The sequence below is a fragment of the Populus trichocarpa genome, chromosome 14, assembly GCF_000002775.5.
Source record: "Populus trichocarpa isolate Nisqually-1 chromosome 14, P.trichocarpa_v4.1, whole genome shotgun sequence".
Taxonomy (NCBI): Eukaryota; Viridiplantae; Streptophyta; class Magnoliopsida; order Malpighiales; family Salicaceae; genus Populus; species Populus trichocarpa.
Genome location: NC_037298.2, coordinates 8,179,086 through 8,235,713, shown reverse-complemented (window position 1 = coordinate 8,235,713; position 56,628 = coordinate 8,179,086). Strand labels below are relative to the sequence as shown.

General features: G+C 34.0%; 6 protein-coding genes across 12 annotated transcripts; 2 read left to right on the top strand and 4 right to left on the bottom strand.

Annotated features, from left to right (window-relative positions):
* Positions 1 to 8,564: 8,564 nt before the first annotated feature.
* LOC7491265 (probable beta-D-xylosidase 2) lies at positions 8,565 to 12,937 on the bottom strand. The gene is made up of 7 exons (XM_024584450.2): positions 12,402 to 12,937; positions 11,410 to 11,688; positions 10,776 to 10,945; positions 10,585 to 10,682; positions 10,047 to 10,397; positions 9,545 to 9,958; positions 8,565 to 9,449 (listed from the first exon to the last, which is right to left on the bottom strand). The coding sequence occupies exons 1-7, from the start codon at positions 12,795 to 12,797 to the stop codon at positions 8,845 to 8,847; spliced, it is 2,313 nt and encodes a 770-aa protein (XP_024440218.2). The 5' UTR covers positions 12,798 to 12,937; the 3' UTR covers positions 8,565 to 8,844.
* Positions 12,938 to 22,746: 9,809 nt separating this feature from the next.
* On the top strand, positions 22,747 to 23,580 carry LOC7491264 (uncharacterized). Its single transcript, XM_002320943.3, has one exon. The coding sequence runs from the start codon at positions 22,847 to 22,849 to the stop codon at positions 23,429 to 23,431; it is 585 nt and encodes a 194-aa protein (XP_002320979.1). The 5' UTR covers positions 22,747 to 22,846; the 3' UTR covers positions 23,432 to 23,580.
* A 5,146-nt stretch (positions 23,581 to 28,726) lies between these two features.
* LOC18109283 (universal stress protein A-like protein) lies at positions 28,727 to 29,956 on the bottom strand. Its single transcript, XM_006387498.3, has 4 exons — positions 29,592 to 29,956; positions 29,390 to 29,499; positions 29,179 to 29,297; positions 28,727 to 29,073 (listed from the first exon to the last, which is right to left on the bottom strand). The coding sequence occupies exons 1-4, from the start codon at positions 29,770 to 29,772 to the stop codon at positions 28,989 to 28,991; spliced, it is 495 nt and encodes a 164-aa protein (XP_006387560.3). The 5' UTR covers positions 29,773 to 29,956; the 3' UTR covers positions 28,727 to 28,988.
* Positions 29,957 to 34,688: 4,732 nt separating this feature from the next.
* Positions 34,689 to 38,528, top strand: LOC7491263 (uncharacterized). The gene is made up of 7 exons (XM_006375377.3): positions 34,689 to 34,938; positions 35,053 to 35,124; positions 35,556 to 35,620; positions 35,993 to 36,146; positions 37,910 to 37,990; positions 38,103 to 38,198; positions 38,310 to 38,528. The coding sequence occupies exons 1-7, from the start codon at positions 34,804 to 34,806 to the stop codon at positions 38,394 to 38,396; spliced, it is 690 nt and encodes a 229-aa protein (XP_006375439.1). The 5' UTR covers positions 34,689 to 34,803; the 3' UTR covers positions 38,397 to 38,528.
* Positions 38,529 to 38,640: 112 nt separating this feature from the next.
* Positions 38,641 to 55,070, bottom strand: LOC112326168 (DNA mismatch repair protein MSH6). Of its 6 annotated transcripts, none has more exons than XM_052447137.1 (23): positions 54,891 to 55,070; positions 46,860 to 47,195; positions 46,331 to 46,424; positions 46,131 to 46,160; positions 45,902 to 46,004; positions 45,769 to 45,822; positions 45,600 to 45,674; positions 45,322 to 45,390; positions 45,155 to 45,238; positions 44,736 to 44,930; positions 44,058 to 44,608; positions 43,845 to 43,974; positions 43,090 to 43,181; positions 42,802 to 42,980; positions 42,523 to 42,725; positions 42,336 to 42,437; positions 41,480 to 41,642; positions 40,957 to 41,339; positions 40,738 to 40,875; positions 40,348 to 40,427; positions 40,121 to 40,220; positions 39,771 to 39,897; positions 38,641 to 39,348 (listed from the first exon to the last, which is right to left on the bottom strand). In XM_052447137.1, the coding sequence occupies exons 2-23, from the start codon at positions 47,161 to 47,163 to the stop codon at positions 39,110 to 39,112; spliced, it is 3,495 nt and encodes a 1,164-aa protein (XP_052303097.1). In that variant the 5' UTR covers positions 47,164 to 47,195; positions 54,891 to 55,070; the 3' UTR covers positions 38,641 to 39,109. The 6 variants fall into 6 exon arrangements, with proteins under 6 accessions (XP_052303097.1, XP_052303098.1, XP_052303092.1 ...); XM_052447138.1 differs by lacking the exon at positions 54,891 to 55,070 and adding an exon at positions 54,589 to 54,884 and having other exon boundaries at positions 46,860 to 46,893; XM_052447132.1 differs by lacking the exon at positions 54,891 to 55,070 and having other exon boundaries at positions 46,860 to 47,914.
* On the bottom strand, positions 50,475 to 54,684 carry LOC112326167 (DNA mismatch repair protein MSH6-like). 2 transcript variants are annotated; one of them, XM_052447141.1, is made up of 9 exons: positions 54,546 to 54,684; positions 54,020 to 54,113; positions 53,585 to 53,687; positions 53,452 to 53,505; positions 53,283 to 53,357; positions 53,005 to 53,073; positions 52,837 to 52,920; positions 52,345 to 52,539; positions 52,071 to 52,219 (listed from the first exon to the last, which is right to left on the bottom strand). In XM_052447141.1, the coding sequence occupies exons 2-8, from the start codon at positions 54,079 to 54,081 to the stop codon at positions 52,426 to 52,428; spliced, it is 561 nt and encodes a 186-aa protein (XP_052303101.1). In that variant the 5' UTR covers positions 54,082 to 54,113; positions 54,546 to 54,684; the 3' UTR covers positions 52,071 to 52,219; positions 52,345 to 52,425. The 2 variants fall into 2 exon arrangements, with proteins under 2 accessions (XP_052303100.1, XP_052303101.1); XM_052447140.1 differs by lacking the exons at positions 52,837 to 52,920; positions 53,005 to 53,073; positions 53,283 to 53,357; ... (2 more) ...; positions 54,020 to 54,113; positions 54,546 to 54,684 and adding exons at positions 50,475 to 50,745; positions 51,459 to 51,588 and having other exon boundaries at positions 51,669 to 52,219; positions 52,345 to 52,493.
* Positions 55,071 to 56,628: the final 1,558 nt, after the last annotated feature.

Here is a 56,628-nt window from a genome sequence, read left to right as displayed (position 1 = left end):
ACCAAACAAAAAAAACTCAAAATATACAATTTTAATGTTTATCAAAAACATACTAATCTATGTAAGAACAACAGCCGAAAAAAGAAATGCTGTTCTCCTCTCGTGTCATTTAGGACCTACAAACGTTAATTGGGACACCCGGTGTTATGTTGGGGTCTACAAGGGTTGGTTTTTTCCATCAACGTTGATATTGCAGCTCTTATACAGCTAAGGATTCCAGGTTGGAGCGCTTGGGGAACTTATTATTCTGAATGAAGATTATCCAAATTCTAGGTGGAGGAGATAATCAATAAGGTGGGAAAAAAAAATACATGTTTAAAAATGTTTTTTTTTTGTAAATATATAAAAATAATAATTTTTTTAATTTTATTTTTATGCAAAATTATTAAAAAGAATAATTTCAAACAGAAACAAATTTAAATTTTGAAAAAAAAAAAACATTTTAGCCGCCATCCAGTTCACGATCAATTCCATTCCATCTAAACTCATTTTCTTCCGATCATTTCTTTTTATTATTTATTTTTTTTCCCGGCCAGGGCAGGTGTCTTCTGAGGACTGGAGTGCATGCTTGTTTTTATTTTGAAAGAGAAGGGGCCAGGAATAGCTAAAACTGATGGGATTGGCTGTCCAGCTACAGATTCAACTTGAAGAACATATGTGTAAAGCACGTGAGCACATGCTGTGTCTCCATCATCATTCAAAATGGAACTGCCACGTATAAATTATATGGGTCCGTACATATATAGGGCATTGAACTTACTTGTATAACTGGTCCTGTTTTCTTCTATAAATTCTTTCGACTCCACCACACATAACCACCATAGGCTGTCATTCCTTATAATTGGCAGTTATTAATTTATTTGCATATAATAGTTGTTATTGTTTAGATAGCGAAAACAGTATCAACAACTAACAGATCATAATTCTTATTATGTTTATATTTATTTTCTTCGTATAATTGGGAGGTTCGATTAATTGAAAGAATCCATCACTTGGTTTAAACCTTCTTCTCCTTTTTGTCACTGCTAACCAAACTAATTAATTAGAAGGGTTCTTAACAAGGGAGAGTTGAGCACCTTCCCGCCAATTAAGAGCGGGTTTGGTATTCAAGCGATTATTTTTTAAAGTGTTTTTTATTTGAAAATACATTAAAATAATTTATTAAATTATTTTTGATATCAACATATTAAAACGATATAAAAACACTAAAAATATATTTTTACTATCAAATAATCATCTCAACCAATAATTTAAACTGTTAGGTAAGGTACCAAGATATGATTTATATTATTCTCTAAAGCATCTCCTCAAATGAAAACCCTTTGGATTTGAAATTTATATAGATTCTCATTATCTTATGCTTAATTTTTTTTATTAAATAAATAAAGATAATGAGATTCGAACTCGTGATCGCTTGGTCATTAAGGCTCTGATACCATATCGAATAACTATCTCAACCCAATAGCTTAAACTGTTAAATAAAATCTCAAGATATAATTTATATTATTTTTTAATATTTAACTGTTAATAATTTTTTCTATTTTGATGTTATTCTTCAAACATTGATTAAATGTACCTATCATGAATATTGTTCTGGTTGTGCCACACGTATTAGGCGAGTTGAACAGAATTCAACAGAGTTTATGAGATTAATAATTCAAGACATCTAGAAATTAGTTGTTGATCAAGGTTTTAATTTTTTTTTCCTAGCGAGTTCTTATAACACCTGACCTAATTTTTTTGTCCTCTCATTTTTATTTATAAATATCGGATAAATAATGCGGCAAAGCCTTGATTTCAAGATTGGGAGTCACAGCTGTGACAATCATGGGCACTCACCTGGATAATCTAACAGTTCTACGTACAATCATCAGCAATTTAATTAGGTGCCTCTCTCGTGTTTTTTTTTATAAATAAAAATAAGTCAAGTCATTCTCTTAGCAGCTGCTATCATTATGAAATATTGATAGATAATAATATAAATTTTATTTTAAAATTTTATTTAATAATATAAATTTTTAAGTTAAATTAATATTTTAATATTGTATCAAAATCTTGATGATTAAGTAGTCACAAGTTCAAATCTCATCACCCTTATTTATTTGATAAAAATTAAGCATAAGATAATATAATTCTGTGCAAGTTTGAAGTTTAAACGGTTTTCACTTGAGAAGATATATTAAAGAATAATATAAATCATATCTTGAGACATTACTTAATAATTTATACTTTTAAATTAAGTTGGTTTTTTTTTTTTTTTTGCACAAACAAGCTATTTGCCATCACAATTATATCCATTCCTAACAACCTAGTCTCTTAAAATCCAATCAAATTCATAATCAAAACTCCAAGTCCCACCGGAATAAACAAAAAGGGAATAGCTCAATAATTAAGGGATAGGTAAAGAACATGGCGACTCAAGAAATAAAAATGGAAATCATGCAAGTATACCCATTACCTACCCAATTAATTGCAAGAATAACTAATGCTCACAGCAAGGTCCTTTTTTAAAGGGTGAGGAATCAGCATCGTGGGATTCTCCCCTGTGCCAATCTTAGTCTATGTAAACTCATGATAATAATTAATAATTTATTGATTAAAAATTATTGTTAATTGTGGGAGTCGCTCCCATTCTCTAGACATGTTTGCATGCAAGGAGGCAAATTTTTTACGGGAATTCCTAAAGATTCTTAATAAAAGAAAGACACACACTAAGATAAGGTTCTTGAATAATTAATATTTACATCTGAGCATATACATAAGCTTCTCTTTTTAATTTGACGGCATAATTCTGGCTTATTGTATATTGTGTTTTTTACCAATCATGTTCGTTGAGCTGATGATTCAACCAATGCGCGCGCAGCGACACTCTTTTCAAAAGCTTGTAAACATGCTTCTCTCTGCAGAACTCAGATAAATGCTCCGTGGGGGTGCTCGCGTCTGTGGATCAAATTTTACGTGGAGATGGTGACCCATGTGATCGTGGCCGGGGGTGATTAGTTTAATCATTAGTGGTGAGTTTGTGAGCCTTAAAATGGCCAACAAAGCCAGCCTAGCCGGGGTGGTCTGCTTCTACTTTGCTCAAAATTTGTTGGCATAGAATTATGGAGTTTTTTTAGGACTCTAGCATAGTTAAAAAATTAATAAAATAATATAATGTAAAAAATAATTAAAAAGTATCACAGTTTAGAAAATCATAAATAATATATGCGATTTGTGAGTGGCGAGTGTTATATATAACTCTATTAAATTACAAAATTGCCAGACATAATTTAATTATTTTTAAAATTAAATAAATAAAATTTGAAGAGTTCAGACCATATGTTTTAATAGTATATTTATCTCAATTTTCAGGCTCGGTTTTTTGAAATATCTTCCATTTGTTTATGACACTGCATGTTGATTGCCCAAATGATGAAAATCTTCTAATAAAGATAATAATTCTATTACAATAACGTTCTACCATTGGTGGGAACCTTTGTGAAAAAAGAAAAGAAAAAAGAATGGTACAATGGCAGTACAGTCGAAATTAATTAGCATAATTGCTTGGTTCGAAGAATCAAGTGTCTGAAAATATCTCGTAAGGACAGAATAAAAACGTGGTGAAATTAAAAATACATATTGTGGGCATTCCGATATTTAATATCAAATTGCATATAATTAATGCATGCATCTAACGGTTAAACCACCGTCTCCCCCTAACTGATTTTGGCTGTGGCAGAAGAGAATTAAATCATAAATAAGTTGTTTTTGTAAATTTCTTTTTTAAATGATTAAAATGATTTTTATTTTATTTTTTAAAATTTATTTTTAATATCAACATATCAAAAATATTAATTTAAAATAAAAATAATAATTTTAGATTCTAATAAAAAACAATAAATAAATTACAAACCTCTCGTTGCAAAATTAGGACAATGCAATTAGACAATGGAAACTTTGGGCGGCGATTTGTGCGTTTGACAAAAAAATAGCATTTAGAACTATAGTTTTAAAACTCGACGAGTCGATCTAGAATCCGGGGCTAGAATTGGACCGGGTAAAAAAAACAGGGGAGGAAAAACTTGGTGTAACCGGCGGGTTAACCCGATAAGACTCGGTCAAAAACCAGGTTGCAACCCGTTAGTTTTTTTTTTAACTAAACGACGTTGTTTTAATTTTTTTAAAAAAAATTAACCCGAACAACCTGGTTAAAACCTAAAACCTGAACCTTATACCGAGTCAGTCACCAAACCGGATCTAAAAACTATGTTAAGAACCCTTGAAAAGCAAAGACGGCTAATCATATTGTATCGTGGGAGAATATATCCGCGTACTTAATTATGTCCATGATAAATTATATTATAAGTTATAAGAAATAACAAAATAGATTAAGGTTTTTGCATATCACATGTGCATGTGCACTCTGTCACCTGTCATTATAGATTTAAGCAATGATTTATTTTTTTTATCAAGCTTTTTTCCTCCTCGATTGCATCATTTTGTTTGATATTTTATGTGTTTTGTAAGCCTGTAGCCTTTTTGTATTTGGCTGTCACAAGGATTTAAAGTTTTTTTTTCCAGATTTTAAAATTGATTGGAGGCAAATTTAAGAAGATAGATTTTAAATTTTCTAGCTGTGAGATACAATTAAATAAAAAAGGATCAAACTGAAACATAAAAAAACCACGTGGCTAATTACAATGTGGCAGAAAAAAATACATTTTGGTCCACCTACTTTCTTTTAACTCCCTTCTCCGTTTACATCCAAATTTCATTTCTTTTTTAATTTTTTATTACATGGTTTGAGAGAGAAGGTCTTTGGAAAACTAGAGAAGAAAAAGAAAATTATTAGTTTCCCATGTTCCAACAATAAAAAAATCGATCTCAGTATCGACGAATTTCATTTCATGAGATAAATTTCCCTGAGATTTTTTTTGCTCTTTATATTGTTAGAAAACATAGGTCGACTCTCAATAGTTTTTTTTATACATGTTGATTTTTTATTTTTTAGTTGATTAAATGATGATTTGGGATCGAAAATGGATTTATTAAGGTCTTTAAAATGTTTTTTTAGGAGTTTTCAAATAAAAAAAGATTTGAAATGAGTTTTTTAAGTGGTGAAATTTAAACCGACTTTTAAGCCATAACCGGTGGTAAAATTTAAACCAACAGACAATATATCGCTTAATATCTTTTAACATAAAAAAGAGGGCTAGGCGCACAAGACTATTAATTCTTGTAAGCCCTCGCATGATTTCCCTTCCTTTTTGGGCAAAAAAAGGATAAGTTAACCGTACAATAACATTGACTCATTCAGGTTGATATCTAATATCTATCAAGTTGAGATTAAGTTGTCATCCTTAATGTGATGGATGAAATTATTTCAAAATCCTTAACTTCATGAAATAGCTTTTGACTTTTTATTTTTTATACAAGTAGGCTTCCAGACAATAAAATATGAAATCATTTTAAAATCTAATTAATATCAAGAATGTGAATCACGATATCAATTAAAATATTATGTTTTCATCAAAAAAAATTAAAATATTATGTCATGTTTCATAACCATAACATTTAAATAAATATCTTGTTTTGAAATCATAACATCAATTAAAATTTTCTTGATATTTATATATGGTGTTTTTAAAGTATAACAAGGTTAAATTATACCATTTTATAAATTCCTTTTCAAAAAAATGTCATTCCCTAATTTGAAAAAAAAAAAAAACCGATCAAATGATCTCCTAGACGAGTTGAGAACTTTAACGAAGTTGTAGAACATTCACCAGCTTCCTCGCTACGCTCAAAGTCAAGGCTCCTTAATTTGTCCGTAGCCAACTCCGACTCTTGAGCCATTGACAAAACTTTTGTACTGCGGCGGCATGCGCATGCAATAGCAACACTATTCAACATCTTTGATCAATATTGCATTCAAAATCTCAAAGTGTCAACTTTAATTTTTCATTTGGCTTGCCATCTTATATTTTTTCTCGAGCAAGAATTTTTTTACAATGGCTTAGAGTTGACCGTTTCTGGACAAAATATATATATATAATAGTACCATTTCATAAATGCACTCAATATTAGGCCTTGACCGATAAAGTGAAAACAAATCTAAAGGTAAAAGTACAGACTCTTGCAATTATGGAGACCTAAAAGAATGTGAAAAGGTGTTCATGGAGCTTGGAGAAGCCATGGGCTCCTTGGGTACTCCTTCGAGTCTTGAGAATCTTTTCGAGCCATCCCCACTTAAGTCAGCCTTTGTTAAAGCTTTATCCATATATATATATGATATCAATCAGATTAAAGTGAAAAAAAAAAGGAACAGAAAATTCTTTCCAGGTATGGTCATTTTTTAACTTAATTTAACATATTGAGAGCTGCAAGGAACGTCCTTCAACTGTTGCTTTTCTAGTTTTCATCCAGCCAATCTATCGATGTTTTGTTTTAGTCCCTGGAATGCAATCTTGATCTGCTAATCTTTTGAGGTGAAAAACAAAGTGAAGATTGATTTCCACATGGCTTGTTCGAGAGACGGGTCACTCCACCTCGTTCATTTCCTTGGCTATCCAAGAGATCTTTAGCTACCTCGAATTAAAACTTCAACACTTATTTTAAAGGGTGTAATTTAACTAGTCGAATCTTGTATTTGCTTATAGAAGTTACTAATTTGAGTCTCATAAATCTTTTGACTACTATAGACTTAACTAGTTATTAATTTAATTACATCGAGAGATTAGTCATGGTACGTGTAAGCTGGTGCAACACTATTATTAAAAAAAAAAAAAAGTTCAGACTTGAAAATTGAGAAATTTATAGCAAACTTCCATCGAAAGCAAAATATTATTGCTATATTCTATGCCACACGGTTCTCTAGTGTTTTCAGATAAAGCTGGGCAATCTTCTTTCTATACATGGAATACGGAAGCTAGACTTTTTTTTTAATGGAATTACATGAGATGATACCATGATAGGCCTGAAAGCTTCGTGTCAGATGTAGTAGATGAGTCAACCTGACACGTGGATGTATGTTCGAGCAAGTGGTACTTTGGGCATGGTCGCTAAAGATGATAGGCTTTAGAAACTGGATCCTGATCTCTGGCAGAGTTCTTAGAAGGAAGCCAGCAATCATCACATTTCGTCACATATATACATACATGTCAAAACCAGCGCCATACTGCTTCTGTAATGTCCTTTTCTCTTTGCTTCCTGTCGCTTGCACATGCTAGGCTCGGTTATTAGATTGTGGTCGTTGTGTGGACAAGGCAGAGAGGCACATGGAACATGAATGTAAATCCCACAGGAAGAGCCCAGCTAGGATGCATACAATTGACTCTTTCCTCTCTTGTCACTGCTCTACCCCTTTAGAAAATGTTGATTAATAATTTGCGAATGCTGGGATTTTCCCGCGTGCACGAAAAATCAGAACTTTTGTTTAATGGTTGATGCACAACTTGTATAGAATGACACCTGTGTTTAATAAATGCACAGCCCATGTTCTTCGCCATGTATGATATTGCCTTGTAAACAGGGTTTGGTAAATTTAGAAAAAAATATTAAAATTAAAATTAAAATTTTATATTTTTGAATTATTGTGATGTATTTTTAAATAATTTTATTAAAAAAATAACTATTTTTACATTCTCAAACAACCCGAACAAGCAAAAATGACATCATAGATTGCCTTCGGTATAATTTTCATGCACGATTTATTTATTTGTTTTCGTACATGTTGTCATCCTAGCTAGAAAAACAACATGGGATGGGATGCTAGTTATCAATAATTTTAAATTATATTTATTTGTAAATATATTAAAATAATATTTTTTTATATTTTTATATTTATTTTTAATACGGCAAAACAATATAAAATTATAAAAAAAATTAATTTAAAACAAAAGAGAAAATTAAAAAAATTCTCATAAACTCTTTTTGAATGCAAAAACAAATTCCAAGTTATACCTGATCTAACCATACCGCTGCATGGTCAAATAAAAATGGCCAGTCCCTTGGTCTGGAAGTTTTCTAGGTCCTCGTTGTGGATTAGTTCTTGCTGGATCTGATAGAAATGACTCATTCTGATTATTTTTTTGAGCAGTACACCAGGGAAAAAGGGGGTCCTGGACGTTGTGTCAGGTCAAAAGTAGCTCGCCTTTGAAAATAAAATAAAATACTAGGGGCTTGCATGGGCGGGTCGGGTCGATAAAAAACGGAAGAAGTTTCTCCAGACTACTATTTATCACCAAGGAAGAAAAAAAATGTCGCTAGCTACATCGAAGAAAAGTCCATGAGGCCCAAGGAGCCACCTGATTCATAAAGAGAAAACTCCACGAGGCCGGAGGGAGTTTTGATTATCAAAATATCATTTTAATAATTCGCAAACCCATAAATGGTGTTTTTCTAAGTTTTGATTTTTTTAATATTTTTGAATTATTTTAATGTGTTGATATCAAAAATTATTTTTAAAAATAAATAAATATTATTTTAATACATTTGCAAACAAAAAACTCTTTAAAAAACAACCGCTACTATATTTTCAAACAATTTTAAACTTGACATTAAATTAATGGTAACGAAATAAATGAAAAAAATGTGAGGGTACATTGGTGTATCCTCTTTTCTTTACAACTCCCAACCATAAAAAACAGATACTATCTGTGTCATTCTTCGAAATAAAAGAAAAGAAAGGCATGTTCTGTTTCCACACCTTCATTTCTTTCAGAAAAATCCCACTACAGTTGTCCCTTAATATGGACCGTCATCAACGGATAACAATAATGTATAAAATATTGCCATAAGCCTGCGATTTTCATGCAGAAGAATATGCCACGTACTACTGATAATTACTTGAAACAAGACATTTTAAGACTCGACCACCCCTAGAATTGAGGCTTGAAGTGACACCGAGTGCTTAACGTCACCAATATGAAGACTATGTTCTCCCATTGGAATTCTTCGAATTCCAGATCCGTCGACAACACTCAAGGATTTGCAAACATGAATGTTAATTCCCACTCTTTGCTGTGTCCCTGCTGCAACATGCACTTTTTCGAAGGCCACTAACTGTTTGTGAGGAGCCCAATGTCTTGCTGGTGGTCTAGAGTAGACTAGCAATGTGTGAGTCCCATCCATGGAGCCAGTGTTTTTCACATCTACTTGCATTCCTAAAGAGAGTCTATTACATCTAGCATGTGTAACTCTGATTGCCTTCCCTGAAATGGTTGCATTTCCGGAGCCATGGCGGTGGCCGTCTAGGGGTACCGAAACCATCGTCGGTGCACTTGCTATGGTATGAACAAAATTTGTGTAGCTTATTCCATGACCAAATGGGTACACCACTTTACCTTTGTAGAATCTATAGGTTCTTCCAGGATAGCCCTTTGATTTGCTTGATCGCATGGCCATGTTTGTCATTGGCAGATTTGTGATATAATCTTGTGGGTACCATGTCATAGGAAGCTTGCCTCCTGAAAAAAAATAAAAAATAAAAAAAAATTCTCTGTTACGTTCCCGATGAAATGAACCCAATATGAAATCCGCAGAAGTTGTACTAAAAGCAAACCTGGGTTTGTAATTCCAAACAAGACATCAGAAATGGCTGCTCCTCCAGCTTGGCCTGGATAGCCAGCCCATACGATGCTCCCAATTTTTGGATCATTCTCAGCGAAAGACACATCAATAGGCCCACCAGACATTAAGACCAATATAGTCGGGCCCTTCGAGGCTGCGGCGACCTTGGATACGAGCTCTTGTTGGCGTCCAGGTAGAAGAAGCCCAGTCCTATCTCTAAATTCTGCCTCAATAGATTGGTCAAGCCCCATTACTAGAACCGTTGCATCCGCTTGCCGGGCTGCGTCAATTGCTGCGCTGAATTGCTGGTCACTAACACAGGCAACATCTGCACAACCTTGCCGGTGAATTGTCTGGGCATATCTCTGTATCCCTTGTAGGGGTGTTGTGTATCCACACGCCAACCCTAGTCATACACCATGAGTAAAAGTATTAATTATCGATGTATGTAGATGGTCTAAATAATTCTCTCAACCAGGCTCAATAACGCTTACCAGCATAATTGCCAATCATAGTAGCAGTGACATTCGAATTAGGGCCAACGATGGCAACGGAGAGATGCCGGCGAGTAGATAAAGGCAATGAAGGACCATGATTCTTGAGAAGAACAATGCCTTGTCTGGCCGCTTCAAGGGCAAGCTCTTGGTGAGCTGGGGTGCACACATCGTTCGGACCTAGGTTCCCATATAGCTGTGATGATGGCTCACCATCGAACATCCCCAGCCTCATCTGGACAGTCAGTGTATTAAGCAATGCGTTATTTATTTCAGCCTCATTCAGCAAGCCCTTTTTTACAGCATCCTCCGTGTGTTGACCCAGGAATGGTCCACAGTCCAAATCTAAACCTGCAAGATATTAACATTGACTTGTTACTATTTTTTTTCATCATCAGAACACTAATGTTTACACATTACTACTAGTTAATCTAAGCCCGAGCTTAATCAGTAAGCCCAACATATTTTCTTTGACAATTTTTTTTTTTTAATTTCCATGTTCATATTGGACTCGAGTAACGAAACAAAGGCTACTGGCCTGCTTTAATAGCATCCGAGGCTGCTTCCTCCGGGGTTGAAGTATAGTGTTGCTGCCCATAATAAACTCCAACGGAGTCACAGTCTGAAACAATGTACCTGTGAATGGTAATTGCAGATAGATTGCAAGAGTTAATTGTATATTACATGATCATGTGATTAAACAGCATGGCATTTTGAATTTGATCATACCCATCAAGTCTCCACTGACCACGTACAGTTTTCTTTAGCAGATTTGGGTCAGCACACGTGGGGATTCCATTCACCTGATTGTAAGAGCACATAACACTTGCTACTTTGCCTTCCTTCACACACATCCTGAATGGCACATCAAATGTATCCTCCATGTCCTGCTTGCTTACCTGATAATTAACCCCTCCCCCACGTGAGATGAAGAAAGGTAGCATATAGCACGTGATCAGCAGTGAGAATTACCGGTGGTATTTTTTCCGTACCGTGTATGATTAATGATCTATTAAGTAGTGTGATAAAATATGGACGAAACTATATTTTAGCCAATTAATACACGTTATATTTTTGCATATGTTACAGCCAAACCAGGCTGATCCTCACCTCTCCATTATTGCTACCGACTGTTACAGTAAATCAATGTCTTACCCAATACTTCGGTGGTATTTCCTACTTCTTCTTTTAATAATGAATAATAAATTAAAAAAAAAACATTTTTTTTAAAACACGGTACAACCGTGAAAACAATCACTGCTTTAAAGTCAAGAAAATGGACGAACAATCATATCGCGTGTAAAGACTCATGATGCATAGCAGCAGCAAATACACGTAGAGATCAAACATTAATTTACTGTACCTCAGCGTTAAAGTGGAACCGATCAACCCCGTTCCAGTTATCGAGGTCGTAAGCCGTGAAGTGCTTACAACAAGCAGCGACCTTTAGCCGGTTACCGTCACTTCCCTGTAAACCTCTGACGTAGCTTGCAGCATATTTACCAACTACAACCGGGTCTTCACCGGGAGTCTCCTGTCCACGACCCCACCTCGGGTCTCTGAATATGTTCACGTTTGGACTCCAATAGGTGAGCCCAGCTACCCCTCCATTGAACATTGCTCTTGCTTCATCAGACACAACCTGCATGGTAAACGGGTTTGTTTTTATATTTTATAAAATTTAGACAGTACTATATTGGCCGGGTTTTTTTCTTCAAAAAAAAAGGGGGCAACTTGCCTGACATTATACGCATTTGGTAAAGAATGAATCCACAAATGAAGATAATTAAAATTAATAATTTTTTGTTACTACTTTTTTAAAAGACAGTAATATTATATATCTTTGTTTTTGTTCGATAAAAAAAGAAAGAGAAAAGGAAAAAAAGTATCTTTGCTTTTGTTAATCTTTAATGCGGCGCAGTAGCTATTGACGAGATGCAATAAAGAGAGGTGGCTACATCATTGAATTTTGTGGAGAGTTTTTATTTTTTTTCAACTAACACACACACACTCAGAGAGAGACACATATAAAAGCAGTTTGTTTACATTGGTTCATGTAAGACGCGTCCCTGCATTATTTGTATGGGCTCCCGAGCAAATTGTATAGCAGAGCTGACACATGCTATGCATGGTTGCAAATCTTGGTGAGGTTTGCATGCTATAAGGGCTGCCTTTCCATATGGAACAAAACTGACTGTTCTATTCAGCTCATATGTACAAGGTAAACAAAAAGAAACAGAAGGTTCTCTATGGATAGAATCCCTGTTATGGCTTTAAGTATCCGTCTTACTTTGATATATATATATAGTCTAATTAATGATTTAATAAAATCTAATCAAGGTTAAAAAATCTCACCTGTCCAATAGCCTCCCACAAAGTTGCATTGAAAGCAGCAGCGGTAGTGATGACTTGAGGGAAGCTAGTGGCCACAGGGAAGGCTCCACCAAACTTGGTCCCTGGACCCACATTGGAAACTCCATGAAGAGCCTCAGACCACCACTCATACCCTTTAATCCCCAGCCGTGGAACTGCCGCAGCATTGTTCACTAGCAACCCAACCTTCTCCTGCAATGTCATTCTTCCAATAAGGTCATTAACTCTCGTTTGTATTGGCAACTTCACTTGGCAAAACGGCAAATCTCTCGTGGTTCCATCTTTTGGGTCGCAAGCAAAAGGGTCCAGGGCTTTGCTGGTTTGCAAAGAAACACCCAAGAAAAGAACCGAGAGAGTAATTATGAAGGATGTGGGCATGGCGGTGTAATCCACTTTGGAGAGATATGGAAACGTTTTTCAATGGGGATGGAGAGCAAGGGAAGTGAATGTGTAGAGTATATATAGCTGAGGTGAATTACAAGTTCGTGATAGGAATGGGAGTGATGACGTAGGAGAACAACTTCGACGATAAGAGTACTTTAACTGTTTTAAAGAATAAGTGAGGCTTTTAATTTATTTCTTTTTTTGTGGTGCGCCGGACAGTACAAGGTGGTTGCAAACACAAATCATAAGTGAATTTACCTGCCATTTTGAAGCTTGGAGTGGGGTATTTTGTGTAAGATCACACGTGGCTTGTTTGTATTGGTGGTTCGGAATCCATGAATTTCAGGTCCAAAATATGGGCATCATTAGAATGAGCTGATCAGGTGGGAGTTGGATCGTCCAATTGACGTTTAATGCTATACATGGGAGTGTGGTCCAATTATGTCTTTTTTTATATATATAAATTAAAATTTTTAATGTTTTTAAATTGTTTTGAATTTCTAATATTAAAAATAAAATTTTTAATTTTTTTAATATATTTTCAAATAAAAATTATTTTAAAAATTATAAAATTGTCAAAATCATAGGAAAAGATTCGAATGAATCAAATTGATATTTCTTGAGCAGAAATCACCCTTGCAAAGACTACATAAACGCGCGCACACCGTATTAACATCTAGAGCAGGGCAATTAATAATCAGAGGGCTGTCACGATGTTCAACTTGGTCGGTCAGTTGCAGGTTGCTGGCAGCTCTAGCTTCGCTTGGAAGAGAACTCAGGAACTAATCAGCTTAACCCTTACTGGACGGTGAAACTCAAATTATTGCATTGCCAGTTGGAATAAAAAGCATTACACTTTCTTTATTTTCTTGGATACGAAATAATTTAAATTATTCCCTTTTAAACCAACCAATCACATAAGAAATAAAACAACTTTTTCATCCAACAAACCTAAAACTAATTAAATATGAAACTTAAAATTATTATACATATTGTTTTCATGAAAAAATCACATAATTATAAATTTTATCAATTTCTTATAGTAGCGGTGACAAAATTATAAATTTTTTAATAAAAAATAAATATTTCAATAAAAAATAAATTTTTCTTATATTTTTCTTATATTTGATATTTTTATCATTTTATACATAGTTTATTTATCACTTTTTTTTATCTTCATTTTTTGTAATTTTGTTTTTAGTTTTTCCTTTTTTTTAAAATTTTGTTTTGGAAAAAAATATTATTTTTTATTTCTTACACTTTAAATATTTATCATTCTACACTTGACCTATTTATACCATTGTTTTTATTCTTATCTTTATTTTTTTGTAATTTGTTTTTTTTTTTTTTTTACATTTTGTTTTTGAAAAATTATTATACAAAGATTAAGAAAATGGTGTTTCACTGTAGCAATTGCAACATTATTTTATTCTTCTACCACGTTAAAAAATTAGCTCGAGATCTTTCATGTTTCATTAATGCATATAATTTTTATTATATTCTATTATATATAAGCATTGACTTTTTAATTCACGGTTATATTGTTTACTCGATATAAAAAAACTCATTAATAGCACATACACATTAATTCTTTTAAGTTAGAAAGAAAATTATTCGACCTGCAGAAAGACGAGTTAAATAAACATGTTAACACCTTGTCTTTTATATTTATTAGAACAAATAATTTTTTTATATATTTAATTAAATACATGCATAGACTTTTTGATTTGTATTTAAATTTTAAAAAACATACATTTCAAAAACTTGCTTTTTTTTTTCCAAGAAAATTATCCCACCCATGACTAGTTCTATGTATTCAGCTAGCTTGGCTCACCAAGGAAAATCTCTGTTCAACTAATTAAATGACGATGGGATATTCAACAGAGATGAGAGCTTGGAAATCTTAGAAAATCTGAGCACAGATTTCCATAGCTGATTTTTGAAACCATGATCATCCACTGAGAATCTATTTCACGTTTGAGCAGTGCCTTGACAATACTGCATTATTTTATTTATAAATCTCAAATCATCAATCTGATTTTTCAATTTTCTCCATGAAAGCAACCGATAGGTTCAGGTGGGCGGTTGGGGTTATCGACAAAGGTATCTAGAAAACGACTTCGTTTAAAAAATGTTATCTTTAATATAGCACCATGCTTATTTGGAGTTTGCAAGAATGCTGTGGATTGGGTGGTTATATAAATAAAATAAAATAAAAAAACGTGCCAGTGCCCATTTCTTTGTGGTCTGTTTCTGTTATTGCATTATTGGGAATGCTGAATCTAGCAAACAATATTCTCGATGATTATTTTAGTTTGATTTAATTTTTATTAAAAAATAATTAAATTAATTTTTTTAAAAAAATTTCGAAACCAAACCGAAACTGGTTCAAACCAACCAGTTTTGGTTTGGTTTTTTGAATAAAAACCGGTTCAAACCGGTTTGGCTTGGTTTTTTCGGTTTGGATCGGTTTTTCAGTTTGGTTCGGTTTTTTTCCGGTTTGGCTCGGTTTTTTTCGGTTTGGGTTCGGTTCGGTTCGGTTCAGTTTTTTCAGTTTCAGGCTTGTAAAATTAAAACAGAACCGGTCAGTTTTTTAAAATTCTAATCGGTTTAATCGGGGTTTTTTCATAGTTCAGTTTTTTCAGTTATTTTTTCTAGTTTTTTCAGTTTAATTGATTTTTTGGTTTTTTTCTCACCCCTGATTCAAGTTGTGTAGCAGAAGTTTTGTCTTTTTTTTTTTTTTTCCTGCTTTCCCTTTCTTTTCGTATTTGTTAGCTTTTGGTAGAATAAAGTTTATTATTTAATCCATATATATATATATATATAATTAATTTAGTTTAGGATTTCCATTATTGAATTCAGGTATTCTATATAACTTTGTTTTTCATGAGTTTTTGACCGCTGTTTAATTCAGGTATTCTAAAGATGCAAGATGATAGATCCCAACAAGAAAATAATAAAAAATGCTTAAGAAAGGCTTAGTGTAAGCTAACAACTCTTTGCACAAGAGAAAGTGTGGTACAAAAAAAATCAAATATGGAAAGAGAAAAAAGAGATCTTCCTAAAAAGAAATGGATAATGACTAAAGAGCCATGATGAAAAATAAACTAGTAAAATCTTTGAAAAAAGAGATCTTCCTATAACGAGATGAAAATGAGATGATAGATCTTTTACACAATTGCTTAAGAAATCTTTAATCATGTTTTAAGCTCATTGTCATATCTTTAATCTTCCTTTCTTAAGCAATGCGTGAAAGATCTATCCTTGTCATCTATGGACAATGATTAAAGAAATGACAATTAATGAGATGTCATTACCTAGCTATAACGAGAAAGTTGCTAAGACAAAGATGCAAGAGAAATCTTACCAAGATAAAAATGGAAGATCTAGAAAATTATGGCAACAATGCGACGACAAAAAAAAAAAAAAAAAAGGACGTTGAAAGTTATGATCATAAACAAGAGATGATAAGATGATCCCCCAACATATTTTGAATTTCAAGAGTTTGGATGCTTTCAAAATTAAAATTAAAGGGAGTGTGGAAATTAATTTTTAAGTTAAAGTGCTTTTTTTAGTTCTTGAGCATCCTTTGAGTCTCTTAATTTATTCTTATACTAGTATCATTATATATGTTAAATATTATAAGTCTAAATACAAGTCCACTGGGATTTTCTCTCTAATATTGTATGAAAGAGATTTATTTCCACCATGCTTCGCTTCCTTCCTTCCTTCCTTCTCCCCTTGTTATTTCTAGCACAGTGTAGCCTCTGTTCTCAGATTATCTCATATTCCCCGTTCCAACTACACTAACTACATCCAGTCATTCATAATCTCATTCCTTTTCCTTTTTTCTTTTTAAATTCCATATGACTTATAAGAAGGACGAGGGAAATCAAGGAAAAACCAGCAAAAATGACGTAAAACTTCATAAAGCAGCTCATCAATCTGTAAAACTGTTTCCTCGAGGACAACTCGATAATATGAGCTATCTAAATTACGGAAGGAACATGATTAGGTCGCAATTATTATTATTATTATTATTATTATAATGCTAATTAATTAAGACGGGGGAGGATTTGCTACCCAGCTCACAACCCATCAAGTACAGCGCATCATGTGGACCTTTCTTGGAGACATCTTCATCCAAAACGTTCATGTTTCATCGTCTCTCTTTATAACCAACCTACAAGAGTATTAAAGAGCAGCCGAACCCTTTAGATAAACCTTTGACAATTTGCTTGCAACCAACCCCTTTGCCCCCCACGGAACCCACCTTCGTCCAGAATGATGCGTGCCTTCTTGTATTATATGATCCAACGTGGCGCTTACGATCGAAGTCGTCTGTCTAGAGGTTAAGAAAAACTCCAGATTTTCTCATGAGAAACAGCAAAACTTTCAGATTTTTACACATGTTAAGATTACCAAGCAGGTGCTGGGCACTGTTTATTTTTTCGGTGCAGGAGTATTTTTTAAAGTATTCATATCGAAAATAAGTGTATAAAAATAAAATATTTGAATATATTTTTAAATAAAACCCTTTGAAACTCGCCCACAGCTGGAGAAAGAGAGAGGGAGGCAACGGTGGTTAGGACGATGATGAGGTGCTAGGGCAATAACAAAGCCAAGCTGTACCAGATGATGTACCAAACGGAATCATTAAAGGCGTTGGAAAACACTCCAGGGAAGTTGAGAAAGAAGGAAGGTGCTTAATTTGTAGTAACATGAACGTGGGGTCTAAATAGATGATAGATAAGCGGTTATATCACCATCAAATCACCATCATATTTCATTTATCTTTTCATTGACACCAGAGTAATCCTATTGTTTTATATTATCCATTTGGTCGTTGCCCCGAATTTTAGATTTATCCATCAAAATAAAGTAAGGGATACCGTTCTCGGGAAAAAACTAAAATAGATGAATGATGATAATGATGACAAAAATAGATTCTATTATGATTTAGTTACAAGAGTTTATCAGAAATAGTAACATTCAGTAACTATTTATCTCAAATTAATAGTTTGATGTAATTTAATTCTATGAATTATAATTGATAAGGTTGCAAAAATTATAGGGAATATTCTGGAATGAATTATTTTCGGAAATTCTTATATAACATTTACGATAAATTATATGACCCTCACTTCAAAACCACACTGACTTCTCATTTGACAAATCTTTTCCGAGGGTATGAAATTCTTCTGGAATAAATGCTTGCACAAAATCTCCTGGGGGTGTTGATGGGGAACTCTTCGAAAATCAAGTCAGTACTAGAAATATTTATGTAAAAAACGATATCAATGAAGATATCTATGAGCTTTTATGAAAGTAGAGAAAAAATTGGGGAAGAAGATGTAGATGTGTGGGGGAAGAAGCTGAGAATATGTTTATGTCTCTGAGTATATCTCTCTTTCATCTATATATTCATATTTTCTTTTTATATATATTACCTGATTTGAACTGCCTCATGCAACGTAGGAGGGGTAGAAAAATAATCTCGTATGAGTAAGATGTTATTATCTTATTGCTCGTACCATTGCATCTAATTAATGTAAGCATGGATTGCTTGTTCGTATTTAATAGGATTATGATGGACATCATAATTATTAACTCAAACTCAAGGTATAGGAGGCTAAATGTAGAGTGATCCTTCAGTCGCGTACTCAACCTTAGGGACATTGAGTTCAACTCACACCCTGATCCTATGAGGAGTCGGGTCCAACTTGTGACTGTACTCAAGAATGGTCAGGGACGGTCGTGCCATAGCCCAACATGGAGTTAGGCGTTGACGCGCCCTGACCCAACGTGGGGTTGGGCGTAGACATGCCCTTTCTCAACATGGAATTTGACGCATTCATGTTTCTACCCAACTTAGAGTTGGGTGCGGAGAAAAACATAATTTCATCTTGGATTGTAATTTTCATGTGTTGGCTTTTAAATAGGATTGACTTATAGAAATCATGAAGTATCAATAATGCTTTTAATTTGAGAATGGCACAATACCAAAATTTCTCATATTCTATTTTTTTCAAAACAAAATAAACGAAAGAAAAAAAACGAGGACGATAAAGTGGATCATCGGTTATAGGTTATGAAGTCACTAGAAAGAAGTTCGTGTCACTGTTAAGGGTAGACTTTTCCAAATCCCTTCAATCCAAATGTAAAATTATAAAACTACTTGTTGTCTAAGCACGAATAGAAAATGATTTTAAGTTCATAAGTTGTCGGCTAACTCTAAGAATAAATCTGATGATAAAAAATATTTATTCACTTGCTTGAATTCATCAATATTAGAGAAATTTATTTCTTTAAACATATCAAATCAATACAAAACTTTACATCCTTAAAATCATGTGAAAAAATAATTTAATTTCAATTTATACATAAATTAGTTTTACGATGTCCATGACCTTAGAGAAAATAAATAAACGAGAAGAAATGGTCGGCAAAGAGGCCCGATTTTCGGAGATGGTTCAGCGATCAGTGGACAACCAGACACGTTGGCTATGGCTAAAACTGAAATGCTCGAGAGTCCAGCCCGGTATGAAATGGGCTAAAGACCGAACTAAGAGTGTGGAGCCAGTGGCCGAAACAGCTTCCGCTAAAGACCATCGAGGACCTAACTGTAGCTGGAAATGGAAATGGAAACGGAACGTTGTTTTGTTGGCGCTCACAAGTCACAAGTCAAGACCAAACCGCCTTATCAAGGAAATTTAATGCTCTATTTTTTCTTCGGTTAAGAAAGAAATTGCATACGAGTTTCTTCTTTCATAAAAAAAAAAATATATATATATATATATATATATTTTATGAGTTGATCATAGCAAAACCCTTACAAGTATCCGAATTAAGTTCATCGAGCCTTTAATTTCTCGTCTATTATGGATGCTTGCTATTTGCTAACGCATGATAGGATGTTTATAATAATATAAAACAAACACTACATATCCTTTATTTTTATTTAAAAATATATATTTATTAATTCGAAAATAAATTTGGTACAGAAACAATAACATAGCAGCTATTTATAGATTATTTTGTGGACTCGGAAAATTGAAAGGGCTTTGACAAATAAAGCAATGGACCTAACATCAAGTTCCTAAAGCAAGTATAATTAATTGCATAAATATTTCACATCAATGAAAATCCAAGATTTCAAGTAAACCCAAAGGAGTAGAGCATGCAGATTTCAAGCAAACCAATTGTTACATTATATTTGTGCATTTCCGTGTTTGTTTGAGATTGTAATTGTGATTGTTTTTCAAAGTATTTTTCAAGTTAAAATGTATTAAAATGATTTTCTTTTTATTTTTTTAAATTAGAGTATCAAAACGATCCAAAACATTAAAAAAAATTAATTTTTAATAAAAAAATATTTAAATTTTTATAAATTATAATTTTAACCGCATTCTCAAAATTATACAATGCAGTATTTGCAGGATAAAAATCACATCACAAGCATTGATAACTTTGAGAAGGTGGGGTTAGAAAAAAAAGAAGGAAAGAGGCAGTAGAGAGTTTTTGAAAGAAATAGGGTTTGTGTTGTAATGGGTATTTTTGAAATATTATTTTTAATGTCAAGAGAATTACTGTAGCAAATTAAAGGGTTTCATCTTATTTGCTTTTAGTTATTTTTTAGTAATTATATTCTATCTAGAATTCAAATCAATACTATTAAAAGAATTCCATACTAAAAAAACTGATTTAATTATTAAAATTAAATTAAATTTTAAATATTCCAAAAATTTGTTATGTTGTAGACTGTAACTTTACATGATGGAGCACATAGTTAAATTCTCATGTATTCAATTCCCTATTTTTTTTAACAACCATATTGTATTCGATTCTATTGCATGCATGCCCGTGCCATATTTTATAAACCCTTGAGGCCGTGACTTCTAGATGGCATGGACCATCCAATTTTTACTCTACCGTTACGTTATCACAATATAACTAAAATTAAAAGAGTTTAGTGTTTCATGGTATATACATATTTAAAATATAATGGATTAATACGGTGTATGAGTTTTTTTAAAGATCTATTAATTATTATTAGATTGATTATAAACATAAATGATTTTTTACTATTTTTAAAAATACATTAAAATGATTAAATTATTCTTAAAAGTAAAATTTTTAAAGTTATCATTTAAGTTTTTTTTTTCATTAAGGTTTTTTTACTAGTAATCAAGTTAACTAAGGGGCGATTTAGTATTTTAATAAGTATAAAAATAATTAAAAAGTCAAAAGTGGTTGGCGAATACAACAAAACACTTGCCAACGTGTAGAGAGTCATTACCGTCTTTAGATGGCGCGTGAGGCGCCTCTTCACAGCCAAATATCAGCTTTTGTAATGGTGTTGGGAGCGGCACACCAAGCTCTTCCAGGTGGTAAGGCGTGTGTCGGTAAATGACCAACGGTGTGATTCTGATGGATTATTTTTCTTATCCTTTCCCTTTTCTGTCTCCTCGTCTCATGTTTCGTATGTGTCCTTTCAAAAATTAAATGTGTCCTGTCAGTATTCGTATCAATTTTGATCTTTATTTTTTATTGTTATTTTTTTTGCTTTTAATGTTTTTTTAAGTTAATTTTATTTTTTAATTTTGTCCCTTAACATTTGATTTCGTTTAATATTTGTATCCAATTTGATCTTTATTCTTTTGATTGCTATTTTTTTTATTTTTTCTTAAATTATTTTATTTTTCAATTTCATCTCTCATTATTTTATTTTATTTAGTTTTTATACTAGATTTGGTCATTATTTTTTTATTGCTATTTTTTTAATTATTTTCTTGATTGATTTTTTTTTTCAATTTCATCCCTCAGTATTTGGATGATTGGCAATTTTTCCTTGTTTTTATTCCATGGGGTAATTTTAGTTTCCTGATCCGGGTAACAAGTTTCAAAGATTTGCTCGATTTGACTTCAATCATTTTTTCAAATCTCTTTTTTAAATTAATTTTTTTAATTTCATCATTCGACATTAGATTATTGGACCTTAACCTTCATTATTTTTTTTTCACTTTTTTTTATAGGGTTATCTCAATTTTATGTTCTGGATTTCAGGTTAGTTGGGTTAACCGAGGTTGACTTAGGTTGTTTGTGATTTTTTTTTATTCTCACCTTTTATTATTTAATTTGCTTGAGAGTTGACATCTATTGTTTTATTCATTATCTTTTATATGAAATTATCATAATCTCATGACCAGTCCGTGAATTTGACATGTTGACTCAAGTCAGGATTGTTTGTCATTTTTTAAAATTGATTTTTTTAGTTCATCATTCAGCTTTTAATTTGCTGTTAATTGAGTTTCAGAATTTTTTTATTTTTTTATTTATGAAGTTATTCCGTTTTCACTCAGTTCTTATTTTATTATCAAATAAGATTGTCAAGATATTTTAAATATATTTAAAGAGTATCCTTTCATAATACTATAAAAAATTATTTTTATATTTTTTATAATCATATTATTAAATTAAAATAACTTATTAAATTGTAATATATATATATATATAATTATATTATTAAATTAACGTATCTTATTAAATTCTTTCGAACGAATAATTCGGTTGAAGATTGTTCTTACTCATTCAGAAACACTATCATTACGTGGACATTTCTTTTTACTTGATCTAAAACGTAGCACTGTATACATATCTAGGAAGTAGTAACATCATCTAAATTCAAAGACATTAGTTAATGTAGTTATAGTTGAACCGTTCCTTTGACTTCCTCTACCCGTTTGGTACAAAAACCTTTAACGTGACCCCACAGACAGGTCGACGTCTAATAAAATCCACCAGGATTGGATCGAGCCTAACATACGTGCTCAGGTCAAACAATTTGGACTAAACAGACCTCGAACACCACCTAGACCTAATCTTTTGTTTGCTAGCGAGCCCACCCCTGCATCCGTCACGAGATGAAGCGGTTTAACAAACACCTCTCACATCCCCCATACGCACCTCTATAAAATCCCTCAAAACTAACCCTTCCTAGCTAGCTAATTGATTTGCATGAAGTTTTTCTTCTTTTTTCTGAAATGGGAAACTGCATCACATACCACAATTCATCAAATTCGGCTGGGAGAGTGATTCTATCGGATGGTAGGGTTTGTGAGTTTGATAAACCGCTAACGGTGGCTGAGCTGATGCTAGAATACCCACAACAAGTTGTGGTCGAGTTTCACTCATATTTGACTGAAAAGAGGCCACCACCACTGCCTGCTGACAAGAAGCTAGAAATGAAGTTGTACCTAATGCTGCCTATGAAGCCAGGGAAACCAGCGTCATTATCATCAGAAGAAGCGAGACGTGTTCTTTTGAGTGCGAACTCGGTTTTAAGATCACGGTCTTCTTTATCATCATCGAGGTTTCTCCCTTTATTTGCTATGATGTGCCCTGCTGGAGTTGGAGAGGAACAAAAGCTTGTTATGCGAAAGAAGGAATGTTATGTAGAGGAGAAGCCAGCTGCGGATCAGAAATATGATTCTGAGCTAACAGAGATTTTTGAGAGTAGGCCTGAATATTTGAGTAGGCAGCTTTCAGGTAAAGGGACGTGGAAGCCTAGCTTGGGCACTATCAATGAGAAAAGGGTAGAGAAAAAGATCCCTCGCTGGTTGTTTTGAAGGGTTGATCTTCTTCTAGTGAAAGAAGGGCTAATTTAATAAATTTAGGTTCTATATATCATTAATTTGAGATTTGTGCTGTTAATTAGTATTTTAATGTCACTTGTTGAAATGCAATGAAGGGATGATGAGATGTGCATGTTTGTGTCTATTAACGCAAAATAAATTTATATCGTCTTGTTAATTAATTAAGAATTAAGAATTTTTGCTTAACTAAACATCAACATTACTTGTTTTTTTTTCAATTCCTTTCTTTCTTTCCTTCTTTTCCATATGATAATCGCCGTAACACTGTACAAGCCTCCCATATTTCGATCCAAGAAAACACACCAGAGCCAGTAAGGCACTGTGCACATACATAACACCAGGTAAGGACATTTGGCTGAGAATTATACATGAGTGTTTTGAGTGCCGAGAGAAAGCCTTCAACGCCAATCACAGGGGGAGGGAGATGGATAGATGATGCAGAGAAAGCCTTCAACGCCAATCACAGGGAGAGGGAGATGGATAGATGATGCAGAGAAAGCCTTCAACGCCAATCACAGGGAGAGGGAGATGGATAGATGATGCTTTGTCTGTTATTGAATTGGTTGAACATGTTGTTTTCTTTCACCAACCCTTCGGTTAGGAGAAGCCCTTTCAGTGGTTTCTGTTTATTAGTATACGTAAACCGATGGATTCAATTTGGGGAGAGGAGGAAATAAAGGGAGAGTGACAAAACTGATATAGAAAAATATTAACCAATGTCATAGTCATGACCGGTGACTAGTCAACAACCAAATTTCTGTGTTTTGCAATACGTACGGTGGGAGAAGTTGGGGAAAAGAAATAAATCAAACAGTCAAAAATAGGACTAATTAATTGTAATAAAGAAAAGAAAAGATCAGAAAAAGAGACAAATTAAAGCAGTTGAAGGACCAGAAGAAGATTACATCGCTCCAATAAATTCCTTCGGCTTTCTGCTGGACTCTTTCGACCCACTGTGAGCCCATATGTTATTCAGCTTATTAAGATAATTAAACTATAACTAAAACTAGTCAGTGTTTTTATTGTAAATTGTAAAATGCAGTTTACAGTAAAACGCTAAGCAATTGTTTTTTTTTTTTTGCTTTTTTACTTTTTTTTAAACTGTTTTTTCTAACTGTTTTTTTCTTTGTTTTTTTATTGAATATTTTTTTGTTTAATTTTTTTTTGTTAATATTAAATTTTTTTTTATTTAATTATCAAACTTTCATGACACGGGTTCCGAGTTTGACGGGTTAATCCAGATTTTTTTTCTGGTTTTCTTTTTAATTAATTATTTTTTCGAGTGCAGTCTACAGTGAAACGCTGAGCTGTCTTTTTTTTTTTACCTTTTGCTTTGTTTTTTTAAGCAGTTTTTTTTCTTTGTTTTTTTTAATGAATATTTTTTTTGTTTAATTTTTTTTTGTTATTGTTTAATTTTTTTCTATTTAGTTATCAAACTTTCATGACACGGGTTTCGGGTTTGACGGGTTAATCCAGATTTTTTTTCTGGTTTTTCTTTTTAATTAATTTTTTCATTTATTATTGTAACATATACTAAAAGACATCTGTGTTTTACCCTTTTTTTTCTTTTTTTTTCCCGTTTCTATTTTTTGACACTGATGAGTTTAGTTTTTTTTGGCTGGGCTGTTTTTTTTTTAATTTTTTAATGTCTTTCCAGTTTTTTTTTTGCTTTTTTTTGTTTTTTTTCTTTTAATGAATTTTTTTTGTTTAATTTAGTTTGTTAATGTTAATTTTGTTTTTATTTAGTTATCAAACTTTCATGACACGGATCCCGAGTTTAACGGGTTAACCTGATTTGACAAGTTAACCTGAATTTTTTTTTTGCTTTTTTTTGTTTTAATTAATTTTTTTTCATTTAGTTTAATTTGTTAACGTTGAATTTCTTTCTATTTAACTTTGACTTCCATGACACGTATCCCAGGTTTAACGGGTTGACCTGGTTTTGGACTGCACAGTGCAATCTGCAGTCCAAAGGCTGAGCTGTCTTTTTTTTTTTAGTTTTTTATGCCTTTAGAGTTTTTTTTTGTTTTTTTGCTTTTTTCTTTGTTTTTTTTCTTTTAATGAATTTTTTTTGTTTAATTTAGTTTGTTAATGTTAATTTTTATTTTATTTAGTTATCAGACTTTCATGACACAGATCCCGGGTTTGACGGGTTAACAAGGTTTGACGAGTTAACCCGTAATTATTTTTTTTTGCTTTTTTTTGTTTTAATTAATTGTTTTTGTTTAGTTTAGTTTGTTAATGTAAAATTTCTATTTAATTATAAAACCTTCATGACACGTATCTCGGGTTTGACGGGTTAACCCGAATTTTTTTTTCTTTTTTTCTTTTTAATTAATTTTTTTCATTTAGTATAGTTTGTTAATGTTAAATTTTTTTCTATTTAATTATCAGACCTTCATGACACGTATCCCGAGTTTGACGGGTTAACCTGATTTGACGGGTTAACCCGGTTAATTATAGGTTAACCCGGTTAATTCAGATTTTTTTTCTTTTTCTTCACAGTGCAGTCCACAGTGAAAAGGCTGATGTTTTTTTTTTTTGTTTTTTTTCTTTTTAATTAATTTTTTCGTTTAATTTAGTTTGTTAATGTTAAATTTTTTTCTATTTAGTTATCAAACATTCATGACACGGATCCCGGGTTTGACGGGTAATCTAGTTTGACGGGCTAACCCAGTTAATTCTGGGTTAACCCGTCAATTTTTTTTTTCTATTTCGTTATTAAACTTTCACGACACGAATCCAAGGTTTGACGGGTTAACCTGGTTTAAAGGGTTAACCCAGTTAATTCATAGTTTTTTTCTTTTTCTTCATTAGTTTTTTTCTTCATGTTGGTTTTTTTTCTTTGTTTTTTTCTTTTTAATTAATCTATTTAATTATCACACTTTTATGACACGACTTTGTAGTCAGACCCACATCCAAAGCTATTGAGTCTGGTATTGCAGCTAGACCCTCTTAAACTTGGGTCATGCAAGTTTAATATTATTATTAATATTATAAATATTACTCTTGGGTCAGGCGTTGCAGCCAAACCCAAGACTTTTGGGTATAACTTTACAGAAATACCTAATATTTTTAGATCTTGGCCTTTTTTGATATTTTTTATGCAAAAAAAATTAACCCACGGCAACGCGCGGTGATGCAACTAGTAAAGAAAAAACTAAAACGGAATGGTGGTTTTAAACAGTGTAAAATACTGTAGCTCTGTATTTATTTGCATTGTAGATTGTAATGGTAAATTAAATAATGATTTTTTCCTTATCAACAAAAACAATTAGCCTTGCTACTGGCCGGGGATAATAGTTATTTTTTTAATATTTTTTTATAGTAAAATAGTTAATTTATTCTCAGAAGTAACAAAAATATTAAACTAGTGTATAAGGACTACAACTTTTCATTGTTTAAAATTTAAATCACAATAAAATGAATCAATTAACCTTAATTTTTTAAAAAATTAACTAATGTTTAGGGTTTTTTTTTTTTTTTTTTTTTTTGCATTTTCCTCCTGATGTTTTTTTAATAAAAGCTTATCATGACTTGAAAAACAAGTTTTAATAAAAAGCAGAAAATTATATTGATATTTTTTATGTGATTGTGTGTGAAAATAAAATAAAAAATTAATTTGAGAGAATTGTATAAGAGTTTTATAATTAAAAAACATTTATAAAAAAATATTTATTCTCATTGAATATTCCTGAGAAATTTTTACAACAATATATTAGGTTAATATATAATTATTAATAAAATAATTACTAACATTACCATAACAAAGTTGCAATGCTATTTGAAAAATATGGTATGATTGTGTGATTCTTAAAATATCAATTGAACTTTTTTTAAAAAAGCTATTTTATAACATAAAAATAAAATAATTAAAAGACCAAGAAAAGATCAAGAAAATCAAGCCTAGCCATGCCTGGGCTTTAAAGAATGGGCTAGGCATGTGCCTGCGCTTAGATAGTCAGCCCGTGTGCCTAACATTTTAATAAAAGATTAGGCACACCTAGTCCTTGAAGGCTAGGCCTCCAACTCTGATTTTTTTTTTTAAAAAAAACAACAAGGTATGCCTATGCTTGAAAGGTCATGTTTATGCACCTGATTAAAAAAATAAATTAATGAATGACATGTCATCTAATCATATAAACAATGCTTGAAAGGTCAGGCTTATAATGATTTTCGGCTGCCTCCAATGATTGGGGAATTAAGAGCCAAGTTTCTTACAGAAGAAAATTATTTTTTCTACTTATTTTCATCTAAAAACATAAAAAATGCATTATAAAACATCTCCATAATCTAATTACCAAACTTAGAACACATTTTATTAGTCTAAAATCTTAAAAACAAATTGAAACACATTTTCTATATTTCAATGTACTTCTTCAACATGATTCAAGGCTCAAACCACTTTATTGCACTCCTTTCCTCAAGAAAAACCAACGGCATTTAGATGGGAATGTGTGAACTAGACAATGATTTTTTTTTTCATTTAATCTCATCATTTTCTCTTAATTTTTTTCTTTTTAGTTGTCCAAGTTTTTTTTAAATAGGTCAAATTAATTGGATCATGTAGAGACAACTTTCACATGATTTAATTTTAAATCTAGGCAATGTAAGATATCGGGTTGGAAGATTTCAAAATTGACTTGTAAAGTCAGGTTTAATAATAGTGTCAAATAGTTATTTCCAACATGAATATTTTTGTTACATTAAAAAAAAAAAAAATTCAACGCACAACTTAGTGTGGGCTTATAAATAGTATATACTATAACTTAAATAAAAAAAGTAACAAAATATTTCAATATATACACTGTTCATTATCAATAGGAAAAATTAAAGTCTATAAAATAAAAAACCACTTACAATTGGTTTGGTTAAATAGGTAGATAGAAGAATCTTCATAATAAAATAAATAAATAAAATTAGATTGGTGGTCCATGTGATGTTGCGGGTCTGACCAAGCTTTTTTCAATAAAAATAATAATTCTAAAAACAATTATGTTTTTAAAAAAGTAAGAAAATTTTTGATAATTGAGTTTATTTTCAATAAAAATAATAATTCAAAAGACAATTATGTTTTTAAAAAAGTAAGAGAAATTTTGATAATTGAGATAAACCTTGATTAATTTGATAACATGATAAAAAATAAAACAACAACAATAAAAAATAAATTAAAAATATATTATAAAGTTGACTTAACTTGCAAAACATTTGACACGACACATAAGATTAGGTTAGCCATATAGGAAAGGCAATATCATTAAAAATAAATTGTAAAAAGGACCTCATAAGCTAAACCGGTCGGTCCAATATATTTCAAACTCGTGACTACATGAATGATGCAAGCGAACACATGGTGATTACATGAAATGATGCAAGCGAACACAAGGTCGACATGTAATGTAGATTTATCATTTCTACAAGCCTTCTTCCCCTTCTTGGTGGTAACATATGTACTATTAGAGGGTTGCCGGAAGAAAGCCAGAATCCTTCATCATATATGCTTTAGGAAAGAGTTGGACGGGAAACGTATTCATTTGTCATGAGGATGCTTCACGATAACAACCGGACACTTGACACGCTTGGCACAATGTTCACTCACACTTCCGAGGAGAGCTCTGTAACAATGAATTAGAGAATAAGATCCTTGTGTCCATAGCAGATGAATTATCTTTGTGATTTAGTTAAAACAATTTAATAAGCCAGTGAAAGTCACTCATTACTTTCTCAAGAAACCATAGCCGTGGCTTCCCATGACCAAAGTGTCAGGTTTAAGTTTCTCTACTGTATTACAGATCACATCCTTTGCCTCTCCACTCCCAATAACTCTCTCCACGTTTACCTGCGCAGAGCTTCCGTCGTTATATAAGCAGACATAAAGGGAAGAAAGCTAGAAAACAGATCAAACGCGCGAAAGGAGAGAGTTTGGTTTACTATTTTGTTGAAGTTCCTGTAGACGGTTTCTGCTCGTTGCATAACTGAGTTCACCAAGTCGGTTCCATATTTTTCCACAGCAGTAATCACATCAGTCGAGAACATTTGCACTACAATCAAATATTTTTCTTCAGAGATTACTATAGATTCTAGTTAAACAAGGAAGTAAAGCTCTAAAAAAGAGCAAGAAATTATTAGAAACCTGCAACGTCAAAGGAAGAGTACATGGCTGGCGGGGGCTTAACATAGAGGAGGACTAACGTGGCGGTGGAGTTGTGAGAAATAAGGTTGCTGAGACACCATGAAAGAGCATGCATGCTCTCCTCACTCTCATCCACTGCCACCACTATCTTGTGCATGTTCTCCACACTCATTCCTTCCATAATTCTAGTAAGCTTGATAATCTGTTTTCTTTTCTTACTCGTAATTGATTTTCATATACAGCTCTAAGAGAAATGCTGGCCTCAAAATGTTGATAACGAAAAAGGCCTAATCGGAAGTTCTATTTATAGGCGGTAATGGTTTTTCTGTGCTGGTTTTGAGTGTACTGGATTCTGTCTGTGTATAGATAATTGAATGAGGCTTTCGAAATGAAAAGGGACTGCTTCCGAATAAAGTACTGATATTAAAGAGGAAACGGCAATATCACTTTGACTTTTGAGTTACTTTGCATGATATTTATATAGAAAGAATGAAAAGTGACGCTTTAGACTACAAGGAAAAAAAAAAAAAATTGTGATTCATTAATTTGTATTTTAATGTGAGATTTATGAGTTTTGCTTATTTTATGATCTTTGTGTGTTTTTAAAGTTTCTTTTTAACAATATCAATTAAAATTTATTAATTTCTAATGATCAATCAATACGTATTTGAGATTGTATTAAAAAAAAATTAAATTAAATTAACATATAAACCGGTCCGGTAAAACTGGCTTTTGACGACTGTGAGAAACAAGGTTTGCCAATCTCGGCGATCGACCTCTGCTTGGCACCTTCTATGGACATGCATGGTTCTCGTCACAGCCGATCCCCATACCAAATACCCTTTTTATATTTTTGTTTTTCATAATAAATCGAGGACAATAATTGATCATGACTGTAATCACAGACCTTAAAATATCTAACAGCCGAATAAGCAGGGAGCCCCAGAACACCAAAAGCGTTGCAATCAAAAGCTATCCACAAACCACGAAGATATTTATCAGCATTACGTAGAAAGGCTTGCTTTGGTTGATCGATGAGTTCACCAATGATCCAAAAAGGCTGCTTCATGAAGTTCCATCAAACTAATATTCCAGCCAAAAACCCAAACCCCACGAAAGATTCCTTTGCCCAGGTCTTGTTTTCAGTCCAAATCTGTAGCTATTGCTTGAGCAAGTTGGAGACCACCTGGCATCCTGTGGGGTTGCTTCAGTAGCCAATTAGCAACCTCTATCTTTTCATTCGTTAGAGGTTTATCTTCCCAGATTAATATGCTTTTAATGCGATGCACATGCTGGACGGTGGTGGTTGGGGGGTTGGGGCATTTCAAATTGTTTCTTCAATTATTCCGGTGAGGTTCGGTATGCTTGGGGTTTTCGTCTTTGAAATGTATAGAAAATCTAAAACCATTTTGTTTGGTTTTGAAGATTTTTAAAAATTGGTTGGTGGTTTTTGAAAAATAAAGCAAGTTTTCTGCTACTATTTTCAAATTTAATCTTTAAAAACAGAAGGTAGAAAATGGAAATGATATCAGACAGTCTCTTTATGATTCGCAATTGGGTTTTGAATTTTTCATGGTTTTGAATTCAGTCTCATCAATGAAAAGATCTACTGTTGGGGAAAAAAACAAAAAAAAGTAGATTATCATGTTGCAAATTGGATTGGGACATGAGGACTTCAAAATTCAATCCACCAGCAAGTCTCACCAGACATCAAATCTAACCGCAAATAATCAAATTAAATATTTAAAATTCAATTGTATATCATGAATGATTCTGTCCAGAAAAACAATCTACAAGTTCATAAGCTATAAAAATGGAATTCCAGTACATGCGGCTGATAGAAGAGAATGATTTTTTTAACTTTGAAATTCATTTTAATTCATGTTGAAATGATCAGAATGCATGGTTTCCAATAATCCTCAACCTTTCATGAACAGAACACTCATGTAGCTTAAAGAAACTTCAATTCACCAAAATCTCTCATTAAATTAGTGCCCTTTGGCTCGAGGTTAAAAAGAAATGTCGCATGGGTGAAACTTTTCGCCGTAGCTTCTGCAGCTAAGCTAGAGTATAAAAAACCTAGGCCTAGGTTGCCTGGGCCTTATGCGGCAGACAAGACTCAGTTCGCCCTTTCACTTGGTCTGGCAGGTAGCTCGGCCCTGTCGGTGAATATTTGCTGTAATATGGGCTGAGTCCTTGTGCAGGTAATCTAAACCCAACTTATTTCGAGACCACCATTGTCCCATGCAAGAACTTAAAGGTAAAGATTGTTTTAACCGGTAAGAATTTGAGTTTTCAGGGTTTATATAATTATTAATTTTAAGATATATAAGATTAGTCGAGATACATACAAGCTGATTCGGACATCCATGTTAATAAAAAAAAAAACTTCATGTCAGATTGCTTCAACAGCCATCCTCTCCTAATCACATTATGAATTTATTTGGCTGATCTTGACTGCACAATTTAGCATCCTGTCGTGATTGATCTTGACAAACTTACTCAATTCGAATACGTATGGCTTTTTGCACTTTGCCCATCACCTAGCCAAATTGGCCTCCTAAGTCCTGATTGGGTATTTGTCAAGTTAAGTCTCCTACTTAGAGTTAGGTCCGCCTAAACCCATAAATGAGAACCCTAACAAATGAATGCTATTATCTCCATGCCATGGCCAATCTAATTTAAACACCGATTTCCCTCCTAGGAAGAAAAATCATTGGTTCAACGAACACAAAATGTAAATTTGTCAAGAGCATGAATCCGAGAAGGATTGAAAGGAGATAATTAGCATAGCCTATAGAAATATACGCGACGAACCCTATCTTAACTCATTACACAAGACGTGGACAGCATCACCTTCCTACACGGATGGAGGTGCAAGATCAACGTAATATGGTGAGCAAGTAATGTCCTTTGCCCACATGTCCCCACAAGGCACAACTTGCCGACTTGCTGCATTCGCTTAAACGTTTTGAAAAATCTTGCAAAGTCTCTTCTTAGCCAATTAGAGATCCACATAATTAGAAACATCCAAATTGTAAGCGAGAAAGAGAAAGAGATAAGATCGATGAGGGGATAAGCACAAATGTCAGCATCCCAGTACCCTATATTTGTTTTTGCTGTCCGAATCTTCTTGTGTAAGAATTTAAATTTTTTTCATGCTTTAAAATAAAAAAATTAATGTTTTAAATTATTTTAAAATAAAAAATATTTTAAAAAACAACACTTACCAACAATTATATTCCAAGGGCAGAAATTATTAATAAAGACGAATAACTTAAAATAAAAGATGCCACCCACTATTCCTAATTTCCCAGGTAGATAGGTGATCGAATATTTTCATGGAGAGCGGAGTGGGGGCCCAGTGAATCACAGCTATAAATTTTGGTGTTTTCTCGTAAAGCGCGTTTGGAATTTCGTAATTTTTGTTTCTTAAATTTTAAAGGTGGGATGAGGTGGGGGCCAGTATTTTTAAATTTCAGGTAGCCAGAGAGCCGTTAGTTAATAGCAGATCGAAGGCTTTACATTCAAACCTACTAAAGAGAACTAGTGTGTCTTGGAATCGGTCTTTTTTCTGTTTTTATTCATCAGTACTCTTATTTCTGATTGTCTCTCGTGGAATAAGTAGATTACGGGACTACCCCTCTGTCTTTTCACAATCATTTTAATAGATAAAAAATCTCTGAAGGCATACCTACCGTAACAAGATTTATTTTTTTATTTTTTATCCACAGTGAAAAAACGATCCACCTTTGAAACCATTTAAATAGAAAGTCGAATAAAATCATGAGCTCGGTCTTTTGGGTTTCAAAATTAATTTTTTTTTTAAAAAAAATACTTTGAAATAAAAAAAACAACGAGCTTGTAATTTTAATTTCTTTTATTTTTTAGATTGTTTTGATGTAATGATATTAAAAATAAATTTTTAAAAATAAAAAAAAATTATTTTGATGTATTTTTAAATAAAACAACTTTAAAAAATAACCAGCTTTATAAAATTACATTTCTTTTATTTCACACGTGGTCAAGAGCTTCTTGATTCAATATCAGGTTTCCACGAAAAATGGTTTTGTAATCTTCTTGTTTTTTCTTACAAAATTCATATAGTTTGATTAAATCATTAATTAGTTTTCAATTAATTTAGCATGATATACCATACAGATAATTAAAAAATCAATCCAACATAAAAGAGCTAGACTTGTTCTAATGCACCGATCAATATTAATTATAATAACCTCATTTATCACTATTAAAATCTTCCTTAATTAAGAATATATTGAACAATAGAATCAAGACATCCTCCTCAATCTAAAAGCTAATGTCCACTTCCTTTGTTTACATTCTAAGACCTTAATTTTTACCGAGTTTAATTACAATATTGTACGTAACACTTTCATGAATTTAAACTAAACCGCAATACGCAGGAATTTAAATGGATAATTAACATCCAATAAATTATATATAAAAAATTCTTCTACCCTTGATTTTGCAATCCAATCACCATTATTTAACTAATAGAAACACAAAATGTTTTGTTTAGCTCGAAGGAAGGAAACCTACAGACACAGACAGAGAAGCAAAGAATTTCACGGACAGAATAAAATTGTATGGTCCCAAAGTACACGCTCTAGAACCCAAGGAAAAGTATCTTGCTACTTTTCTGTATGTATATTACAATTCGCAGGCTGTTTGACAAAGAAACAGAGGTTTCACATATCCCTGTGCAAGTCAAGAAACGAAGCTTCACGTTCCAGCTCTACTCAACCGCGTCTCTTGACGTGGAGGGTGTTTGATGCTGTGAAAGATTGCGGTTGAAGAAAATAGATTTAAAAGATATACGTAGTTAAAATTGTCGTTAGATGTAATTTTCTTTTGTTTTTTCGAGAAATTCTTTAATATTTTCCATTGTTATACAATACTTTAGTATTTTCTTCTGAAATAAAGTGTTTTTTTCAGAATAAAAAACTCGTAGTAAGTTATTGATATGCAAGAGTGAAACAAAAGGGAGTGGAGTTACGGTTATGTTTCAAGTTATCTATTTTACTAAGGGTAGTTTTGGGATTTGAAGCCACTTCCTTTTCTTTTTAAAGCCGAGTGAGTACAAGAAGACAGAGGGAGGAAAAGTTCGTTTCGAAAAACAGAGAGGAGACCGGAGAGGCGTATTTTTGAAAACTAGCTAGATAGAAAGGAAGGAAGGGAAAATTACACAAAAATGGGAGATATTGTATTGCTCGTGGATGATTTGCAGACAAGTTGTGCAATACCACACTGTAGGATTTGCCATGAAGCAGAATTTGAAAGCTGCAAGAGCTTGGAAGCTCCTTGTGCTTGCTCTGGAACTGTCAAGGTAAACAAACAGAATCAATAAACCCCATGCTCTTCTGGCTGCTACCTTGTAGTTTTGATTTTCATCTTCTGTTTATGATTTTTTCTTTAAAAAAAAATTTGGTATCTTTTTCAGTTTGCACACAGAGATTGCATACAGAGATGGTGTAACGAGAAGGGAAACACAACGTGTGAAATATGTCTCCAGGTATGAGACTCTTGATTTTCTTTTCTGGGTTCCCTGCTTCCCTGTTTCCTTTTCCTGATTTGTCTTTTTTCTTTTCCCCCCTTCTCTGCTGGCAGACTTTTGGTTCTATGAATCAAATATTTGTTCCTGTTTTACTTCGAATTTGTGTTTAATTTCATATTTCTCACACGACCCGTTTTCAGTTTTGTTTTCGGTTTTGAATTTTGGAGTCTGCGATCTTGTCTTGATGGACACTGACCTATTCTATTGATACCTACTGTACTTTTGTTTCTCCCCAGCAACACGGAACTTAAATTTCTGTATTAAAAAACTTTCCGAAGTTTTTTTTCCGAGGAAACTCATAATTTGATCCTAAATGGGTTTAGTCTTCTTTTAAATTCAAGGATGTCAGGCGAGTAATTAGAATGAAATTTGATTTATTTATCTTGCAGAATTATGAACCAGGATACTCGGCACCTTCAAGAAAGTGTGAGATGATCGAGCCAATGACGATTAGGTACATTCTTATTCCCTTAAAAAATTATAGATAAGAAGAGAACGCGTGGCATTATCCTCCACCTGTTTATGCGCGTTTTAGAATATTGGCGTTCCCTTCCCTTGATTTGCAAACTTCCTCAGATAAGTAATATATAAAATATACTAATCGAATTGAAAGCTGCTTTATACAATATACCGAAAATGTCACAGCTGACGCTGAACAATTGTTTGCTACTTGCTTGGTCCATGAACGTCGACTACTCTATGTCATTTTCAAGTCTTTTCAGTCTCTTGGGGTTTTTTTATATTACATACAAATAGATTATCTTGCTATTATGATTACGATTGTATCAAAACTGTAATGTACTGAAATCATGAATGGTCATGGCAGAGATAGTTTGGAAATCCCAAGAAGAGAACATGATCCGGAAAACCAAGAATTAGGAGGCATAGCTGAAAGAGCCACCGCTGGTGCTGAGGAGTACTCACATTGCTCATCTGCCGCGGACAGAAGCGCCTCTTGCTGCCGGTTTTTGGCTCTAACGGTAAGTTCCTGCTCATCATACTATGCTTGAACGTAATTCATAATCTTAACACTTAGTTTAAGAGGATCGTGATTAAAAAGAAAAAAGAAAAAAAAAAAAAAGAGAATGGTAGCTTAGCTATTGACTTGGTGTATTGATGGGGAACTACTATTATATTGTGTGCTTTGGTTGACCGAGTGACTTGGACGGGAACTTTAACATTTAAAAATTCGGTGGGATTGCTTAGCATTCAAAACTACCCAGGACCAGGAGGGAGTCAAATTGAAGGTGAAGAACAGTCGTTTGGGAACCATCATGCGGGCTAGAATCCACGGTTAGGTCATGTGAGGAAAACGTAGACGAGTTTCCCCTATTGTTGCCGTCCCACAAGCAATACACGTCTCTAATTATTTGAAGGAAAAAAAAATCAAGTAAATTCATTAATAAATATAGAAGCTGGAGTTTATTGATGGCAGTTCCTCTTTCGCTAAATTGTAAAACACTCTGAATTTTGACGGAAAAAATAAATATCCTTCAACTAATTAAAATCTTCTATTTTTCTTCCCTGAACAATATGTTTTTTTTTTATTACTGCCCTTTGTTAAAGTTTTATTAGAAAATTGATGAAAATCCCTGCAAATCCTCATTTTGCAATAATAATAATAATAATTAAAAAAACTATAAAAATAATATTTAAGGATGATAATTGATATCGAAGTTAACTCTCAATTTATACCTTATTTATGATTTATTAAATTAAAATATATATCAATTTGAGTATTTATTGGATTAGAAAATTGATGAAAAACTTTCTAAAAAAATCCTCACTTTACAATGATGATAATGATAAAAAAAAAAAACTCTAAAAAACAACTATTTATCTAGGAATAATAATTAGTATTCACGGATTGAATTTTTATTATGTTCATATTTTACTTATTACATAAATAAAATTTAAATATTTATATTTTATTCATTAAATTCTAATTATTCATTTCAATATTTATTTCTAAGTATATATATGAAAATGTATATATTTTAAGTCAAATCAAGATTAATTATATTCATGTTCATCACTAGGAAAATAAATTACCTATCACAAAAACAAAAACGAAGATTAGAGAAATATGATTACAATTTGTAAATATGATTACAGTTAGCTATCATTTCCAATTTGAAGAAATGGAAATGGATAAATCCATTGGTGTTTTCTGGGTAAATGCTTACAGTGGGTTTTTCTAGGTAATATGATTACAATTTGTAAGAATGATTGTTCTGTGTTTTTTTCTTTTGGGTTTTTGTTTTGAGTGATGATTATGTTTTCGGGGCTGTGATTTAAGGATTAATTGTCCTGTTTGATTGGTGGTTTGGCATGAAATTTGATCTAGACGGTGGTTGTTGGTGACGATGCTCGGGTAAAAAAAAAAAAAAAACAGAGAGGAGATTTGTTATTCTAGTTTTGTTTCAAATAATTTATTTTTAGTGTCTTATTTTTTTATTAAAAAAAGAAAAAGAAAAGTACTAAAAAAATAATTAAAAGCATCTATTCTGTCCCACCCACACTCTCTTCCTCCATCCCTCTCTGTCTCCCTTCTCATGTTTTTCTTGTATTTTTTTTATTCATTACAGCGGAGCCAGAGCGAGGGGAAGGGGAGGGGGAGGATTTTTAGGGATTTTTTCCTCAAACTTTCATTGAAAACTTAGAGAAGGGGATTGAAAATTCATTCATATTGTTGTTCAGGGGATATTTTACAATGTAGCCCTTTTTTCTTTTTCTTTTGCAGTTTACGGTCCTTATGCTCTTGAGACATCTTTTTGCTACGCTCACCGGTGGAACAGAAGATTACCCATTTACACTTGTTACTGTAAGCATTTGATTTCCTTACAGTGCTCCCAGTTCAACCTAACTTTGTCCTTTCTAAATTGAATCAGTTTCTGTGTCATTTTATTGATTCTCCCTCTTGGTATATTTTGCAGTTGCTCATCTTAAGAGCTAGTGGGATTTTATTCCCAATGTATATAGTTTTTCGGACAATTGCAGCAGTTCATAAAAGCATCCGGTCTCAATATCAGGTGAGCACACCTGATCATGCTGATCACAAGATTGCCGCTGCAAAGAGTGCAGCACAGTTCAATTAATTTATTTGCAAGCTAACAAGAGTGTTTTCATTCTTTTCGTGTCAGGATTCTGAGGATGACGAAGACTACACCTCAAACTCTGATGGAGATGAGGGCGAGGATCAAGAAGATGCGCACCATCATTTAGTATAGGCATGATCCTAAAATAATTTCTGATTTTTTTATTTTTTTTATTTTGTATGAGAGCATTCCATCAATGCTCATATTGTCGACAACATTCTTCCACATTTTGAGGGCATAAGTTACACGAACAGGTTTTAGAAATCTGTCACATCCAGGGTTAGTGTGAAATTTCACATTACTAAAACCCCACCCAATAACTAAAAAGTTGAAAAATGCAATAGCAACACCAATCGGTAGGGTTGAGCCACCAGCCTGACCAAAACATGTATCGCTTCGAAAGCAAGTCACATTATGAACAACCTCTGCCTTTGTTCGTTGAACCCACCTCTTAGACATTACAACCATACACACTGGGAGCACTATCCCTTTCTGGATAAGAGACAGGGACAACATTCTTTCAATATTCCATCACCGATACAACCACTATACAAAAAACTAGGCATCTTAGAGAAAATGACCGATACAAATTCAATCTGACCCGAGACACAACTTTGAATTAAATTTACACCGCATGCTCTGTCGAGTATCTATCAATCACAGCTATAAGTTATATCCTGTACAGTCAAATCACAAAATTTGAAAGGACAGGCCAACAGAAATACCAGATGCTCCAATGACTTGAAGGAGAGAAGCTCCCTGAGTATCTTGGTTAGTGTAAAATTAGTCTGGTAGATGGCGAAATGCTGAAGTGTCCAACAGCAAAAGATTCGGTCACTTCAGTTTTACTGCAAAAATATCCTAGCTTTATCCTGAAGTTTGGTCACTGAGCTGATATCGATCCCAGCAGACTTATGGCCACTCAAGCTTGTTGTGGCATTGATCAAACTTCGGATTAATACTGCCATCTTGTCACAACTTTGAATGGCCAACTTTCCTTCAGATCCCTTTCTGTGTCGACCATATACAGCCTCAAATTCCCTAGACTTGGCAGCAGCATTATGAAGTATCGAGTCTGGAAGTCCTGAAATAATTAGAGGATTGGAATTCGTTATCTGATTCAATGGAAACGGTGGTCAAGAAATTGGCTAATGATTTCGAACTTTTTATTGGGACATGTGGCAGAAAGTTCAATGCAGTCCAGTGACGGACATAAAAGTTGTAATATACTGCTAGCAAAAGTTACACTCGACAATGACAAACACCATATGGCAGAAAGTTCAAAGGGGTCCAGTGACGAACATAGAAGTTCTAATCTATTGATAGAAAAAGGTGCACTCAACATGTTTCTTTAAATTTTCTGATAAGGATCAACCCACATGATTGTTCTATTCATTGGAAATTAGTCATGAATTATTCAGTTTCAGCCTCCCAATCTATTCTGCTCACATGTAAATCTTGTCCAAAATCCAGACAAAAAGGGCAGTAAAGTAGCAAAAGCATTACCAGCCAGTCTTGCAACATTGACACCATAACTCTTAGGGCAGGCACCAGGTCTCAACCTATAAAGAAATGTAACTTCTTCCACTCCAACTCCATTTCCAACTTGACATGACATATGGTACAGTGAGACCTGTAGTAGACACAAGAAAATAATAATTCACTCAAAATAGTTATGAAAAGGTTCAGCGAATTAAATAGCTTACAATATCTCGATATAGGTGAATTGTCCTAGAGCTTCACATCAGAGAAGTACTAGCACATCAATCAAATTGTCCTAGTCTGAGTTTAAAGGGCTTCAGTTTCAGAGCAAAAATAGAAACAAACATCGACAAATTCCAGAAATATAAGCATACCTTTGAATCTTTTTGATAATCTACAGCTAATCGGTGATAGTGAGTTGAAAACATTCCTCGACACTGTACCTTGTGGACAAAATGTTCAAGAACTGATTCGCTGAAAAGCATAGAAAAGAAACAAGATTGACTAACCAGTATACTGTCAAACAGAAACTTAAAAAACATGCAAAGTTCTGAGAGACAATCCATGACATTGAAAAATAAAATCTCGAATATATTCTTACGCTATTGCTTGTCCATCTGAAGTTGATGTGCCACGTCCAAGTTCATCCAACGCCACCAATGAATTACAGGTTGCCGATGACTGTATAAGCATCCATAAAAAGGTTAGGCAAGAAAATGCTGAAAGCCTGAAACCAATTAGAACTGTACTAGTTGTGCTACTGTTACAGTTTGCAAGGATTTGGAACCTAGACATCAAAAGAATTAATAACTTCTGCATTACAGAAATTTAATTTGACTGGAAAAGCTGCATAGACTTTGGCACTTTACTCACAATCACAAACATCCTCCTATACATCACCATTTCAGCCACATCTATAAACTGGGACAGTCATAGGGACCATGACCCTTTATCTTAAATGAAATGCTTCAAAATTACCAAGAAAACTCACCAGCATCAATGCAGTTTCTGAGAGCTCTGTCAAAAATGTACTCTGGCCTGCCATAATATGATCTTTTGCACCCATTCTGACAAAGATGCGGTCAACAGGAGACAACTCAAAGCTTTCAGCAGGGACATCAGCTCCAATCTGTGGGGAAAAAAAAATCAAAGATGGAAAATGTGGATGGTTACCAGGCAAAACATATATTTTGAAGGATAGATAATTTACCTGGGCCAGAATCACAGCCAAACAAACTTGCCGAAGAAGAGTAGATTTTCCACCCATGTTAGGACCAGTGAGAAGGATAAAGCTGGCACGACCAGAACCCCCAATACTAATGTCATTTGGGACAAATGCACCCTTTCCCAAAGAATCGCTCCTGAGAACAGGGTGTCCTAATTTTTTTGCAGAAAGGCATGGCACTTGACTTGACAATGATGAACCTACGATGGTTGGACAACATGCAGGTCCTTCATAAAAGTCACTAGCAATTGCCAGACTGATCAAAACATCCAGTTCTGCATCATGAGTGACCAGTTTCAGTCGAGAAAAATGAATTGAAATCATACCATGACAATGGTTCCGTCCCAAAAAGGAGTGGGAGCCCCTGCCTGTTCGCAAGAGAAAATTTGGATTCTACTTGAAATACATTTTGTTCTTGTTAGCTTTCTACAGAAATGCTATAGTGTAGAGAGAGATGCACATTCATAATCAAGATCCTATTCTACATGAATAAAGTTGGTGCACAAACCTGCAGTTGCAGAAACTAACTGTCTCCACTTGTCATGGTACTTGCAAAAACACACAATTAACCTCTGCAAAATGCTCTTCAACGCCGACTCCTTTTCAGATTCAGCCTGTGAGAGCTCTCCTAAGAACTTCTTAATACTTGGAGTCCAATACCTGTAGAAGCCCTGCATGTCCCAGGCAGCATGTAGAAAAAGAATTCAAACAAGATAGCGACAAGGAAAACCAAATTTCCTAAGACCAGTATGCTATTTGCTATGGCCAAAGTTAAGATCCCAACCAAAATGTTTCCTTGTCCGACAAAAAAGGGACCCAGTTAACATAGATTGTAGTTGGTAATAAATAAATGTAAAATCAGTTCGTTATTATACATGCATACACCATCATTCTCATTCACACTCTGACACCTAATCACATACTTGGAACCTGCCAGCTTTTATGGGCATGCTAGCTGATACTGACCCTATCTATTTATATTATAAAAAAATGTTTACACGGCCTTTTCTTTAAATATTTCATATGACCATGGTAAAAATTAGGCAAAAGCAGTACAAACGACTTAAATTCCAAGTTACTTTTGTTGCAATTCCATGGCACAATGACAAGATATTCTTAAGGAAGCTAAACGAGCAAGAAACACAATTCATTTGCTTATGTGTTCACAATGTTTGTTAACGCATACTACCACAACAGTATTTGCATCACCACATGACAGAGATGGTGATAACTTTTCAAATGTTTTTAACAATAGAATCAACAAATTAGATGATGTTACACCTGTCACATTGATATATTGGCCAAACACTTGCTATTTTTTCAAGGAAGTGTCAGAAACCAAACATTCAATATGCATCACTTACCTTTTTGGATGAACGCAGCTCATAATCTTGAGGAATACTACCACGCAGATGTTCAGGAACTTCTAACAGGTATGCCTCTTTTCCAACTGTGACATAAGTAATCTGTAAAATAGGTCATGTAATGAGAGAACATGTTATTCACTAAAACAAATTAAGAGAAGGCTAATATTTCTGGACAGGATCTTACTGATTTGTCCCCTAGTAATTTCTGTTGTTCCTTCAGGTGTCTAGCCAAACTAGATTCAACCTCTTTAACTTTTTCACAAGCAGAGTCAAACTCTACATCGACACCTTCATGAGGTATTATACGTCCAGAATTGTTGGCTTCTACCCAATCAAAGGCACTCTTAAAATGTTTAAGAATTGGAAGGATGTCAGGAAGACCTTTACCTACAATTACATAACAAAATAAGATGCCAAACTACAATCTTATAAAAACATTAAAAGAACAACAAACTGAAAGTACCAGGTGTTAATAAATGATGCAACTGTCCGGACTCCACATTTTCCAAAATGACAGCAAGCGAAGAACATGCTTGGGCCACTAATTCACAGCCACGTAGAGCGGATATAAACTCCTGAAGCTGCTTCTTTGCTGCATCCTCATATAAAACTACTTTATTTGCATTTCTTCCATTGGCTTCGCTGTTTTTCAATAAAAATAATGCACAAGAAACATATTTACATGAAGCTCAGTACTTGCATAATGCTAGAAAAATACATTGATGCATGCTTACTTCCTTCTTATCCTTACCTGGTAGAAAATATGCGTGCAAGCAGCCGCTCAATGTCTGGAAGCCTGGACAACACCTTTTGAAATTCAAGCATCATAGGTTGATTTACCCCCTGAAAGTTAGCTATGACATCAGAATGCAAACTCAAACAGCAATTGGCTGGTTAGAGAACGAAAAATATAAAAGAAATGCAACTATCAGGCGGAAAATTGAAGATATCAAAAATTCAGCTCAAAAATTAAACTTGAAAAATCACGAGAGCACTTAATCATATGGAGAAAAGCAGACTCTATACTCAGACTTTGAAAACCAAAAGATATTTATGGTCCCATCAAAGTTTAAACTTTGAAGGGACCTTTTGGAAATAGTCCTGCCCTTCAGCAATTTTGCTAGACGTGGCTGCTCTCAAGCCTTGAACCTGCAACATCATAGCTGCAAGCCCAAGATTTAAAGTTTTGCAAACAACAAAATAGACCTTAAGAAATCCATACCAATGATAGGAGCCCCATATATATTTGGGAATCAAAACAGCAATCCTGTATTAGGTTTTACATTAATACACAGCCCGTTAATTTTTTAAATGGAAAAACTGGCATGTGATAGCTAATTGACACTTTTCCCAAAATAAATCATCAATCCATAAACTGTAACTTTTAGTTCAAGCATTAGAGGCTTTGGAATTTTTCACCAAGGTCTAAAATTCCAATTATATATATATAAAGTCCACCCAGCAAAACATCTCATGCTAGAAAATGAATACCTACTGGAAACTTACCCGCAGACCTGCTACAGCATCCTGGCGATCTTTAATTGATTCCAAATGGTATAATGGTCTTGCTAGCCATGTTTTCAGCAACCTCTTTCCAAATGCTGTCACACAATGATTCAATTGCGCATACAGCGTCCTTCATAGATAAAAAAATACCTCAAACAATTATCAGGAGAAAAAAAAAAAATTGGCATATTTAAGAGCATATGACACCCTTACCCTGAAGTGTCTCCGTTTCTGCTGTTCTCAAAAATCTCAAGGTTCTCCAGGGCAGCAGCATCGAGAATCATGTATGGTTTCTTAGCAACCTCACAGAAATCAGAGCAAGGAAGGGATTCAAATTTTGCAAATCTAAGCAATGTCTCATCCAAAAATGCCTGTTTTAGATAATAGAGAGCGCCTCCAAGAGCTGAGAGAGCAAGGCTTCCATTTTCTCCTTTATTGACAAACTCTAACAAAATGCTGGGCAGGCAGCTTGGCCTATATTCTCCAACATTAAGGTTAGTTGTATCCAAATCTGTTTTATTTAAGGGTCCAGAAGCTGAAAGATCACCAATATGCTTGTAGATAGTTTTGACTTCCTGAACAGTTCTCTCCGCATCCCAGAATTCTGAGAGGGGAGCCAACTCATTGACCAAGGGATTTCTAGTATGTCTCACCATTACTCTCTCAGTTTCGGAGCTAAGCATTTTAGCAGGTTTTACAATTTCTACCGGCCTCAGCTCAGATAATAGACAGCACAATGAACTGCATTCAGCATCATCTCCAAACTTGAAAAGGGAATTGACAATAAAAGATTTTAGCAAAACAGATGACACTCAATGGAATGATCAACAAAGCCTCAAAAAACAATCTCATCAACTAACACACAATACAATCTGATAAAAATCAACAAACCTGTCCAAGAATGATTCTGCTAGTAGTGACATCAACAACACAAACACCAAAAATCCGCTCAAGACCTTGGTTTGCCAAACTCTGGCTACTTTCAGTCAGTGCCATTAAATAAGAAGCATCAGGATTTGCAGAAAGAAATTCCCCCTCAGTTAGTGTTCCTTTTGTAATCACCGCACATATTTCACGTTTTACAACCTAAACAAATGGGAAATAATTGCCAAAACTTGAGATGAAAGAAACTAACGAAGAGAATGCCTAAAACATAATAAAAAAATTATTAAGACAAGTAATCCAACAAGTGATTAATGTTAACATCTATCCTAAGTTTCAAGTGATTTCTGAATCTGATTTAAACATGGTCCTAAAATGACTGCAGGTAAAAATTAAAATCATTTCAGGGATGTGAAATAAATTCAGACCTTGTCTTTAGAACCTTTCTCTTTGCGACGAAGCTCTAACTGTTCAGGTGTTTCTGTCTGCTCTACAACAAGAACTCGATAACCCTGCTCTTCAAGGCAGCTTGTTAAATTTCATTGGGGAAAAAATGAGGCTAACTAAAAAAAGTAGAAAATAAGTACAGGCCAACCTTTCTAGCCAATTTCTCCACATTCAAAGAGAAGTTCTTCTCTGGAAAGCCACAGTGAGGTTGTTCTCCCTGAGCATCCAAGAAGGAATCATATAATAACTTGAGTCAAAATCCAAAGAAACAAATAAATTCCAAAATACGTAACCAAGAATAGAAGATAAATGCCTCAGGCCAATTTTGATGCCTTCTGATCAAATGATTGCATTGAGAAAGAGTCAACAAAGACAGCAGAGTCCAAAAGATAGCATTCATGATCGTTAGCACTTAATGAATCCTACCTTCATGTATTGCAAATCTAGTTCTTTAGCTCCTACATGGGCATCCATTTCAAAGAGCTCATAAAATTTGCCCATCTGCACCAGCATGAATGATATAATTATTATTAGGCAGAACCTAGTAAAGAGAGATTTGATGAATGTATGAAATCCATCTGACTTATGTACATACCTTGAAAAACAAAACCTTATCCATGTGCTTTGACTTAAACTCCCACCATTGTCTCTGCACATAACAAACAATGAAATTCAAGAAGACAACTCCTTAAATAGTTTCAAACCAATCAGTGCATGAAAGCCCCTACCTGGCCACCTGTTAAACTCTTTGCAAACTCAGCGGGCAAGTATAGAGTCCTGGGATCATAACCTACATCTCCAGGACGCCTTCTCTTTGCATCCCTGCGTTCTCTGTTTCAGAATCAAGGCAAGTAGCAATCAAGGGTGATGCTTCATTCAAAACAACAAACAGTTGGAGCTTCATCAACTATTTACTGTGTTCTTTATTAATTTACTGAATTATTTTGCTGGGTTGACCTCACTACATCAAGATGTACATCAGTGGGCCTAAAACATGAGATTCACATGCGTGAGAAGGGTTAAAAATGAAAATAACGCAGGCAGACAATGTACTGAAAGAAGTGAATGGTTTCTCCATTCTCTTCAAAATGATGTACGATCATAGGTATGAATGAAGACTAGAGCATACGTACCACATTGTTGCAATAAGAACTTACCGTCCAAGAAATGGAAACTTTTCAGCTTCACGCGTGCTAAATCTTTCTGATGCATAGGTCATCAAGGCATTTTCAAAGCCATTAAAAACTCCATCTGCAGTAAAACATGCACAAATTCAACAACAGCGATGCGTGACCTAATTGTCATTTTTTCCCTTTTTATGGGAATGTAAAACCTTGTTCTATCTCCTTTTATTCAAAATTTTTATGGAAGCAAACATTTACTGTAGCGAAATAATTATCCTTGGGCAGTAACCGTGATCATAGCATAAATGAAGATGCTATTGCAGAGACAAACATATCCAGATAGAAACTACAAATAAAAGGAAGCCCTTTGAATCATAAAGAAACTCTCATGTAATGTCTAACGAGTCAGTATTTCCAGCCTGTCCAACAATACCCATTTTGTTATTGACTTCAGTACGTCTTTTTAGGCTTTTCTAAACAAAATGTGATGAATCCATGTCATAAATCTCTTCCAACAACCCTCCTTATCCCAAACAAATAGAGAAGGAAAAACATTACTTACTCTCCTTGTTCTTTACAGGCTCCACAACTGAAACCTTGACTCCTCCCGTACTCGCATCCCCACCACTCTTTCCCTTCTTTCCCAAATCCAACTTTCCACCTTCTCCACTCGCTTTCCTTTTCCTCGAATCCTTCCCACCTCTCTTTCCTTTCTTGCCATCATCCGCTTCTTCCTCATCCATCAAATCAACGTCCTCCTCCTCGCTAACATCCTTCTCCGCATTCTTTCCCCAATCTTCATCACTCGAGTCGTCACCACCACTACCACCACCAGCACCGCCATTATCGGCCTCGACATTCTCCATCTCATCATCTTCAAGCACAATCTTCCTAAAACCTAAAGAACCCCTGCGCAACCTCTTAAATTTCTTAACACATGGCTCAACCCACTCAATCTTCTCATTGTTCAAATCCAACAATTCCTCTTCAGAATCATCATATTGTATCAAATGCTTCTTCGACTCGTCATCGTAAGATTTGACAAGACCCTCGTACCAGCTCTTATCCAGGGGCCAGTAAACCCTAACCCTCCTCTCCACCGCCTCTTTGCCATACACTCCAACTTTTGAAGGAGACGGTGAAGGAGTTTGTCCAATAACTAGTAGGGGTTTTTTAGGCTTAGATTGGACTGGCGAAGGAGTAGTTGGGCTAGAACTAGGGCTTTGGGTTCGAGAGCTAGGGTTAGGGTTAGGTTTAGTATGGGATTTAGGGATTTGTTTTTTAGAGAGCGTGGGAGAAGGAGATGGAGAAGGAGTCGTCGTCTTGGAGAAGAAGGCAGTTATTTGGCGCTGTGGATTTACTATTGGTGATCTACCGTTGCTCGGTTTACGCGACGGTGCCATTTTTTCAATCTTTATTTTATTTTTTGCGGCTTCGAGAGAGACAGAGACTGAACACAGAGAGCGAGCAAAATAAATGAGAGGGATTGGGAAGATGAAGAACGAAAAAGGTGGAGAGTGGAGATGGTTTTTTAACTTAGACTTCCAGATATTACTACAATAATAATAATTTGGAATGTCGCTGGCGGGAACTTAATGAAATTCCCGGCAAGTGTTCTCGATCTTCGTTAATTGGCGGGAATTTGGGAGATCATTGATTTACTCTGTTCCCTGCACTGAGAATATTTTTTAAAATAGATTTTTATTTGAAAATATATAAAAATAATTTTTTAAAATTTTAAAATTAGTATATTAAAATTATTAAAAAAATACTAAAAAATATTTATTTAATAATTTCTCAAATTAAAAATATTTTAAAAAATCAGAAATAGAAATTATACCAAACATTCTAAATCTTACTATTATTTATAGTAATATCAAACCTTTACTCTCACAGCTAATTAGTACTCACGTGCATATTTAATAATGATATTTTTAAGTGAACAGTAAAAAGTGATTAATTCTCCACAAGAAAAAAAAAAGTAGCATTAAGCTGTTTATAACAACCCTATATTTTAAACACAATTAGTGACGGGTTCATGAACAGTAAATCAAGTTTCACTTATTACCGAATAATAATTAGTTCTCAACCATGCATGTTAATAATGATGTTTAAAAATGGAAAAATAAAGAAAAAATGAGTTATTGATTAATAGATTCATTTCTAGCTATTTAAATGCCTAATCACTTTGATTAAATCCACATGAGTGGTATTTTCTTTTCATTACAGTCAGACATTCTATGAGAGACATAGATCCGAAAGACAAAAGCAGGTTGAAGTTTATGAATATTTCTTTGAAAAACAAAATGTGAAAAAGGGAAAAAATAATTAGTTTGATGTTTAAGATTTTTACTGCATAATTGACATTTTCTCAATTAAATTTCTTTATTTAAAGGACACAGGGTGGCACTTGGTTAATTTGACAAGAACATAACATTATTTGTCGTTGTACACCACACTCCTCTCCACTCTATTATCTTCACAAAAAATTGTCGCTGAATGTTCTAACTCAGCTCTCCCCGTAGCTGTCTGACTGGTGAATATTTGTTACTATTATATTGCAATTCACATGTATCCTTGAGGACCTTGACAGTGTATCAGCTCGTTTGTGTTGTATTTTTTTTTTTCTGTTATTTGTTCTTGAGATTCATCGCTCATGTATCGTGAACTACTATCAGTTGAGAATTTTTCTCAGTTCATGTTTTTAAGCAAATCTACACAATCTCTTTTGAAGCCAAGAGTAGGGATAATTTGTTCCCGCTGAGTTGTGCTCGCCTAGCACGCCTGTAAAAGTGAGGATTTGATCACTTAGAGACTACAAGACAGGCCTTATCAGTGTTCATAGGCTTCGTTTTGCACTGATAGTGGATTTATTCATTGCAGGACTCTGTAAGCCAGAGAAGAAAGTGGTAGAGCCATCGACATTCAAAGAAGCGTCACAGAGTGTAGAGTAGCAGAAGGCTATGGAGAGACTTTAGATCTAGTAACGTGTTGAAAGAATTCAATACTTTAGCGTAGAGAACTTTATTCGAAAGAACAAGACACTTGGTTCAATTTTTAGGATGAAAAATGTCCTCTCCATACTTGAAAAGAACTACAAGACCCTTCAGGCGCTGCAGCAATTGCAAAATGGTTCCTCGGGGAGTACTAATGCTGAGATGGACATTTCGGGACTGGGAGATTTTAAGGAGGATCAGAGCATGGACATGGATGATGGAACGGATGACGAAATGGTGGTGGAGGACGGTGATGCAGACGGTGAGGCCTCTGAATTCAAGCAAAAGGTTTTGGCTGTGTTGAAAGAGAAATTATTCTGAAAAGAGGTCATCCAAACTCTCGCAAGAAGAGTTCTTACACTGCTCTCTCAGTTCAATATGGCTGACATACACTTCTCCTGATTGGAGGTTCAGATGTTACTCCTTTTCATTTGAAGTTTAACCCAATTTTGTTTGCTGTTTGCTTGGCTACAAAAAATCTTATTTATGGTGTTCTTTCAAATGGTTGACTTTGAGCATTGATTTCGGGATGTAAATAGTCCTCTGTATTAGGAGGTTAATATTTGTCTCACTTGCTATGTTCCCCTTATCTTCCCCTATATCCTCTGGTTGAAACACTCCTAATCAACAATTTCAGAAAATTCATTCTTTTCCGAAGCTTAACCAGCACAAAATTTGCTGCACAGCTTTCAACTTACGAATTATTGTATCTTATTAGATGCATGCCGGCGCGATTCCGCAAGCTTGTGACATGCTTGTACGTTGTTGTAGGTTTGTGGGAAAAAAAAAATTATATAGAGAAAAACTGTTGCAATCCACAATATTTTTAAGGAAAAAACTATAAAGTTAAATTCTTAACCAGCTTAATATTTAAAAAATAAAATGAACAAAGAAAATTTTTTTAAAAAAATCATAACAAAAAAAACAAAAGGAAAAAAAACCATGCTGGGAAATACTGTAGCAATCTATAGTATTTCATGAGAAAATCTACAGTTGTAATTCTTAACCAGCTCAATATTAAAAATAATAAAATCGATAAAGATAATTTTAAAAAAATTCATAACAAAAAAAATCATGTGGGGGAACACTGTAGTAATCCACAATGTTTTAAATAAAAAAGCTACGAAACTAAATTCTCAACCAGCTCAATATAAAAAAAATAAAATCGACAAAAACAATTATGAAAAAAAATAAAAAAATCATAAAAAAAATCATGTGGATTTTTATTTGCATTTCTTCCATTGGCTTCGCTGTTTTTCAATAAAAATAATGCACAATAAACATATTTACATGAAGCTCAGTACTTGCATAATGCTAGAAAAATACATTTGATGCATGCTTAATTCCTTCTTATCCTTACCTGGTAGAAAATATGCGTGCAAGCAGCTGCTCAATGTCTGGAAGCCTGGACAACACCTTTTGAAATTCAACCATCATGGGTTGATTTACCCCCTGAAAGTTAGCTACGATATCAGAATGCAAACTCGAACAGCAATTAGCTGGTTAGAGAACGAAAAATATAAAAGAAATGCAACTATCAGGCAGAAAATTGAAGAGATCAAAATATTCAGCTCAAAAATAAAACTTGAAAAATTATGAGAGCACTTAATCATAGGAGAAAAGCACTCTATACTCCTTGGACTTTGAAAACCAAAAGATATTTATGGTCCCATCAAAGTATAAACTTTGAAGGGACCATTTCAAAACAGTCCTGCCCTTCTGCAATTTTGCTAGAAGTGGCTGCTCTCAAGCCTTGAACCTGCAACGTCATAGCTGCAAGCCCGAGATTTCAAGTTTTGCAAACGAGGAAGACCTTAAGAAATCCATTTTTTTGAAAAACTAGGAACAAGAAAATGGAAAGAGAAAAGGCAATGAACCATGCCAAAGATAGTAGCCCCATATTTATTTGGGAATCAAAACAGTAATACTGTTTTCGGTTTTTCATTAATACACAGCCCGTTAATTTTCAAATGGAAAAACTGGCATATGATAGCTAATTGACACTTTCCTCAAAATAAATCATCAATCCATAAACTGCAACTTTTAGTTCAAGCATTAGAGGCTTTGGAATTGTTCACCAAGGTCTAAAATTCCAATTATATATATATAAAGTTCACCCAGCAAAACATCTCGTGCTAGAAAATGAATACCTACTGGAAACTTACCCGCAGACCTGCTACAGCATCCTGGCAATCTTTAATTGATTCCAAATGGTATAATGGTCTTGCTAGCCATGTTTTAAGCAACCTCTTTCCAAATGCCGTCACACAATGATTCAATTGCGCATACAGCGTCCTTCATAGATAACAAAATACCTCAAACAACTTTCAGGAGAAAAAAAAATTGGCATTTTTAAGAGCATATGACACCCTTACCCTGAAGTGTCTCCGTTTCTGCTGTTCTCAAAAATCTCAAGGTTCTCCAGGGCAGCAGCATCGAGAATCATGTATGGTTTCTTAGCAACCTCACAGAAATCAGAGCAAGGAAGGGAATCAAATTTTGCAAATCTAAGCAATGTCTCATCCAAAAATGCCTGTTTTAGATAATAGAGAGCGCCTCCAAGAGCTGAGAGAGCAAGGCTTCCATTTTCTCCTTTATTGACAAACTCTGACAAAATGCTGGGCAGGCAGCTTGGCCTATATTCTCCAACATTAAGGTTAGTTGTATCCAAATCTGTTTTATTTAAGGGTCCAGAAGCTGAAAGATCACCAATACGCTTGTAGATAGTTTTGACTTCCTGAACAGTTTTATCCGCGTCCCAGAATTCTGAGAGGGGAGCCAACTCATTGACCAAGGGATTTCTAGTATGTCTCACCATTACTCTCTCAGTTTCGGAGCTAAGCATTTTAGCAGGTTTTACAATTTCTACGTGCCTCAGCTCAGATAATAGACAGCACAATGAACTGCATTCAGCATCATCTCCAAACTTGAAAAGGGAATTGACAATAAAAGATATTAGCAAAACAGATGACACAATGGAATTATCAACAAAGCCTCAAAAAACAATCTCATCAACTAATACACAATAGAATCTGATAAAAATCAACAAACCTGTCCAAGAATGATTCTGCTAGTAGTGACATCAACAACACAAACACCAAAAATCCGCTCAAGACCTTGGTTTGCCAAACTCTAGCGACTTTCAGTCAGTGCCATTAAATAAGAAGCATCAGGATTTGCAGAAAGGAACTCCCCCTCAGTTAGTGTTCCTTTTGTAATCACCGCACATATTTCACGTTTTACAACCTAAACAAACGGGAAATAATTGTTGAAACTTGGGATGAAAGAAACTAACAAGAGAATGCCTAAAACATCGTAAAAAAAATTATTAAGACAAGTAATCCAACATGTGATTAGTGTTAACATCTAGCCTAAGTTTCAAGTGATTTCTGAATCTGATTTAAACATGGTCCTAAAATGACTGCAGGTTGATCATCAACAAATAACAGAGCAGTCCGCTCAATCAAATGCAGAATAACAGAGGAAGATGATATTCCCAGGTAAAAATTGAAATCATTTCAGGGACGTGAAATAAATTCAGACCTTGTCTTTAGAACCTTTCTCTTTGTGACGAAGCTCTAACTGTTCAGGTGTTTCTGTCTGCTCTGCAACAAGAACTCGATAACCCTGCTCTTCAAGGCAGCTTGTTAAATTTCATTGGAGAAACAAATGAGGCTAAATAAAAAAAGTAGAAAATAAGTAGAGGCCAACCTTTCTAGCCAATTTCTCCACATTCAAAGAGAAGTTCTTCTCTGGAAAGCCACAGTGAGGTTGTTCTCCCTGAGCATCCAAGAAGGAATCATATAATAACTTGAGTCAAAATCCAAAGAAACAAATAAATTCCAAAATACGTAACCAAGAATAGAAGACAAATGCCTCAGGCCAATTTTGATGCCTTCTGATCAAATGATTGCATTGAGAAAGAGTCAACAAAGACAGCAGAGTCCAAAAGATAGTATTCATGATCGTTAGCACTTAATCAATCCTACCTTCATGTATTGCAAATCTAGTTCTTTAGCTCCTACATGGGCATCCATTTCAAAGAGCTCATAAAATTTGCCCATCTGCACCAGCATGAATGATATAATTATTATTTGGCAGAACCCAGTAAAGAGAGATTTGATGAATGTATGAAATCCATCTGACTTATGTACATACCTTGAAAAACAAAACCTTATCCATGTGCTTTGACTTAAACTCCCACCATTGTCTCTGCACATAACAAACAATGAAATTCAAGAAGACAACTCCTTAAATAGTTTCAAACCAATCAGTGCATGAAAGCCCCTACCTGGCCACCTGTTAAACTCTTTGCAAACTCAGCGGGCAAGTATAGAGTCCTGGGATCATAATCTACATCTCCAGGACGCCTTCTCTTTGCATCCCTGCGTTCTCTGTTTCAGAATCAAGGCAAGTAGCAATCAAGGGTGATGCTTCATTCAAAACAACAAACAGTTGGAGCTTCATCAACTATTTACTGTGTTCTTTATGTATTTACTTAATTATTTTGCTGGGTTGACCTCAGTATCACTACATCAAGATGTACATCAGTGGGCCTAAAACATGAGATTCACATGCGTGAGAAGGGTTAAAAATGAAAATAACGCAGGCAAACAATGTACTGAAAGAAGTGCATGGTTTCTCCATTCTCTTCAAAATGATGTACGATCATAGGTATGAATGAAGACTAGAGCATACGTACCACATTGTTGCAATAAGAACTTACCGTCCAAGAAATGGAAACTTTTCAGCTTCACGCGTGCTAAATCTTTCTGATGCATCAGTCATCAAGGCATTTTCAAAGCCATTAAATACTCCATCTGCAGTAAAACATGCACAAATTCAACAACAGCGATGCGTGACCTAATTGTCATTTTTTCCCTTTTTATGGGAATGTAAAACCTTGTTCTATCTCCTTTTATTCAAAATTTTTATGGAAGCAAACATTTACTGTAGCGAAATAAATATCCTTGGGCAGTAACCGTGATCATAGCATAAATGAAGATGCTATTGCAGAGACAAACATATCCAGATAGAAACTACAAATAAAAGGAAGCCCTTTGAATCATAAAGAAACTCTCATGTAATGTCTAACGAGTCAGTATTTCCAGCCTGTCCAACAATACCCATTTTGTTATTGACTTCAGTACGTCTTTTTAGGATTTTCTAAATAAAATGTGATGAATCCATGTCATAAATTTCTTCCAACAACCCTCCTTATCCCAAACAAATAGAGAAGGAAAAACAATTACTTGCTCTCCTTGTGCTTTACAGGATCCACACCACAACTGAAACCCTGACTCCTCCCGTACTCGCATCCCCGCCACTCTTTCCCTTCTTTCCCAAATCCAACTTTCCACCTTCTCCACTCGCTTTCCTTTTCCTCGAATCCTTCCCACCTCTCTTTCCTTTCTTGCCATCATCCGATTCTTCCTCATCCATCAAATCAACGTCCTCCTCCTCGCTAACATCCTTCTCCGCATTATTTCCCCAATCTTCATCACTCGAGTCGTCACCACCACTACCACCACCAGCACCGCCATTATCGCCCTCGACATTCTCCATCTCATCATCTTCAAGCACAATCTTCCTAAAACCCAAAGAACCCCTGCGCAACCTTCTTAACACATGGCTCTACCCACTCAATCTTCTCATTGCTCAAATCCAACAATTCCTCTTCAGAATCATCATATTGTATCAAATTCTTCTTCGATTCATCATCGACATAAGCAGGTTAAAGTTTATGAATATTTTTTTCAAAGGGAAAAAATAATTAGTTTGATGTTTAAGATTTTTACTGCATAATTTTACTTGTAGAAACTTTATGACATATTTTCTCAATTAAATTTCTTTATTTAAAGGACACATGGTGGCATGCGGTTAATTTAAAGGACATATGTTTTTTAAAAATATTTTTTAAAAATTAATTTTATTAATTTTAAATTAATTTTTTAAATATTTTAAATTATTTTGATATAATAAGATTAAAAATAACTTTTTAAAAATAAAAATAAATATTATTTTAATATATTTTTAAATAAAAAAATATTTTAAAAAATCAACATGAAACCCTTTCGAGCACCCTTTCTAATAAATGATTGACATCAAGAGTAAAGGTATCAAATTAAACTTTATAACGTGTTTGACATTTTACTTGCCAAAATTTTTAATTTTTTTACGTTTTTTTATTGTTATGTTGTACTAATATATAAAATAATTTTAAATAAAAAAACAATTTAGAAAAGTAAAATTTGGCAGTCATCCTCTTGTTTCGTGGAATTCTGGAAAAGAAAAGGATCTTTCTTGCAAAGCAGTTTTACAAAATGGGCCTTCTTAACAGCCTGACATGGCCTGGCCTATACAAAGCAAAGTTGCTATTAGATCAGGCCCGGAGAAAGGGTCCATCCTTTCGCTAGACAGACAAACCTACAGCCTTGCCGTGAATTTTGCTATTTCTTTACTCAAAAGACAACCACCAGTCTAGCTATCTGCCACCACCATCACACTCCTACTGTCTTCGTCAGCTAAATTTAGATCTCATTTTGTTAGTCACCGCTTGAATACAATCAGATCACACCTATTTTCAATGGGCAAGTCTAATGGTAGTGGTGCTTTGCCACGGAGTTACTCGCAGTGGATCAAAGACAGGGAAGATGAGGAGAAAGTGGGAAACGAGGGCGGGGAGAGCAAGTGTGTGGTAGCTCTCTGCCCATGTCTCGTATGCTTTATTCTTCTTCTGATTGTAGTCTCGGTTATTCTCATAGTAAAGTTCCATTTCTTATGCCACACTCCTCTCCACTCTATTATCTTCACAAAAAAATGTCACTGAATGTTCTAACTCAGCTCTCCCTGTAGCTGCTGACTAGTGAATATTTGTTACTATTATATTGCAATTCATCTGTATCCTCGAGGACCTTGACAGTGTATTAGCTCGTTTCTGCTGTATATTTTTTTTCTGTTATTTGTTCTTGAGATTTATCGTTCATGTATCGTGAACTACTAGTGTATAATATATAAATTAGCCCCGTTTTTCTTTGTAGCAGGTTTTTGTTTGATTTCCATATTGATGCAGCATAAGAACAATGTAGTTTAGTTATTTGTTTGTAATCTATTATGCATAGAATTTTGTTACTATTTAGATAGATTTTTAGGATTTTGTTAATTTATTAATATTTATTTTGATTCTTATTATTAGTTTAGGACATTAAGGTTTCTTGGTGTCTATATAAACACCATATCCTTTGTAAAATGCAGAAAACATTTATTATGAATTAAAATTTCAGAAGTGATTATGTTTCTTCTGTGTATTTGAACCCTCTCCTATAGGGTTTTCTT

Bases quoted from the DNA above. Each gene is read 5' to 3' on its own strand.
- LOC18109283 (XM_006387498.3), bottom strand. From the start codon at position 29,772: ATGGAAGGAATGAGTGTGGAGAACATGCACAAGATAGTGGTGGCAGTG. The intron at 29,298-29,389 runs GTAAACCAAACT...AGCTCTGCGCAG, and splicing joins ACAGGAACTTCAACAAAATA to GTAAACGTGGAGAGAGTTAT. The intron at 29,074-29,178 runs GTAATGAGTGAC...TCATTGTTACAG, and splicing joins GGCTATGGTTTCTTGAGAAA to AGCTCTCCTCGGAAGTGTGA.
- LOC112326167 (XM_052447140.1), bottom strand. From the start codon at position 52,138: ATGCTTAGCTCCGAAACTGAGAGAGTAATGGTGAGACATACTAGAAAT. The intron at 51,589-51,668 runs GTAAGGGTGTCA...TTATCTATGAAG, and splicing joins AGAAACGGAGACACTTCAGG to GACGCTGTATGCGCAATTGA. The intron at 50,746-51,458 runs GTAAGTTTCCAG...GCTAACTTTCAG, and splicing joins ATGCTGTAGCAGGTCTGCGG to GGGGTAAATCAACCCATGAT.
- LOC7491264 (XM_002320943.3), top strand. From the start codon at position 22,847: ATGGGAAACTGCATCACATACCACAATTCATCAAATTCGGCTGGGAGA.
- LOC7491263 (XM_006375377.3), top strand. From the start codon at position 34,804: ATGGGAGATATTGTATTGCTCGTGGATGATTTGCAGACAAGTTGTGCA. The intron at 35,125-35,555 runs GTATGAGACTCT...TTTATCTTGCAG, and splicing joins CGTGTGAAATATGTCTCCAG to AATTATGAACCAGGATACTC. The intron at 37,991-38,102 runs GTAAGCATTTGA...TATATTTTGCAG, and splicing joins ACCCATTTACACTTGTTACT to TTGCTCATCTTAAGAGCTAG.
- LOC112326168 (XM_052447132.1), bottom strand. From the start codon at position 47,700: ATGGCACCGTCGCGTAAACCGAGCAACGGTAGATCACCAATAGTAAAT. The intron at 45,823-45,901 runs GTAGGGGCTTTC...TGTTATGTGCAG, and splicing joins AGAGTTTAACAGGTGGCCAG to AGACAATGGTGGGAGTTTAA. The intron at 39,349-39,770 runs GTAATGCTTTTG...TAATTATTTCAG, and splicing joins CAATGTTGCAAGACTGGCTG to GACTTCCAGACTCGATACTT.
- LOC7491265 (XM_024584450.2), bottom strand. From the start codon at position 12,797: ATGCCCACATCCTTCATAATTACTCTCTCGGTTCTTTTCTTGGGTGTT. The intron at 10,398-10,584 runs GCCAGTAGCCTT...AATATCTTGCAG, and splicing joins CTCGGATGCTATTAAAGCAG to GTTTAGATTTGGACTGTGGA. The intron at 9,450-9,544 runs GTTTGCTTTTAG...ATTTTTTTTCAG, and splicing joins GTTTGGAATTACAAACCCAG to GAGGCAAGCTTCCTATGACA.